Source organism: Eleutherodactylus coqui, chromosome 5, assembly GCF_035609145.1.
Source record: "Eleutherodactylus coqui strain aEleCoq1 chromosome 5, aEleCoq1.hap1, whole genome shotgun sequence".
NCBI lineage: Eukaryota > Metazoa > Chordata > Amphibia > Anura > Eleutherodactylidae > Eleutherodactylus > Eleutherodactylus coqui.
Genome location: NC_089841.1, coordinates 164,438,365 through 164,499,312, shown reverse-complemented (window position 1 = coordinate 164,499,312; position 60,948 = coordinate 164,438,365). Strand labels below are relative to the sequence as shown.

The window sequence follows — 60,948 nt, the reverse complement described above, 5'->3', positions numbered from 1 at the left end:
AGGATCGTGTGACGCCTCTTGTTCGGCGATGTGCCAGTTATCGACAGAACTGAGAGACCTTGGTTATCACTCCGGCATTGACAGGAAAACTCTTTTTGCGAGGGGTTCTGAGACCCCTGAACATTTCGTCTTGCACGGATTTGACCTGTGGTATCTCCATTACTTCTATGGTATTCCGTACCGCGGATATTAATTCTTCCAGGTCCAGATTAGAAAAGTAATACATTTTCTCTCCCTCTGGCGCAGGACCTGGCACTTCAAATGAATCGTCTGAATCTTCCATCTCAGAGTGTTCAGGTGAAGAGATCGCGTAATCTCTACTGCGGGCTCTATTCCTGGACGGCCCTGGCTGGGAGTCAAAGGATTGTTCCTTTAGAACCTGCACTTCCTCTCGGACCATCTCCCATTGAATGCCTTGAAATAAGTTTGCTAATCATCTTTCACAATTTTTGCCGTGCTATCTGAGCAAACGGCTCCTAGCGTTATCGTCCAATTTTTTTGGCGCATTACGCACACCTTTTTATCCTCTTTTTCCTGTTTAGTTTTTAATGCTTCCTCAGTTGGCATAATCCCCTTTTCTCCCTCAGCGCTGTCCATGGCATCCGATTTGTAGGAAAGAAGCCTGAGAAACATGGAGGAGGATCTGCAAATTTTTATTTTGGCGCCTTTAAGCGCCAACGCTGCGTCTGAAGTCATCACGCACAACGCAGCGCCGGTACACACCAGCTACCGCTAGACGTCGGGTAATAGGAGCGCAGAGCAGCTGCCGCTCCTTCCCCTCTGCTGGTGCCAGGCGTCCGGATAGAGCCGCGAGACTCCCTCCCCCGCGCCCTGCTGAGTAGCGCTCTGCAGCCTCGATCCACAGCACGGAGAACTCCCTCCTGTGTCTGTTTGGGAGAGGAAGACACTGGAGTCCAGTGGTGGCCTTTTAAAAGAACTCTTCTTCCTGTCCCAAGGAAGACAGGATGGAAACATGGGTGAATTAAAAAAAAAAAAAAAAATGCAGAAAGATAGGATATGCTGCGATTTACAAATCTTGCAACAACGCATGATTGAAAACACTGCAGATATGAATGAAACCACTGAAAAGCATGGGTTTCACAATTCTGCGGTTTCACTCACTAATCGCTCAAAAAGCGTGTGAAGGCACCCCAACAGTTCTGCATTATGCTGATTTGATCGTGGAACTAATGGTAAGGCCATTTCTCAAAAGTGTCACTCTATGAGCAGCTTGCGTGGCCTAAACATGCTAGGCTGCAGCGTCTCCACACTTGTCTTTTATTAGGCACTGTTTCATCATTTGCATATTATTAACATATCTATTGATCCTGTAGTTTCCATAATCCCACAACTTTTCCTTCCTGGTGTTGCATTTTCAATGTTAAGGAGTGTAGCTGGTGCGCTAGTGGTGATGCTACCTCTGAAATACAGCCGGAACACATTTATCAACAGCCGCACCAAGTTACCTGGACGCCAGCTCAACTGTACTTCCTCCCGGTATTACTACAGCATGTGTCTGTGGTAAAACAAGAGGTCTGCTGTGACTTCGCAAAACTGTTCTTGTTGCCCTTAGCAACGGAACCGATCTAGCAACCAATCTCAGCACCGTTTTCATTGTTGAAGTTACTGTGGTAAAAAGAGAGCTCGGCTGTGATTGGTTGCTACGGGCAACAATGACAGTTTTCAGATCAATTTGACTGTTACAATCATGGCTGTTGATCCTGGGATGTGTGAATTTTGTGCTATGATCGCAACGGCAGAATCAGCTGCGCAGTTCGTCGACCCGTTGACAGGTGCCACACCTAGTGTATTGAATCCCATTGGGGCCACGTAAAAACCGAAATACTCGGTGAAAACCGAAATAGTGTGAATACTGGTGAAAGAAAACATGCTGAATCTTCATTCTACCATATTTTGAACTAGAAATAGCAAGGCAAGTTCCGTGGTCTTGAAATGCCAATGCTTCTGTTTTCTTGTTGTTTGACATTGTTTCTTGACCGGTTCTTTATTAAAACCTTACATGAACACAAGCTGAATGGCAATGCTTTTCAGTGGACACATGCTGTAGTAATACCCTTCCTCACATATGGGTGCATTCAACACGGGCATATGTGTATTCACAGGCCAGAATACGCTGTCGCCTTGCAGTTTTCTGCCTATTGGCAGTCTTTTTACGCGCATGGATGCACAGCATATTCACACTCGTAAAATAAACATGAACATATGTTAGAAGATATGGCATTCAAAATACGCATCATGTTTATCAACACAATGAGCAACCATAAAACCTCTGACCGCTCACCTGTTTTTTCCCCCTTTAACACATAATGAACAAGTTTAAAGCAAACTGTTTAATAGAAAGAATATTTACATTTTGTCAGAAACTGCCTGATATTTCACATGATAGTCTGTAGTTCCGTGTAGTTTTTATAGTATCTGTATCTTAATAGCATCATAACTTAAAACCCGAGTGGACGGCCACTACGCCAGATGTCAAGTTGTGATAGGTAACCTTGAAAAAGCCGGCATCTTCAATCATTTCTTTAAACTCCTCCTATAATGAAAAAATATAAATATAGTTCCATGAATTATTCATATATTACCGCTTCTGATTTATCATCTTAATATCTCCTTGAAGGGGTAGTCCTACCATAGCAACCTGTGGATAGGTGATAAGTGTTTGATCACTGGAATCCCAGTGAATGAATGGGGAGGTGGTCACACATGCATACTGCAACTCCAATCATCTCTATGGGACTACCGGAGACAGCTGATGGCTGTAGTCAGTTAACACCGGTAGTCCCAGAGAGATGAGTGGAGAAGTACTTCACACTCGTGACCACAGCTTCATGCAAATGGGAGTGTGGGGGTTTAGGACCCCCTTTATTTTGATTGTGGGGGTCACGGATAGCACCCCGAGCGATCAGACAGTTTGTACCTATTCTGTAGATTGGTGATAAGTTGCTATGTTGAGAAAGGCCCTTTAGGAGTATTATTACAAGCAGCAGATTGGTTGCAGAAATTTTGGCAACTTTCTAATTCATCTGACCGGGATTAGAGACATCATCATACTACAGAAGTATCCATTTACACGCGTACAGAACAGACCATCAGTCACAGAAATTTCTGCAACAAAGCTGCCACGTGTGAACTGAGGTCTCATTCACACTAGTATTTGTTTAATACTTTTCACCCAGATTTAAGCCAGGATAATGAATGGCATCAAGAAAAAGTGTCAGGCGCGTTCACACGTAGCAGATTAGCTGCTGCTAAAAAAAAAAAAAAAAAAAATCTGTCACAATCCACAGCAGATTTTACCCCTCAATGAACTCAATTGAAAGGGTGAAGGCTGGTACGGATTTGCTGTGGAAAATTCACAGCAAATCAGTTATATATACGAAGACATTCTAAGGCCGTTTTTACGCAGCCGAGAAAATCAGGCAAGATTTGTGCGTTGCGAGACGTACAAATATGAACCCCACTTTCTGAAGTGGGGTCATACATATGACCCCATTTTATTTATTTTTTTTGAGAGGGTGTGTAGGTGAAAAGGCTCTCTTTAAGGGAAGCTTTCCATGGATGTATTTGTGCACACAAAGAACAGAACCAATGGATTTCAATGGGTTCATTCTCAATTTCATCTTGGCGCGCTCATAAAAAAAACAAAACGCATAATACTCTATTCTAAGGCCCCATAGAGGTCTATAGAAAGTGCGCAAATGCACACCCAAAACCTGCGTAATTGCACATTATGCTGCACAATTCCACAGGAAAAAGAACACATCTGGAACTAATTAGACTACATAGCGTTTTAAATCACAGCATGGGTGTGTCCCGCGCCCATGTGAAATGTCCCTGTCAGTGCAAAAAAGTACAGCAAAATGCGCAAAAGTGTGACATTCATGGCACAAATACATGCATTTTTGTGCATACGCCCGTGTGAAACCAGCCTATAACTGGTAATCTAGGGGATTGATATTGCCAAGAGTGTAGTCTGGGGAGTAAAGGGTTTGCATGGGCCAAATGGCCCGTATTAGAATTTTTTTTAATACAATTATATCTGCTACCAGGTAAAGACAGTAACATTGAATACATGAGTTGCATGGAATGTCATATTTTATACGATACCTGAGGAGGAAACCGTCGAATACTCTCCACTAGATATTGGTAAGACTTCCAGTCACCGGCAATGACTTCCCCAAGCACCGGAATAACCTGGAAACTATATAAGTCATAGAGGCTGCCAGGAAAAAGAGAATACATTGAATCAGATTATTTCCATGCATCGTTAGGTCCCACATGTATATTCTGCTACATAGGATCTCAACCAATTTAGCCATTTTCAGCTATCCAGTGCATGCTTAGTGGTCTAGTAGGTGGGCCTATAAGTGATTGAGAGCTGTGTATGACAACATAGGATAGGACCGCCTACTGGACCATGAGACTCGGAATCCGATTTAACTGATTTCTCAGGTTCCCTTTATCCAGAACTAGAAAAAAAAAGGTTAGAAGATTGTCCAGAAACAGCACGTCTGTCCATTTAGTTTAGCTCCATTTACCCTAACTAGATGCCTCCCCACACGTTACCTACAATCCTTCTCTTCTGCGCTCACCATTTGTTTATCCCCATAGTCTGCAACGCACTACATTAATCAGGTTACCCCCCCCCCCCCCCCCCATCTTTGAAACGTTCAGCAGGAACCTGAAAACCCACCTCGTCAGATAATCCTACAACCCCTACACTACCATATGAGCAGCTTCTACCCTCCCGCATGCTGCCAGCTGTCTATGACTATGGGCTGGTTATTGGGGAAATAGCTTCAATCATGTAAGTAGAACATTGACAAATACTTGAAATCCTCAGAGAAAGAAATCAAATGCTGTCACTGATGATTGGTCTGGAGAGGGACCGCAGGGCGTTTGTAAGCTTGTGGCAGTAGCCACATTCACTGTCAGTCTGTAGGTGGTGGCATGAAAATGCTGAGCATTTATAGTAGGTGGCATGTGCCCTGGATTGGAGTACGCTGTATCTGTGTGTGCCTCCAGGATAACTTTTGTGAGTGATGGCTTGTTTGCAGGAGAAAATCAAGAATGGCAACGGCGCTCAGCACCACCATGTGGCATGACGAAAGATTCTCCACCACAGAACAGAATCATATTTATCCCAAACAGCAAGTTCATCAAAGGTGCATGTATATGTAGCAGAGCTGAGTTTGTCACCATGGATGTCACGTTGTGATACTACAACGAATTGTTCAAAATAACAAACGTCACTTCTTAAAACGAAATTGCGTTTGAAAGTCTGTATGCCGATTCTGCCCATTCAGAAGGCTAAACCAGCGTTTGGATCTGTAGCGAACTGTGCAGCTCGGCTGTGGGTTTCTACTGCCAATTTAGAGGCGAAATCCACATGTAAATATCTGCATTGAATTTGACTGTGGCACATACCCTAATTTTTTGAAGATATGAAATATGTCTAGCATCAAAGATAGGTAATTTGTGTTTGTAGCAATAACAACCACCATATTAACCCTTTGCAATCCAATTTTGGATTCAGGGTTTCCTAACGGGTTTTCTCTTTCTGCTATTATACTATGGTGCCGTCTGCTGGCTACAGCCAGTACTGCAGTATGGGACATGCTGGAGAAGCCCCCGACAACAGAGCGGCCAGTAATCTACAGTAAGAATACCCTGACGGACGTCTTCTGACATTGAAGCTGTACAGCCTTCAATCAGAATGTCTTTAGATGTCAGACAGTGGATTGGAAAGGGTTAATAATAAGAACATATTAGTTACCGGGCTAGTACTGGATTGTTGACTTGGCTGAATTCCAGACACAAAAATCTTCCTCCTGGTTTCAAGACACGGTAGGCTTCTTCAAGAGCCTTCAGAAATAGACCAGTGTAAATTATATACATAGGGTTGGACATTGCATATTTTTAACATTGAAACTTCAAATTGTAAATGCTTTGCAGTATAGTGATACAATCACAACCCGCTGCTGCAGTCCATTCGTTTATAGGGATGATCGCCGAGCGATGCCATTGGCTGCAGGGAGGCTGACTGCAGCCTGTAAAGATGTCAGCAGGGAAACTGGGGCCGGTGGTGGGGGCGAAGCAGGGAACCAGGAAATGTATCACAGGAGACCTAATGAGATGGCCTTTCATGACTCGCACAACCCCTTTAATCAACCGGTGACTATTGAACTAGTGAACAAATTCTGGCTCGTCAGCGGTTGGTGGCCATGTTTACAAGGAAATAAAGTGTTGCTTACTTTCACGCTATCAAGCAACTAATCGTAGTTATCTTGTGCAAGGCCAGCTTAAAACAGAATCAGTTTTGCCCAGTGTTCTTGTAAAGCAGCTTCACAAGTATACTTATTATAACGTATGACATAATAGTCATTGATATATGCTATCATTATATGTTATGGTTTGTATATTGTTCATACTGCAGTTTTATCCAGAATTTATTTAACTTTTGAAAAATCCAATAAAAGGAAACAGGAAAAAATATAATGTAATTTAAAAGGGTTTTCTGGGGATTAAAAAAAAAAAAAAAGAAAATATGCAGACTTACCTACTTCAAGGGCTCCCCATCCAGCGCTGGAGCCCTGGTGCCGACCACCATTTAGAACCCAGAAGCAGCCAATAGGCGGTCACATGCTGTACATTGTGCAAAAGGCTGCTAAGCCAATCACAGGTTTTTAAAGGCCATGGAAGAATCAGTGCTGAAGCCAGTGATTGGCTGAGTGGTCACGTGTGCAGTGCAGGACCGGTGACAGCGAGCTTCTTCCAGGTACTGGGCTCCAGCGCTGGATGGGAGCCTCTGAAGCAGGTCAGTGTGTAGATTATCTTTTTATTTCGCACAATTTTAAGCCTGATGAATTTTTTTGAAGTACTGGAAACTCCTTTACCTCCTTTATAAACACTTAAATTCTGCAGCAGTAGATAGAATGGTTGTATAAAATGATCTACAATAAAAAGTCACGAAACCCCTTATGAGAGAAGTAGGATTGTATTTTTTTATAGGCAGCAGAATAATGAGAGAAAAGACAAGCAAACAGATTATAGAGTAGTCATTATTTCTTTTAGTACTCACTTTCTCTAAATGGGTTACATTTCGAATTCCAAAGGCAATGGTATAAATGTCAAATTTTTCATCAGCGAAGGGCAATTCCTCAGCATCTCCAGCCACCCAGGAAAGCCCTTAGCAATACAAAATATAGGGTTTTCAACAAAATACCTTTCAATTAATATTTTTTAAATGGCATATGCAATAGTTGTATGATCAGTGGTGTTAGATATGAAAAGCAGAGAACTTGGTACTTCTGTCTTTTGTGTCCACTCCCAAGTTTGGCTCAAAAAAAACAAAAAGCATCAAAGTCTACATATGTGATACCAGCCGCAGGCTTCCTTCAGGCAGATTTCCTGGCATTTTTTCTCTGGCTTGTAAAAAATGCCAAGAATTTGCTGTGATTCTGCGCTGGTGCTTTTTTTCGTAGTACACAAATATTTTTTAGATTTTTTTTTTTTTAAACAAAATTCTATTGGAAAACACAAGACAAAAAAAACCCACTAACTGAAGAGTATGCCAGATTTGGAAAAAAAACAAACAACAAAAATAGCATGGGCCCAAAAAAACAAAAAAAAAAATTCTGTCTGTTGTACTTTTCATATTACCCATTAACCTATAACCAACAACTGACCACAACGGTTTTTGCTCCAAAAACACTGCAAATAATGTAGCATTGTGATGCAAAAAAGACATCTGCAAAGCAACTCTTAAAGGTCTCTTCAGCTTTAATCCCCTTACTAACTTTTTACGGTGGGCTTTAATCCCCAGGACTGTAAAAATACGCTCACTCGGGGGATTAAAACAACGTGGGCTGTGGACGTGACAGCTCCATGCTGTTGGCTACCGGAGATAGCCGAAAACCTGGAGCTGTCGTAAAGGGGGGCGCGGTGAGCGACCCGCGGTCATGCGATCACCGTTATCCAATGGATAACGGCGATCGCATTAAAGTAAATAGAAAGTTTTTTAAAAAGTTAAAGTTTCAGATCCGTGAGGAGAGCTAAGAGTACTCACCCCTGTCCTCCGCGATGTCTTGCGGCATTCTGATCATCTTGATAAGCATACCCCAAGACATTGGTTGTGGCATTTAAAATGCCGCTGTCAGAATTGACAGCTGCAATTAAGCGGTTAACGGCTCCGATAAGTGGCATGGATTATCGTAGCTGTTGCAGGTGCGTCCCAGCTGTAAGAAACAGCGGGCGCAGACGTTGTATGGAGCGGGATCCACCCGCAATCCCCCTTCATACATACCCCGCAGCTGCAGGATGTTAAGGGGTTAAACAGCACAAAATGAAGGAGCATACTTCAGCAGGACAAATTAGCACAAATTGATCACTTGCTTTATAATTACCTTCCGAATAACCAAGCTGTAAAGACTTCTCCCTCCCGACCTTCAGCATCTCCTTGTTTATATCACAGATCACAGCCTTTGAACCCATCAATGAGCCCTTCTGTTCTTGGCTATAAGACATTGAGATGTCCGACCACGACAGATTTTGTTGATGATCCAGTTTATTACGACGTATCTTTTCCCTCTGTGCTTGGACATAGTTAATAAAGCGAAAAGCAACATCTCCTGTAAGTATAAAACCTTGTCAACAAAAGGCACATTTTTTTTTAGTGGAAGCATAAAGAAATACAAAAAACAAGTAACAGAGGCAGCTCCCCACCTAGAACTACTAAGGAACCGAGCGCATGCAAACATGGAGTACAGTAAATTACTATAGATGATAATGGCTCTGTAGTCTGAAAAGTTACTATTAGGAGGCCGAGAGAAACGTTTTTATCGACATTAAAGAAATAATGTCCTGGCCGTAGATAAAGTATCGGACTTTCAGAAAAAATTAGCAAAATAAACTGCCTTGTGTGTATATAAGGAATATCACCATTTCTGGCCATTATATGATTTGTATTCTGCATTAACTTTACAAGTTTCCCCCTGTAGGCTGTATATCTGATTTTCAATCGGGAGTAGCTTGAAGTCATAAACTGCACAGAGGACTGCAAATTCTGCTCTCTAACTGTCTGCAGCACACACAAACATGTCATCATCATGAAAGAACTGCAGTGAGATAGAATTTCAGTAGCTAAAACACAGTAAACAGTCACTATTAGCTGTAGGTACATCTGTGTGTGCCAACAGAACTGAAATCAGTAACAGTAGTGTGAACGAGCCCTTAGACATCGGTTTCTTACTTATTTGAAATGTAGCTTTACTCTACAATTACACATGTGCAGTTATATTAAACGGGATATAAGCAGAATAGTTCCCGCTTGTGTCCATCCTCCATAGAGTATAGTGTACAAGAAAAAACCCCGGTAACAAGGTCCATTCCGTCCAGTGAGGTAATTGCGCAAAATCGTTTGTCTGCAGAAGTCCTAACTAATTATCCACTAGAGAGTTTTTTGGTTTCTTGTTAACTATTTTTTTTAAGCCTGTGTGAAAGTTCAGGCTGTTACCTATGAACTTGTGCAGTGGTCAGAGCAACAACTGACAGCCATTTGTAACCCATTTTATTGTTTGTCTCCATATGCACTATTAACCCCTTTAGTGGCACACCCGAAAAATCTCCGGGGCTTGTTGCACTGACCATGCAGTTAAACCCCAGAAGATTTCCGTGGACAGCTCTAGTGCTGAAATGTGCAGAGCACTGAGCTGTCATCTGAAATCTTCCAGGCTTTTAACCCCTTGCCTGACTCTGTCATCAGGCATGCATCCGGGAGAAAAAATTTTAATTGGTCTCTGATGCATGCCGTGCCACACACGAGAGGCTCGGGCCCCATTGAAATCACTGGGCAATGATCGTTATCCGCTACCACTGCTGTGACAGCAGTGGATTCCTTCACCCCCGCGGGGAGTCCCCTCATCGCTGAACACTGTGACACTGAAATACAAGACCTCCCCCGAAAATCATCATTTAAAATCCCCGCCTGCTGAAAGCGCTGTGTCTGATTCATTGAATTCAATGAATGGCCGAGCGCTGCCTGTGACTGGCTGGGCGCTCAACCAATCAGACACATCATTTCAGCCGGCGGTTGAAAGATCTTCAGTACAGAGCCAGGATGCCAAGCGGCAAGACCCGCCGGACCCTGACAGTGGCAGAGAGGTGAGTATATGTATTTTTTCTACACAAGCTAGGGATGATTTTTTAGGGAAGGGCTTATATTTAAAGCCCTTCCCCAAAAATCACTGTTGGGGTTGCCTACATCCCATTGCTTTCAATGGGGCCGGCGGCTGTAGCATCATATCTCCAAAACTGTACTAAATATTTTTAAAAACATTACACTCCCAAGTTCAGAAAAAAATTATAGAATTTAAATTGCTAATAAAAAAGTGACATTTTTGACCCATAAATAACTAAAAAAAATGTGTCAATTGCATTGTTGATTCATTTAACAAACCTGCCCAGTGAGGCATGACATGGTAATAATAAACCTGCCACTGAAGGGGTTAAAGGGGTTGTCCCATTATAAAACACTGAAGTCCGATATACCTTATCCAGCACATCCAACAATTTGGCAATGCATCTTCTTACCCCATTTCTCACAGTGATGGAAATGTCACATGCGGTCACCCAGCACACCACCTCCCCAAGTACATTTTCACGCTTTCCGCCAGTGTTGAGAACATGCTGGGAATTATACTTCTGGCTAGGGCAATGCATGCCACGTCACTAGTGACCTAGCAGTCGTTGCCTGATGAAAGTGCAGAAGCTATGGCCATGTTGTCAGCTATAGGCATGCATGGTCTGGAGCAGCTGCGGCGTCTGTCCTGCTCCATTACCGTGTGTGTGCAGTTCCCCCCTGTATGTGCATGTGTATAAAAGCCTTGCTGAGTCCAGGGGAGGGGTGGGAGTAGCATTGGCATAGATGCCAGTGCTTCTACTGATCGGTAAGGAGCCCGTTGGCTGGAACAAGAAGGGACATGATGGGTTCTCAGAAGACCAAAACAAAGCTGCAGTGAAGGATATACACGTGTTAGGGGGGGAAACCCCTGCAAGAAAAGTGGACTACACAAGAATATGAATCCATTACCTGTTCCCCCTGCTACATCTAGTAACTGAGTGCCCGGCGTGGGGTTCATGTAACGTACCAGCCAGTCCTTCCACAGCCGATGAATTCCCAGGCTCATCGAGTCATTCATGAGATCATAGTTTTTAGCAACATTTTCAAACACTTGATACACTGAAAAGACAAAGTCAGATAATATCAGGTTATCAGCAGCAGCGCTGGGGGAATAAATGGACTAAACCACAATACTTTTATTATACAAAGCCTGAACAAAAGGAGAAAACTAAGACGGTTTATGAGGTTTCCAATGAGTTTCTGAAAAAGTTGGAATGTGATTGGTTTCTAGTGGTAACTGCTTCATTTTTCCCTTGCACTAGTTTTGCTCAAGGTCCTCAGAGAAGGGGGCCAAAGTTGGGACATCGCCCTTCATTGTACAGAGCAGAACAAAGAAAACCAAGTGCTCGGGGGACGTATGCCATCAATGAACCCTGTGCCTTAGAATTGTGTAGTGGCGGAACCTGGTACTGCAGCTCACTTTAAGGGCGGCTTCAGACGACCGTATGTCGGCCGGGTTTTCATGCCCGGCTGATATATGGCGTCCCTCTCTGCAGGGGGAGGAGGCTGGAAGAGCCGGGAGCAGTGCACTGAGCTCCCTTCCCTCGTCCCTATTTGCAATGGGAGGGGGCGGGGCAGGGGCGAAGCTCAATTCTGGAACTTAGCTGCGCCCCTGCCCCTCCAATTGCAAATAGTGGCAGGGGGTGGAGAGGGGGCGAGAGCTCAGTGCACTGCTCCCGGCTCTTCCAGCCTCCTCTCCCTGCAGAGAGGGACACTATATCGGGCAGGTGTGAAAACCCAGCCGATATACGGTCGTCAGAATAAGCCCTAATCCTGAGGAAGAACCCTGCATAGGTTCGAAAGCTTGCTATCACACCATGTATTTTTGTTAAGGCCAATTTGGACGGAACGAATGTCGGGCAAAGGATGCCCGACACTCTTCCCTGTGTGTTCTCTTGCACGGGGGCTAGTATCACTGGTTCACTCACAGAGCAGCCAGCAGGGGGCGGGCAGGTGCAGGAGATTTCTCTCCTCACGCTCCCCCACCCCTCTCCATTGACTTAAAGGGGTTGTCCCGCGCCGAAACGGGTTTTTTTTTTTTCAATAGGCCCCCTGTTCAGCGCGAAACAAACCTAATGCATGTGTAAAAAAAACCAAACGTTTAGTACTTACCCCGAATCCCCGCGCTGCGGCGACTTCTTCCTTACCTCAGCAAGATGGCCGCCGGGATCTTCACCCACGATGCACCGTGGGCTCTGTGCGGTCCATTGCCGATTCCAGCCTCCTGATTGGCTGGAATCGGCACGTGACGGGGCGGAGCTACGAGGACCAGCTCTCCGGCACGAGCGGCCCCATTCACCAGGGAGAAGACCGGACTGCGCAAGCGCGTCTAATCGGGCGATTAGACGCTGAAATTAGACGGCACCATAGAGACGAGGACGCTACCAACGGAGCAGGTAATGGAATAACTTCTGTATGGCTCATAATTAATGCACGATGTACATTACAAAGTGCATTAATATGGCCATACAGAAGTGTATACCCCCACTTGCTTTCGCGGGACAACCCCTTTAACATAGCGGCCGTTCAGTACTGAACAGCTTCTATTTACACTGAGCAATCAGCCCATCGCCCATCGTTTATGCTGCTTGTGTCCACCACACAGGACCTTGGCCAATCAACGGATCGTGCACCAAGTGTCAGCGCACAACATGCATGGGTATTGAATAGAAGCAGTTAGCTCCGACCCCTGTGCGGTGGCTGGCACTTGTAATTGCAGGCGCAGTTCTTATTAAAAATCAATGAAAGCTTTGCCTGCAATTACAAGCATCACCAACACAGGCTTCTACTTCCATCCATGTGTATTGCAGTGCTGACCGCGGGCACCCAATCATTTCATCGGCCGGGGTCCTGAGCGGCGAACACGAATTTTCCTGGCTGAACGTCTTATGACATAACTGAACAGCGCCTAACAGACCCCCGTTGACTATAATGGGGTCCATTCAGTTTCCGCTCAGCTGCCCGGCATATTACTAGAAAAAAAAAAGCGCTGCATGCTACATCTTCCAGTATTTTGTGCCGGATCGGCAACAGAGCCTCCGACCGGAGGTCGCCCCACGCTGATAGAGGTCACAATTTGGCACAAGCAGCATGAACTGATGACCCCTCCGGTCAGCTGCTCAGAACATCTCAGGATCTCCATTTAATGTGCAGTAACTACAAGAAGCTTCCTGTCCGCAGGGGCCGATATTCCTGCTGGATGATTCCAACATCTAGACCACCATGTACGGTGACTAGATGGGGGTCTCCGATGGCTATTCAGTGTATGTAATATGTATTACCTCTTTGCACTGCTTACATTTACTGTTTATTCACCTATGTACTATATGAATAGACCTATGCCGGTACATGCCGCCCGCCATGACGCCGCTGGTTACCTCTCTCCCCCTTCTCCTCCTCTGACACTGTCTGGAAGCCGAAGTGCGTCTCCTTCCCGGTGGGTTGTGTCTGGTGGAGGCGCTGACAGCCAGGCCGCACAGCCCTCCATGAAGCTCGGCACAGCCGGCTCACACTACACAGAGGAGCCCCCATAGTGACCTCTACGCGGTGCGCCGCCAGTCCGCTACCGACTAACAGGCCAGAAACTACACGTCCCAGCAGCCCCCGCGGCCGGCCACACCCCCCGCTATAAAAGCTCGTCATCCGGGGCCCTTACACCGTCGGGCGGGCAGTCGCCATTACAGAAGCGGCTACGGTTGTCTGCCCCTTCACGGGAGCAGGGGGGAATCCATCGCCGAGCGGGCACAAGAGTCCCTGCGGACTCCCAGCAGCCGGGTGCACCCCGCTCCCGGGCCCTCCTCTCCTCCCGGTGACAGCCGCCTGCGCTCGGCCTGCCGCTGGGCCCGCAGCACCCGACTCCCCGTCAGCCTCCGGTGGGCTCCGCGCTCCGGTCTGCCGCAGTCTTCCCCCGCCACCTCCCGGTTGATTTCTCTTCTCTGCTGGTTGGATCTCAGGATGTCGCCATGAATCCCTCTCTCCGTTACCTGGTGAACGCCATGCTCCTGGCCCCCCGCCGGCCCCTGCACGGTGCTACCCCCGCTCTGCCCGCGGTCTATGCCGCCGAGCTCCCCCGCAGACATGGAGCCGGGAGCCAACAACAGCAAGACCCAGAACCGTGCGGGCTCCGCGGGGCCTTCCGGGGACTCTAAGCCCAAGAACGGTAATGTATGGCCGGGAGGGGGCGCTGCACAGGGGGACACCCAGCTCTCCGGCACTGCTGATCGGCACATGCTAGGCTATGGGGGGTGCCGGTGAGAAGTCCGGGAGAGCTGGGTGACAGCACTCTGGGGGCTACTGACAGATCTGTTGACCAGCTCAGTGATGCCCCTTACAGGCCAGCTGGGTGTCATCACCGCCAACTTGTGCGTGCCAGCTGCTCAGCCAGATCAGTGTTGGGAACCGTTCACATTCCTGCGTTACCCGCTGAGCGAGACGCGGGCGAGACAGTGATGATACTCAGTCCTGCAGAAGCTGAACGATCAGAAAGTGCATCGTTCCCGTCTGTCGCTCAGTCGCCGTCCCATGTTTAACCCCGACAAGCATCGCTCACTTCTGCTTGTTTTAACTATATATATATATATATATATGGTCTAAATGCCCCTTTAGGGCTCTGGGATATCTGCTACGTGCCCCCTGGATGTGGGGTATCACCAGGTGCAAACACCAGACTCTGAGGGACGTTGGGAAGGCTTATTTGCTTCTCCCTCGTTGGCTTGAGCAGTAATGCCTGGTTTACATTGGTGGAGGAAACGGGCAAGAAAGTTGCTCTGCTATTAGACAGGACGGCGGAGGGGGGGACTGTTCTCCTGGAGTCCCCAGACAGGCGGAGGGGGGGACTGTTCTCCTGGAGTCCCCAGACAGGCGGAGGGGGGGACTGTTCTCCTGGAGTCCCCAGACAGGCGGAGGGGGGGACTGTTCTCCTGGAGTCCCCAGACAGGCGGAGGGGGGGACTGTTCTCCTGGAGTCCCCAGACAGGCGGAGGGGGGGACTGTTCTCCTGGAGTCCCCAGACAGGCGGAGGGGGGGACTGTTCTCCTGGAGTCCCCAGACAGGCGGAGGGGGGGACTGTTCTCCTGGAGTCCCCAGACAGGCGGAGGGGGGGACTGTTCTCCTGGAGTCCCCAGACAGGCGGAGGGGGGGACTGTTCTCCTGGAGTCCCCAGACAGGCGGAGGGGGGGACTGTTCTCCTGGAGTCCCCAGACAGGCGGAGGGGGGGACTGTTCTCCTGGAGTCCCCAGACATAAGTCCTACAGGCGGCTGGGGCTGCACTCTGGGCAGTCCTGTTACCTAACACTACAATCTGATTACTGGCAGCAGGCGGTGCGGTGGTGTGCTCCACCCCGATAGCAGCACCGCCTGTCGCCCGCACTTGTTTACTTCTAGTGGATCTGTGGATTAACAGAAATCTATAATCCTGCTGGTTTAATAGTTTGTTTTTGTTTTTTTTTTTCTCCCCACTAAACGTGACTATTACAAGATGTAGACTAGAGCTGGGCTCGCATGCGTGTTGGGAACAGGACTACTGAAGGGTGTAGACTAGAGCTCGCATGCGTGTTGGGAACAGGAGTGTTACAGGATGTAGACTAGAGCTCCGCTCGCATGCGTGTTGGGAACAGGACTGTTACAGGATGTAGACTAGAGCTCCGCTCGCATGCGTGTTGGGAACAGGACTGTTACAGGATGTAGACTAGAGCTCCGCTCGCATGCGTGTTGGGAACAGGACTGTTACAGGATGTAGACTAGAGCTCCGCTCGCATGCGTGTTGGGAACAGGACTACTGAAGGGTGTAGACTAGAGCTCCGCTCGCATGCGTGTTGGGAACAGGACTACTGAAGGGTGTAGACTAGAGCTCCACTCGTATGCGTGTTGGGAACAGGACTACTAGAGGGTGTAGACTAGAGCTCCACTCGTATGCGTGTTGGGAACAGGACTGTTACAGGATGTAGACTAGAGCTCCGCTCGCATGCGTGTTGGGAACAGGACTACTGAAGGGTGTAGACTAGAGCTCCACTCGTATGCGTGTTGGGAACAGGACTACTAGAGGGTGTAGACTAGAGCTCCGCTCGCGTGCGTGTTGGGAACAGGACTACTAGAGGGTGTAGACTAGAGCTCCGCTCGCATGCGTGTTGGGAACAGGACTACTGAAGGGTGTAGACTAGAGCTCCGCTCGCATGCGTGTTGGGAACAGGACTACTAGAGGGTGTAGACTAGAGCTCCGCTCGCGTGCGTGTTGGGAACAGGACTACTAGAGGGTGTAGACTAGAGCTCCGCTCGCGTGCATGTTGGGAACAGGACTACTGAAGGGTGTAGACTAGAGCTCCGCTCGCATGCGTGTTGGGAACAGGACTACTAGAGGGTGTAGACTAGAGCTCCGCTCGCGTGCGTGTTGGGAACAGGACTACTAGAGGGTGTAGACTAGAGCTCCACTCGTATGCGTGTTGGGAACAGGACTACTAGAGGGTGTAGACTAGAGCTCCGCTCGCGTGCGTGTTGGGAACAGGACTACTAGAGGGTGTAGACTAGAGCTCCGCTCGCATGCGTGTTGGGAACAGGACTACTAGAGGGTGTAGACTAGAGCTCCGCTCGCGTGCGTGTTGGGAACAGGACTACTGAAGGGTGTAGACTAGAGCTCCGCTCGCATGCGTGTTGGGAACAGGACTACTAGAGGATGTAGACTAGAGCTCCGCTCGCATGCGTGTTGGGAACAGGACTACTAGAGGATGTAGACTAGAGCGCCGCTCGCATGCGTGTTGGGAACAGGACTACTAGAGGATGTAGACTAGAGCTCCACTCGTATGCGTGTTGGGAACAGGACTACTAGAGGGTGTAGACTAGAGCTCCGCTCGCGTGCGTGTTGGGAACAGGACTACTAGAGGGTGTAGACTAGAGCTCCGCTCGCATGCGTGTTGGGAACAGGACTACTAGAGGGTGTAGACTAGAGCTCCGCTCGCGTGCGTGTTGGGAACAGGACTACTGAAGGGTGTAGACTAGAGCTCCGCTCGCATGCGTGTTGGGAACAGGACTACTAGAGGATGTAGACTAGAGCGCCGCTCGCATGCGTGTTGGGAACAGGACTACTAGAGGATGTAGACTAGAGCTCCACTCGTATGCGTGTTGGGAACAGGACTACTAGAGGATGTAGACTAGAGCTCCGCTCGCATGCGTGTTGGGAACAGGACTACTAGAGGATGTAGACTAAAGCTCCGCTCGCATGCGTGTTGGGAACAGGACTGTTACAGGATGTAGACTAGAGCTCCGCTCGCATGCGTGTTGGGAACAGGACTACTAGAGGATGTAGACTAGAGCTCCGCTCGCATGCGTGTTGGGAACAGGATTACTAGAGGATGTAGACTAGAGCTCCGCTCGCATGCGTGTTGGGATCAGGACTACTAGAGGGTGTAGACTAGAGCTCCGCTCGCATGCGTGTTGAACACAGTGCTTTTTTTTTTTTTTCTGTCAAAATGATGACCCTTTGTGAAACCCAACAGACCATTATAAGTCAGTGAGGTACCCTGTTTCCCTGAATATAAGCCCTAGTATGATTTATTTTTTCAGGATTCTTGAGGATGCAGAATGATTTTTCAGGTTTTTTGAGGATGCTTGAACTATAAGCCCTACTCCAAAATTGAGCCCCAGTTACAGTTAATAAAGTCAATTTAAATTGTGTCCAGCCAGCTATACATGTACAAAAGTAAAAGCTTTTGGAGCAAAAATTAATGTAAGACCTTGTCTTATTTTTGGGGAATCGTGGTACATTGTGTGCCGCTGGGGTCATTGAACAGATCCAGCAGACCCTTGTGGTTACAGTTTAAGAACTTTGGTGTCACCTGAGCCCGGTGCTTCACACACTGTAAATGGTTACATGTCAAACACAAACCGGATAATGGATGTTGGGCTGCTTTATAGGGGGGGGGGGGGGGGGGGTCGGTCGGGGATTCCGGGGGGGGAGGTCGGGGATTCCGTCTCTCTGCTCTGTTTTTGAAGAGAAACCGATAAACAGAAAAGATCTGTTTGTGGGTTTCTTTTTTTTGTTTGTTTATTTTCCCCCCCCATCCATTTCAATGGGACTTTTAAAAACCGAAAGGCTTCCATTCCGTCAGGCTTTGGTTTCTTTGGATGGATATAGTGCAGCCTGCAGTATTTTTTTTTTTTTTTTTTTTTTTTTTTTTTTTTCCCCCCAGCTATATAGATAGAATCCGGTGTTTGTATATATTATCATCAATGGGGAGGTGGGGGTGGAAATCAGTGTGGTAGTTTTTTTTGTTTTTTTTCTCCCTAGCTTCTTCCCTGAAGAAAAAATAAGAACAGACAAACGATGCGCTGAGCCCAGACACACGTGTGAAAGCAGCCTAACGTATTTTGTATGGATCTGGACATCAGCTTATTTTTTGGCCATTTTGAAAATGAAGGGGGATCCATTAATAACAGATAAATACCGCTGTTGCGAACCTGGTCTAAATTGGTGATCTGGAATAGCTTTCTGGTCTAATTCCCACCTGTCTCTGGCATCTGTTGGGGTAGGGTGGTCATGTTCCCTTGGTTAAAAAAGGAAAAAAAGTAACTATTTTTGCACATAAGGTTTGTGCCAAAACTGACAACCTCTGCTGCTTTTGCCTCAAACTCCCCTTTTTTACTTCAGGGTGCTTTCATGTTGCTTATTTGTGGATTTTGGTGCAGATTTCACCCTCTTAATCAAATTCAATTTGAAAGGGTGAAACGTGCTGCTAATCTACAGCAATGTGTGGACGCACCCTACAGGGGTTTTCTAAGGCTAACCTACTGATGACCTGACATGACCCAAGTGCAGCTCAGTCCTGCTCAAGTGAATGGCATTGGGCTGGTACGTCAGGCACAGTCACTATGGGATGTGTGGAGGCTCTCCTGAGCCCTGCTGGTGCTTCAAACAGCTGATTGATGGGGGGACCCGAGCCTCCACTCATCTGATACTGATGATGGGTCGTGAACATCCAAGTCCTGGAAAATGTTTCTAAGTGATTCAATTGAAAGGCAATGGTAACTAGTATCACTTCATGCATTACCACCCCACATAACGTCCGACCACAGTTCTGTAATGGAAAGGGAGCTGTGATTGGCTCTGTAGTACCATGCTATAATGTCAGGTCTGGCCCCCTGCCTTTCCTGTGTTACATAACGCAGTTGGGTAAGTCCCAGGACACATATGGCGGGTGTGCCTGCAGCCCCTTTTCCGCAGATTATCGTAAAAAAATGTGAATTTGAACCATAATTGTTTAGTGTAAGGCCGGCTGCACACGGCCGTGACGGGCTCCGCCACGTGAATTGACTGCAATGGAAGCCGTCCACGTGTACACCCGCAGCAAATAGAGCATGCCGCGGGTGAGGACGGGAGACTTCACGGTGCGGAATTCCGCAGTGTAATTCCGCACTGTGAGCATTGGGCTACTAGGTTCAATAGAACCTAATAGCTGCGGGCAACGCAGGGGATTTCCGCCTCGAATTGCGCGGCGGAAATCCGTTCGTGGGAAGGAGGCCTAAAGGCGTCCGATTGGACGAGAATTTGTTTGCTACTTGTTTTTGTAAGCATAAAACTCATCGTTGGCTCATTTACACGTTTCATATAAACAGCAATCATTTAGTATCTCCTATTCGCCAGTACAGGGGATGTGAAGGATCTGTATTAACGGGCTGCTCGTGCGAATGATAAATCGCTCCATGTAGAGGGAGCCTAACTTGTAGTTCGTACATACGGTCTACCACTGACTAGTACAGAGGCTTCTATCTAGAAATCTTAGTTCTATTTTAATGTTACTCTTGTTTACCTTTTCTGAATTTTAGATGGAAAAAATGGCAGTAGCTCAAAGCAGCGCTATAACCGCAAACGTGAGAACTCTTGCCCCAAAAATGAGAGCTTTGCCGGTCAGACACGCCGTCCCGGTCCACAGAAAAGCAAGACTTTTAACAAGGTTCCCCCTCAGAGAGGAGGATCGAAACAATACACATACGGAAGAAGAGAAGAGGTGAGAAGCCGGATCAGGGATTGTTATTACATAATTACTAAGTCGTTCATAACTAATGAGATGTTAGCACAGCCTGGGATACAGGGACAGCTCTTTGAGGGGACCACCCATTGAGAAGTGGTCTGATCAAAGAAGATGGCCACTTCTCATAATGTGCTGTAGAACTGACAGTTAGCCTGGACAAGGGGGTGCTTGTTGGAGGGTTCCAGGGATGTGGCATGTAATATGGTTGTATCTGGAAACTGACACCATTTATTTGTTTTGCAGGTAGCAGAAAATCAGCGGGCGGAATTTAGCCCAGCTCAGTATTCAGGACCTAAGAAAATAAGCTTAAACCACTTGTTAAACTTTACGTATGAACCACGTGGTCATCCTGGTGCTCATAGAGATGGGCATGCAAATTGGGGCAGGAGAAACAAGTGGGGCCACAAACCATTTAACAAGGAGCTGTTTTTGCAAGCCAAGTAAGTACTTGTTGAAGAAAAAAAATAAAATAAGTTGCTGGTCTTGAGACATCTGCAGGGTATTGTGTGTTTTTTATTAAAAAAAAAATAAAAATCCCTCCCAGGATTTGCTTGCCTATTTAGTGCAGCATAGGCTATTAAAGGGGTTGTCCCACGCCGAAATGGCTTTTTTTTTTTTTTTCAATAGGCCCCCCCGTTCGGCGCGAGACAAACACAAGGGATGGGTTAAAAAAAAAAAAGTTTAGTACTTACCCGAATCCCCGCTCTGCGGTGACTTCTTACTTACCTTACCAAGATGGCCACCGGGATCTTCACCCACGATGCACCGCGGGTCTTCTCCCATGGTGCACCGTGGGCTCTGTGCGGTCCATTGCCGATTCCAGCCTCCTGATTGGCTGGAATCGGCACACGTGACGGGGCGGAGCCAGAACGCCGCTCGTGCCGAGACCCAAGAGAAAGGAGAAGACCCTTCTGCGCAAGCGCGTCTAATCGGGAGATTAGACGCTGAAATTAGACGGATCCATGGCGACGGGGACGCTAGCAACGGAGCAGGTAAGTGAATAACTTCTGTATGGCTCATATTTAATGCACGATGTATATTACAAAGTTAATATGGCCATACAGAAGTGCTGAACCCCACTTGCTTTCTCGGGACAACCCCTTTAAAGTAGCTCTTATGTATACCTTTTAGATGATTTGCCATCTGTGCTACTTCTCCTCATGCAGCCTACGTTACCCAGTATACTCTCCATAGATGGGTTAGTCTCATCACACTGCACTTGCTCTGAGGTCTCTAGGGACCACAGGTGATAGGACTTTTGTCTTCTGACTCAGACTGCAGTCTTGGTGTCATGTGATGCAGGTTTAGCCCAATTGTGCCTCCTGTAAGCAGGAGCTGGGGGACAGCAGTGTGAAGCTGCAGCTCATAGAATGCAGGGATGGCATACAGGCAGGTTCAGTCACTTCTAGAACTATAGAGTCTGTATGATGGTTAATCACGGATAGGACTGCCTACTGGACTCCTAAGCCCAGAATGAGCAGGGACATCTAAAAAAAAATGCAAGTTCTACTGAATCTTTCCCCACAAAACTAGATCAGTGTGTTCAGCTCCTTCTATAACAAGCTGCCTGCAGAATGGACTGGATTTTTGTGGTGACAAATCCCATTAAACTGATGGCTTGTCACAGGGTATATTGCTTTCCGGTTGTTGTGGCCACCCCTGACTGCTAGTCTACACACCAGCCTGACCTTTATAGTGAGGCCGTTGGGAGACTGGAGTTTCCTAGTGCCACTTGACTCATCGATTGCTCTTCCATGAAGGGATGTTGACCCACTCATGTGTACTTCAGTCATTGATCGCTTGGCCTGCATGATCAGAAGTAGAAGTTCCACTATTGTCAGTAGTAACACTCATGCTCTAATGGCAGATCTGAGAGACTACTGAAGTCTATGAACTCCTTTCATGCTGTGATTGAAGCTCAATGCCAGTACAGCATACAGTGGTAGAGGTAGATGCAAAGGCATATTTGTTATGGGCAGACAGCCAGGAGTCGTGTAAGGCTGCCTGTCCACGGGCGTTGTGATATCCTACGGCTGGGAGATGGCGCCGGGGAGCTAGAGCCAGCTGACGGGGCGCCGGGGAGCTAGAGCCAGCTGACGGGGCGCCGGGGAGCTAGAGCCAGCTGACAGGGCGCCGTGATTCTCCATTTGTGGAAAAGGGGGCTGTGCTTTCCTTTAGTGGACAGGCACCCTAAAGGACCCCAGAGCTGTCTGCATAGCTTGCCTGCTAGAACATACTCTGGTGTCAAGGTTCTGCATTTAGATAATCACGGGTACATAATGGTGTCCGGTTTGATTTCCTTCTTTCTAAACAGACATGGTTGGAATGTGCTGAATATATACTAACGTTGCTTTGTGCTTTTTGTTGTAGCTGCCAGTTTGTGGTGTCGGAGGATCACGATTACAGCGTACACTTCACTGATCCAGACACGCTTGTCAGCTGGGATCTGGTGGAGCAAGTGGTAAGTAATCTATACATGGGTACGGGTACTGTTAATGGTCCAGCTTCCTAAGGTTTAAGTTTACATAGACCTTGCCGAGCTGTCATGCTCTAGTTAGTATGTTCTGGTCTGACTGCAGTGAGAAGGTCACTACACTGGATGCTGATCCCTGTGTACTCGCTCTGTATGCTCCAATTAACCTGAAAAGTTTGAGACTTTGGAAATGCTTCAGTGTTGTCCGGGGGAAACAAGGCAGAATATGACTTCATTACGCTTTAACATGTGGACCGAGGGGGGAAAAAGACTGGCGGTGTAAAATGCTTTAAAGGACCTGAAGGTGCTGACTTCTTGAGTTATGTTTGCACTAAGTGGAGTCACTTTAAAAAACCCAAGCCATTTTCACAACCCTTCAGGCTTTTAGGAATTTCTAGCCTAAAGACAGGATTTATGTAAGGTTTGTTTAATGTATAAACTGCAAAAAGGTAAAATGCAGATCACTAAAAAAAAAATCTTGATCCGCAGCGTTATGCTGAACAGCAGAGCTCCAATGAGGGAGCACACGGGGGACAGCGCAAAACCAGTCTATCAGGAATGCAACTTTGAGGAAAAGCTGAGTGTATATGGCGCCAACACTTCATTAGAATATATCTATAAAAAAACACGTGTGAACAGAACCTACGCATTTCAGCAAAAAACTAAGCTTTAATTATAGCCTATATCCTGTGCAGGAAGCAAGTAATTTCTAGGTAAGAGGATGGCACAACATGAACATGACCCCTCCTACCAACGAATAAACGAGGAACATAAACACATGGAAAAATGCAAAAACATTAGTATATAAACATAAGATCAGATCTAAAATGGCACGTCAGTCTTTAGAGCTACATAAATACCGCCCAATGCATATGAAGACTTCTAAATGATTGTATATATATATTTTTTTTTTCTGTAGCGCATCTCCAGTCATGAAGTGCCATCCTGTCCTATATGTCTGTATCCTCCTGTTGCTGCAAAGATCACGCGATGTGGGCATATATACTGCTGGGCTTGCATATTGCATTACTTGTCATTGAGTGAGAAGGACTGGAGTAGATGTCCAATTTGCTACAGCTCAATAATAAAAAAAGACCTAAAAAGGTAATGCTGCCTAAAGGTACAATAGACGTTTAAGGGTTAAAGCAAATGGGGCACATGGAAAATACCTGCAATGTGTACCGGGTGAAATGGGTATATGACATGCTTATTTTGCTTTGCCAAAGTGTGTGTGTGTGTGTGTGTGTACACGAACACACTTTTTTTTTTTTTTCCATTACTCCATCCCTCACCTGTCATTCTCGAATCTACTTTTATGTGACTTGTACTTCCTTCATGCAGTGCCGCCTCCTTTCTGTTACATGTATCCTGAGGTGTGTGCATAAAACAACTTGTATCCCTCTTGCTTACCCTTTTATGCTGTGCAATGTCTGATGAAGCATCACATGAGCAGATGGAGCCAGGACCAGCTTATCTGCTGGGAGCACAGTGTGATTATCATTACCCCTGACAGTTGACATCAAGATTTAACCTCCACTGCAAGTTAGCTTTATTTGCCAAATTTAGAAACTTTCAGATTTTTCCATTTTCATATAAAAACAAACAAAATGGTGGTTTCATCAAATTCAGCACAAAGTGCCACTTGAAATGACTACTGCAGTCTCCGAATTACTCAACCCCTTTATTACAAATGTCTTTAGAACTTGGTAGAGCCCCCTCTTAGTCCAGGCACACGCCAGAACTGTAAGTGTACAATCATGGAGGATGACGTGTCCTCTTCATTCTAAAACCATTTACAAGAACAAGTTGTGTCTGACTACAAGACATGGATATCGCTTATGGAAAGACCCATTATATCAAAGGGTTAATTTACATGTGTGAAACTGTTGGTTGCACCAGTAGTGCAAGGTATTAAACTGTAGAATGCCTTATTTTTAAATGATTCTGCTGCGAGAATTGCCCATTATTTCCTAAGGGAGCATGAGGAAAATGGCATCGCACTCATGTTTCGCATGCCATGTAACTTTTTTTGTTTGTTTGTTTTTTTTGTTTTTTTTTTTAACCCTTAAACACAGAAATGCGACTAGCACGTTCAACTTTAAGTCACGTCGCAATTGCAGGAAAATCCAGTGATGTAGGTAGGATTTTTACTGATCTACAGACTTGGGGCTTATTCATACATTCGTATACAGTGTCCCTCTCTGCAGGGGGAGGAGGCAGGCTGGGAGCAATGCACTGAGCTCCCGCCCTCTTTGCCCCTCACTGCTGTTTGCAATGGGAGGGAGGCTGGACTTGGCTTCACCCCCATCCCAGGCCTCCCACTGCAAACAATAGAGGGCGGGAGCTCAGAGCACTGCTCCCAGCCCGCCTCCTCCCCCTGCAGAAAGGGACGCCGTATATCGGTCGGGCGTGAAAACCTGGCCGATATACGGACGTCTGACTAAGCCCTTACTTTGCTATACTGCTCATCAGCAGTAACTAATAAGAACTTCTGCCACACACTCGCCCCCATACGCTGAAGAGCTTGTGTGGAACAGTCCTAACTTGCTGAGCTGCATGGAAGGGAGTTCATTATACAAAAGTTTAGGGTGATCAATCGGGTGGAGGATGTATTTTCACTGTGCTGTTATAACCTACTTGGGGCATATAATAGTGTGTACAATATGTAATGCAAGGGGAAGTGAAGTGTAGTCACTTTATATATTCCGAGGGTAAGCAGCTTGAGATGTTCTCCATAAGGCTTTAAGACAAACTGATGGGTTTCATGACTGTTTAGGATTCTCACTTCTCATTTCTTGTCTACAGCGTTGTTGCCACAGAGCGACCGCTTTATGCAGTTGGTGATACCATTACAATGCAGCTCATGAGGAGAGAGAAGGGTGTGCTGGTGGCAATGCCCAAATCCAAGTGGGTGAAGCTAGATGAACCTATTCACCTGGGAGGTAATCTCACATTTTAAATACAAGATTTAGAGATTCAATGCTTTACATATTTTGACAAACATGCTAGAAAGCAATCAAATTGGCTGCTCTCCAATATTGCTGTATCAAGGCAGATGCATACATCTAACTGTGTGCCGTAGGACCAGTGTACATATTGCTAAACTATATAGGTCATGCAAGTGCTCTTGGAATGGCTTAAAGGGGTTTTCCGATTTAAATGGCTACTTTTTCAACATGAGCAGCATTTAAAAAAAAAAAATCCATCCTGGGTTCCTGAAGCTCCAGCACTGCGCCTTGGTTTTCCTTCCTGCCACTCTTTACTTACTGCGGTCGGCCTTACAGGATACTAAGCTGCTGCCACCAATCGTGGATCTTAGTTGATCACTGAGATCTGTGACTGGCTTATTGCAGCCTGTAAAGGGCGCCAGCAGGGAGAATGGAGGTGCAGCACTGGAGTTCTGGGAACACAGGATGGGTGAGTACAGGATCGTGTGTTAGGATATTGTGCATGTATATATAAAGAGAAAAAAAAGTAAGGTATTTGAACTCTGAACCCCCTTAACGCTATAGGACATACATTTACTCTGCAGCGTCAGGGTATGTATGAAGGGAGATCGCCGTGCGATCTCCCTCCATACATTGCAGCTGGTGGCTGTTTCTTACAGCCAACACCTGTCGGTAACCACTCTAAGCTGCACGGCTGATCAGTGCTGTTAACTCTTTAAATGCCACTGTCAATTCTGACAGTGGCATTTAAATCCTCCGGCATGGCATTACATCATACTACAGGATCGATCAAAGCATCGCATGTTTCATGCCCCCTCTAGGGACTAAAATAAAAAGTAAAGATAAAATCAGTAAAGTTTTACTAATTTAAAGTTTAAAAAAAACACTTGTTTTTGTTTAGATTTTTGTATTATAAATATGACAAGTGCAGATTTAGTATCGCTCTGTCAGTAAAAGTCCAATCTATCAAAGGAACGCATTATTTACCCTGCACAGTGAACGTTGTAAGGGGGGGAAAAAAAAATAATAAGCATGCCAGAATTGCACTTCTTTTTTCCCTTCCACCCCCCCCCCCCCAATTCCTTTCACTTAGAATTAAAAAAAAGAAATTTCAGTACGTTATATGGTACATTAAATGGCACCATTGAAAAATACAACTTGTCCCGCAAAAAAAGCCTTCATACAGCAACAAAGTTTTTGTTTTGTTTTGTTTTTTTTTTTCTTTGGTTTTTCCTCTCCCCTTTAAAAAAAAAAGTGCATGTCCTTAAAGGGGTTGTCTCGCGGCAAACCTCAAAATTTTACCTTACCCCATTCCCCCTGTCACCCCCCTCGGCATAAAATGGCAAATTAAAGCGGTTTTTAAACCACTTGCTACTCACCGATCCGATGAAATAAGGACTTTAAAAAATCTTCTCCCTAAGATGGCCGCCGGTCCTTTCCTAGGGATGCACTGCGGTTTTCTTCCATGGTGCACCACGGGTCTTCTCCCATGGTGCACCATGGGCTCTGTGCGTTCCATTGCCGATTCCAGCCTCCTGATTGGCTGGAATCGGCACACGTGACGGGGTGGAGCTACGCGATGACGACGCGGTGACCAGCTCTCCGGCACGAGCGGCCCCATTCACCAGGCAGAAGACCGCACAGCGCAAGCGCGTCTAAAAAAGCAAGAAGCCAGCGAAATTAGACGGCACCATGGAGACGAGGACGCTAGCAACGGAGCAGGTAAGTGAATAACTTCTGTATGGCTCATATTTAATGCACGATGTATATTACAAAGTGCATTAATATGGCCATACAGAAGTGTGTAACCCCACTTGCTTTCGCGAGACAACCCCTTTAAGGGGTTAACAGTCACCGGAGACTTGTGATGTTTAATTGATGATTTTTCTTCTAGATGAGGAACATACCCTGTTCTCCAAACTGCTTCTGGCATCAAGAGACCAGATCCTCAACCAAGTGATTTCACAGGAGAAGGCTGCTCTGCTGGAGCAGTACAGTATTGAAGGGGAGACCCCAGAAGCCTGTTTTATAGAAGCTGCCATTCAGGAGTTGAAGGTGAGATCTAAATATGCAGAGTAGTTAGTGGTAGCTCCGACTGTCTAGGTGTGTAATTATTCTAGAGATCCAATTTCTCTTCCTCTGTAAATGATGCAGTCGTTTTGCATGCTGCTATAGTACACCGTTGTACTTCAGTGTATTACGCCAGTCACTTCTGAAGTACAGAAGTGTCAGACCTGGGGTCTTCACGAAGCCCCAGCTGACGATCGAGGGATACCCCTCCCTCTTACTAACAGCTTCATATGCCAGGAAACTAAGCTGCAAATTGCTGCCCAGCTTCCTTAGGGATCGCATGCGCACAGCTTCTAAATGAGTAAAGACATATGAAGTACATGTATGTGATTTTCATGGGTAGAACTTAGTGTTTTAAATCTTAGTTCATTAAGTGTTCAAACTCTTCCCAGGATCGTCAGGATAGATTTCAGGCTCCCAGTCGTCAAATTGAAGCCGTTGCAGAGTCTGTGGAGGCTTTGAAGTTGGAGACAAAGACTGAAGATAAAAATCCAAGCTTGGATACTAAGGTAGGTGTTAGACTACTGTGACTCACGTTTATGACACTTTGTGGTTTTTGCACTCTGGTATCCCATTGAACATGGCTAAATGTTCCATGGGAAGTCTTGTCTGACATGACCCTGCTGAGTTCTGGTCAGACCAATTCCAATGCAGAGTTTAGTATTAGGTTTGAGTTCAAGAAGAACCTGTAGCTGCACACAGATAAACGATCACTTTTAACATGCATTAGTTTTTTGTGACCTTTCTGCCCAGTGACTAGTGACTGTATGCTTTTCTATCTTCTACCGTCCGTAGGTGGTGCAGTACCTCTCTGCTTTTGATGATGAGACAATTAATTTACCAGAGGAGGACCTGTGCACAGCCCCAGTTCAGGCTGTATTGGAACCTATGACAGATGAGTGCTGTCTTTATGACCCTGGTGAGGATTCAACCCCAACTTCCGACAATCAAGAGGCTGTTCCTTCAGAATCTGGACAACTTGTGAACCCACATTACTATTACTTTTACCAAGGTGTGTGCCTGTGTCTTGTTAATACATATTTATACATAAACTTCTATATTTTCTTTATCTGTCCTTCTGATCTGACTAAATTAGTAATCTATAGATTTGGAATAAAAAAAAAATGTCTAGTCCCTGAAAGCTGAAGGGTTTGTCCAGTTTCTTTTTCAAATCTTTAAGGCCCAATGTACACGGGTGGATTTGTTTTGCAGAATCCACCTGGAAGATCCGCACTTCAAGCCGCCCATAGGGAAGCATAGGTGTCCGCATCGGAAAGCGTGTGTATTTGTTTTGCGGGTCTTTTTGGTCCAGAAAACAAATCGCAGCATGCTTCGTTTCAGTGTGGTTCCCGCACAGACTGCTTCCATTGAAGTCAGTAGAAGCTGTCCTACCCACGGCCCATCAGCAAATGACATTGTGGGCGGACTGTGGGTTCTGCAGGAGATTTGAAGAAAAAAAATCTGTACTGCGCATATCCGATGGTGAGCCGTGTGGACCATCCGCAGTAAAGATAACCCTGAAGAAGAGGGGCCCGCGCGGTTGCTGCCACCTGCATGCACAAGTATGCATGGTCTCCCTGCTCGGTCATGTGCAGGATTCCACACGGTGAATCTGACCCGCCCATGGACATGAGGCCTAAAGACTGGTGCTGATATAGTAAAATAACACATACAGCAGTACTTGGCTTCAGCATTGCAACACTGTAGTTCTCATGGTCTCTCGACAGTGGAAGTCAGGTGACTTGCAACCTTCCAATCTGAGGCTGCAGTGTCACCACCTGTTCTCCTGCCATTGGTGGTCACATCTTGGATGCTACAATGCCAGCAATTTCAAACAGTGACACTGCAGCCTCTGATTAGCAGGTGGCAGTCACTTGACTTCTACTGTCAACAGGGACGACGACAGGTAAATACTGTGTTTGTGTTAGTACACTGGCGCCTGTTGGTTATGACCCCCACCGAAATAATCTTTTTATTATATATTCAAATAACTCCTATAAAGTTAAAATGACAAGACTCTTGCAGCTGCAATAGAGTAAAGAATTTATGGATCACAGATTGATGGAGTACTCTGTTCAACTTTTAGCTAATACTCAAAGGGTATTGTAGCCTTATCTGATATGTCTACTGCTGAGCAGTGCACCGTAGAAGGACTCCGGATACAACATATGTGGTTGGATCACAACTCGAGTTCTGAAACAAAAATTTCCCTGTTCGGTTATTTTTCATTTGTCTATTTATAATCTGCGTCTGACAACACCCAATAACTATCCTATCACTGACAACATGTATAGCACTCCTGTCAGTGAATCATTTTAAAGAACAATATGATGCATGACTTTATTTGTGCAAGCCTTTGTCTAATAGTCGCATGATGAAGATCTATACTTCCTCATTGTAACCCAAAGACAGACTTTAAAATAAGTCTCCTCTTTCTGATTGTGTCATTGCAATTTACAGATGCTTGCAATATCAATGTATCTAAAACTAGATAGCTTGATCACTTTTACAAGATCATGCCATAAGGCTGGATTCGCACGGACGTATATCAGCTCGGTTTTTACGCCGAGCCGATATACATCGTCCTCATCTGCAGGGGGGGAGGATGGAAGAGCCAGGAGCAGGAACTGAGCTCCCGCCCCCTCTCTGCCTCCTCTCCACCCCTCTGCACTGTTTGCAATGGGGAGAGACGGGGCAGGGCTAATTCTTGAAACTTAGCCCTGTGCTGCCCCACCTCCTTTCATTGCAAATAGTGGAGAGGGACGGAGAGGGGGCGGGAGCTCAGTTCCTGGTCCTGGCTCTTCCATCATCCAAAAACGTAACACAGATGTGTGCAAGAATACGCATATGCTTGTGTGAATCTAGCTTGACGGTTAAAATTAGAAAGTCACGTTAAAGTCTCCATGTGTTTCCAGCTTAAACTTACAAAGAGAACTCTTGTCATTGCAGCCGTGGATGGACAGCATGTGTATCTCCATCCTGTCAATGTGCGATGCCTGGTTCATGAATATGGCAGTCTTGAACGATGTCCAGAAACTATTACAGCTACAGTGGTTGAAATTGATGGCTTCACTGTGACTGAGGTGAATTGTAGGACTGAGGAAAGTAAATGACTAATGGCTTACAGCTGTGTGTTAAATGGAAAACTTATTGTCTCGCAGGAGGTTCGCAGGCGTCACCGTTACCTGTGTCATCTTCCACTTACCTGTGAATTCAGTATTTGTGAGATGGCTCTCGGACCCCCGGCTGTTTCACAGGAAACGCTAGCATACTTTACTGGTGAGATAAAGACTTCATAAAACTGATGGTTTTTGATGACAGACAATGCTAGTAAAGCGAGTCTGGTTTGTAACCACTATGTAGTTTCTATTTGGCCAAACCCTCTGAGCCAGAATCAAGAGCCAGTCCTGTTCTGGCGGATATAAAGGCAAACCTCATCAGCTGTTTTAATAGCTGATGTGTAATTACATTTCCTGCTCTTTGCACAATGACCAACAATGGCAGATTGGGATTTAATCCCTTAGTGACACCAATATGCCTCTTTACCGTGCTGAGACATTCCATGTAAGGAGTGGATCCTTGATCTGACTGCCAGGTTCCTTTTCTGTTGTGATCATAAAAACCTCAAATTCTGCCCTTTTTCACCTGTTAAATGCTGCGGTGACCCCTCTTCGCTTCCCTAGCATCTGCCATCATCGGCATACCCTCTAGCTAGGCAGTGAATGTTTATGGGCCTAACCCTTGTTGAAAGGTAGAACCTTTTTTAAAATCCTGAGGCTGCAGGAGAACTTGGTGCCACTTCTAACACAATCCAAATTAACCTTTGTAATGTGTATTGATATTCTATAGATGAAATGGAGAAAAGGAAAAGACAACGTCAGCGGAGAGCACGAGATGAGCGACGCAGAGAGAAAAGGATTGAGATCGAGGAGAACAAAAAACAGGGAAAATGTAAGACCTTCTTCCTTGATTACCGTATTAACATCTAACTTGTTGTACCAGCACTTATTTGCATTGAGTATATGGATGTTGGACATTAAAAACCTAATTTCCTTCCAGAAAGTGCCTTAAATGGAGTTGTCCCAACTTATTCTCTATACACAGGCTAGGTGATAAGTGTGTGTGGGGAACTGACAGGATTTCCCTCGCCCTCCCAATCGTCACAAGAACAGGGTTCCAGAGGGTCCCCAAATAGTGGTAGTCACAAGTGCACACTACGGACTCATTCATCTCAGTGGACTACTGTAGATGGCTGAATACTAGCAGTCAGGCTTTGGGGGTAGTCTCAGCGAGCAGGTTTGAATTGTGGATGCCACGATCACTGTCCAATGCATTTTGATGCCTGCATATCATATGCGTGATTTTCACTGGTTCGTTAACACGTGTGGTTAGGAATTGTGGATTCTGCGAGCGGAAGATAAATGGCAGCATGCTCTACTTTACTGCAGATTCTGCGCATATGAGTTCAACTAATCTAAGGATGCATTCCATCCGCTGTGCAATTAACATTGTGTATGATGTGGATTTGTTCGCACATTGCTAGGAGACCAGATACAGATGTAATAAAGTGGGAATTTGTGGGCAGACCATGCAGGACAGTCTGGTGAGCAACACCCCAATTCAGACTGTCTTAAATCATTAAAATAAAATATTCCTGGAGAAAGGGCCCATAATGAGCAGAAGTTGCATACTACTTCCAAAATTTAGTATAAAACCAGCCAAGTCAAGAGGGCAGTATCCCATTCTGAAGGCTCTCAGAGCAGCTCTCACCACAATGGCACAAGTGAATGTCACCTGAGCGATAGAAGGGTGTTTCCAGGTGGTTGGGCAACTTTCTTTTTGGCATTTCTGGAATGTAATTTACACTTGCCCTATAGTGGATATGTCAATCCAAATCCGCTTTTCTCAGCAATAACTACTAATCACTGGGGTGGTACAGCCTTTTAGCGTGCCAGTATATGTGACTGCTTGAAAATGTGCGTTCTGGCCATGTTTTGTGAGTATATCAGACTTTACACTTCACTATTTTATTTCAGATCCTGAAGTGCATATTGCACTTGAAAACTTGCACCAGTTCCCTGCGGTCAGTTTTTCAACAGAACCCACAGTGCCTGGTTCGCCGCCTTTCCTGCATACTGCTGATACTTCAAGTTTTTCAACACCCTCCCCATTGAGCTGTAGCCCAGCCTCTCAAGCCGGTAAGAACTGCGAGTTTTGTATAGAATTTTATTGTACTTTAAATGTATTTTAATTTTCTCGTGTTCTTGTTTATGAAGGCTCTATCAACTTCAATGCGAGCTTTGAGGATGATGCCAGGTCTCCTTCCTTTGCTCAGGTATGTGACTGTCTTTGTGTTGATGCATGTAAATGTGTCTGACGAAGTTGTGGTGTGATTAGATGAACAGGCTTGCCAAATGAGGCCCTGCAAGTGGTTTCACCATAAAAAGGCTCTCGGAGGCTCCTTGTGTGTAGTGACCTCTTTCTGCTTGTATAGAGCTTGTTGACCACTATATGTCTGTACAACACAAAGACTTGCCCAGTTATGAGAGGGGCACATTATTGAAATGCGAGAAGCTGGATAGTGGTATCGATGAATTGCCAACCACGTGGGCTGTTTTAACCCAGCTGTAAAGAGGTGTTAGGTCCAGTGGATGTGTGAGGGTATGCACACAAGGCGCAGGATACCATACAGAACCTGTAGCCCTCCATGCCCACCCATATCATCATATCTTGCATCTAAGCTAGAGGCAGTACAACAGGGTACTGTAGCCTCCATGCCTGCTTGTATCTAAGCTAGATGTGGTCCAACAGGGTGCTAAAACCTCCATGCCCACCTGAAGTGCCTCTTGCATCCAAGCTTGAGGTGGTCCAACAGGGTGCTAGAGCCTCCATGCATGTCCGGATCATGTCTTGTATCCAAGCTGGAGGCGGTACAACAGGGTACTGTAGCCTCCACGCTTGCTTGTATCTAAGCTAGATGTGGTACAATGGGATACTACAGCCTACCTTAATGTGTTTGGTTTTTTTTTTTTCTCAATAAATTCTTTTTGCTCTGATCTTGTAATCACTTATCAGCATTATGAGCTGTTGGAATAGAATGAAACTGATTGTAAGTGCTCCCCCCTAATGAGGGTATGTATACATTATATAATAATCTACCTTTTACTAAACGGTGGCTGTCGTGGTAAGTGCTGTAATTCTTGACAGCAGTATAGAATTCCACTTGTCATTTAGTTAACTCAAGGACCCATTTCAGAATGTTACTTTTTTTCCTTGTAGATGCTAAGGGTTGGCAAGGCAAAGTCAGAGTTGTGGCCAAAAGTCGCCGTAAAGAAAGGTTGGTTAATGTTTGTGGGCATGTTATGGGCGCAGTAATTGCTTACTGCCCTTCTGTACAGGACTGTATTTGAGATGCCAAACTTGTAGACCAAATGCTTTAATCCATAGAAAACCCAGTTATGAGCACAGCGCCTGCAGACAGTGATGGGGAGAGTGACTGCTTTGAGCGAGTCCCAGTACCGAGCTTCCAGAACTCTTTCAGTGAAGCCATGGAGGCAGCCTTTCTAAAGCTTGACACTGCACTTCCAACTTCACCAGCATCCGGTAAGATCATCACTTCTATGGCTTCTATTTCAGATGGATTGCCTTAGATTCTCTAATTCATTTTTCCCTTTCTACAGTTGAAAAAGGAGGAAAACGAAAGAAGAAGCAACAGAAACTTCTCTTCAGTACCTCTATGGTTCACACAAAATGAGCAGACCACTTCTCAAGAATTCAGCCTAACTTCCCTTCATCTTTGCGCACATTGCTTGATATAACATTTTAACCTCTTCTGCAGTATTTATGGTTGAATATTTTTCCCCTTTTTTAATTTGACAATTCAGGTCTGAGCAAATTTCTACCTACATAATGCTAATTGTAGGCTGCTAGATTGTAGAGCAGAATGCTGTATGTGATGAATAGTCTGAGGTGCAGGCTTGTTAATGCTTGGTGAAAAGAGCTGATGGGCTTTTTTAGTTTTTTTTTTTTTCTTTTTAATTTGCCATTTTGAAAGCATCGGAGCTGCTGATCTGATATGAAGATGAAAAGGATGGACCAGCGAATTGATTATCACATTCTTTAAATTTTTTTTTTGTCCCACCATTTTAAAGATTGACATCACTTGGGTTGTGGCTTTTATGAGAAGGGTGTTCTCTTCCCCAATAGTTTAAATAATAAATGACTTGTAAGTTAATGTCTCATGTCATGCATTTATAGATGATTTTGTAATGTTCTCCGCAGTCACTATCAGCACAGTAGCACATACCTGTATAACGTGTTAAAATGAATGTGGTGAATAATGGATTTGAATGGCTTAAAAGGAGGCATAACACTTAAAATCCCGGAGAAGTTGATGGGAATGTAAATGTTGTGCTTCATGTCTGTACATAGAAACATGTATGGGTATATTTTATAGGTCGTAGACTTGGTGCAGAAATTTTTATACTTGTCCCTTTTTAAATTGCTCAGAAAATAAACACTAACTGTATGGAACTGATTTTGGAGTTCTGCAACAAATTTGTTACATGTGAATGTACCCTAACTTGCAGACAAGTATGGGTGGACTTTTTTTAAAGGGTCACTCTATTAACTTTTTTTAAATTATAAAGTATAACTAGTAAAATATGCCCTCTAGTAGTACCTTGTAAAGTTATTTTCTGTGTGAATTCCCTTCAGTTGGATCATGTACTCCTGGGAACTGCTTGTTTTTATGTTCTCTCCAGGAGTCATAATCTGTCACCACAACTTCCAATATATTAGATGGACTGTACCATGTGGGCACTTACAGTAAAACTAGCTCTTGACTGTTTGTCGTAAAGGGCGTACTATCAATCTTTAACTAATTTAGTGTTTGTTTTTTTTAAAGACTATATTTACACTATTCTCCCAGCAGCCAGACATGGTAGTGGCTCTAGTTAATCACTTGATGCTGTGCTGATGCACCATGTGACTTCTAGCAGAGCATATGGGGGGGGGGGGGGGTGAGGAGAAGAGAGAAGGAAGCAGGGAGAAATCTAAACATCAAGATGGTATCTGATATGTATCACAGGAGGGCTTTAATTGCAGAATCTGCATGGGTTACCCGCGTGGAAGATCTGCAACTCAAAGTGCCCGTAGGGAAGGATTGGCATCCGCAACTAAATTTCAGCATATGAATTTGATGTGCGGAAGACAAATTGCAGCATGCTACATGTCTGTGCAGATGGGCTCAATAGAAGTCAATGGGGGTGGACGATCTGCAGTGTATCTGTGAATACAATTGTAGATGCACTGCAGATTTGAAGGTTAAAATCAATTAAAGGGGTGGTCTCGCGAAACCAAGTGGGGTTATACACTTCCGTATGGCCATATTAATGCACTTTGTAATGTACATTGTGCATTAAATATGAGCCATACAGAAGTTATTCCACTTACCTGCTCCGTTGCTAGCGTCCTCGTCTCCATGGTTCCGTCTAAATTCGCTGGCAGCTTGCTTTTTTAGACGCGCTTGCGCAGTCCGGTCTTCTCCATTCAGCACGAGCCGCTTCAGTGTGCTCCCCGCTACAGCTCTTCTGCGCATGCGCAGACGAGCTGTCACTGCTCGGGAGCGCGCTGCAGCGGCCATTCTGTACCTTCCTCTGTTAGAGGAAGGTGCAGAAACTGGAGCTGCCCAACGGAGAAGCCCAGCCCAGCAGCCCCGAGAAGCCTCCCAGGTAAGTGATTTGTGGGGGGGGGGGGGGGGCTGCCGCTGCACCGGGGGGGGGCTGCCGCTGCACCGGGGGGGGGCTGCCGCCGCTGTGATGGGGGAACTAGCGCTAGGCCGGGGGGGGCTGTCGCTGCGATGGGGGGGGGGGGCTGTCGCTAGGCCGGGGGGGGGGGGGGCTGTCGCTAGGCCGGGGGGGGGGGCTGTCGCTGCGATGGGGGGGCTGTCGCTGCGATGGGGGGGCTGCCGCTGCGATGGGGGGGCTGTCGCTAGGCGGGGGGGGGGGGGGGCGCCGCTAGGCCGGGGGAACTAGCGCTGGGCTCCGGAACCTTCACCTGGGCTGAGGGTCTAGCGCTGGGGAGCCGGGGGCTAGCGCCTTACCTGCTGCCTGGCGGTGAGCGTCTGGTCGGCGTCTGGGATGCGTCCGGTTGCCATGGAGACACAGCTGGCGGCGTCTCGGGAGCACGCACGTCGGGCTGCAGCGAGCGACGGGGAAAGAGCCGGCGGCCATCTTGAGGAAACTTTTATAAGTTGCTGAAACGCTGGAACGGTAAGTACGAACCAGCTAGAAATGTCATTTACAGGGGGGCTTAGTAATGTGTACTTAATGGGGGGGACTGGGCAAAAAAAAAATTTAACTGCTTCCTCGAGACATCTCCTTTAAGGAGGTGGGGGCTGCAGATTTTTTTTTTTTCCACGTGCATCCGCGATCTTTTGCAAAGGATTTCCATGTGTCTCCCACTGCGGAAATCTGCATGTGGAATCCAATCCACCCATAGACATGAGTCCTAAGGCTGGTGACACGACTGTATTTCAGCCCTCTGTTTGCATCTGTAATATGGTATTCTCTGAGTTCGAGTCAGATCTGTGATCATGCTAGGATGCACGTCTTCTGTATTACAGGAGCTAAAACACTATTGCTGGACTTATACTACATGATGTGTTGGCATATACCCAGAGATTAATAGTTAATTTACACAAACAGATTTTTCCTCTACTAGAGAAACTGCACAAATGTGGTCAACTTGACAGTTCTATAGGGAGCAAAATGATCCCTGATCTGCACAGGTTGTTTTAACCCAATCACTACCTCCGCAGCTGTTAAGGAGCTCCAGTCTGTTGTGCAGCAGAAGTCTGCACGGGTCTCCCATGCCAGCTTGAGCAGGTGCTTGGCTGTTGGATACCAGCGTGACCCCCTGCTCAAACAGTGGGGGATCAGAGAAACCTTCAAGTGCTAGTTTAATGCTTTCCATGTTGCTGTCACTGCAACTGCAGCATGTCAAATACCAACAGTGTGAGGGTGCTCACTGACTCCCTCCCTCACCCATGGGACTCCAATGATGTGATCATGGGAACCCAATGGGCTGTTTGACACCTGGAGGCTTGGATATGGCCTGATCTTCATTGGCTCTGTAATACACTGCTATACCGAAGTAGTTATTAGAATGATAAAACTTTGTGATATTCATGTCCCCTAGTGGGACAAAGTATGTGTGAAGAAGAAATCTTGCTGTGTTCATAATAACTCAGTGGGAAAGTTAGTATATTAAACCGCACTGTGCACATCCTGGAAAAAAATGGGCAAAATTATCTCATTACAAAAACCTAAATAGTGGTCAAAATGTCACATGGATCAACAAATCTACCGTTTATAAAGTACAACTCATGCCACAAAGCACCATTCACAAAAAAAGTAGAGGTTTGAATGCAGTGATTAATTTTTTTTTAAAGTTACAAAATGGAAAAAAAATCAACTTGTTATTGGTATTCTTGTACTAGCCTGCAGAATTGATTTTATATGGCACAGTGATTGCAGTTAAAAGCATAAAAAAGCCAGAATTGTGGATTGACCTTGCCTCTAGACTAAAAAGCAATTGAAATGTTATGCTCCCAAAAAATGGATAAAGACATTCATCCTGAAAAAGACAACCCATCAGCCCTCAGTCCGTGGGTAAATGCAGCTGTGCCCCAAACACAAACTTAAAAAAAAAAAAAGGCAGATGATATGGAGGAAGTTGCCGAACATTCTCTTTTGGGGTTGTGTTATGGCCCAGGCTGCATGGAGTGTGGAAGGTGTGTCTTTTGGCCTCATGTTGATTTGACCAACACTTCTGTTAACCCTACTGATGGCAAGAGCTACCATATTAAGCAGCACATAAATTGCTGTAGCAAGGGCATTATCTACATTGTCTATCGTAGCTGCACGAAAATTTACATTGGGAAAACTATTCAGGCAATGAGGAAAAGAATGTTGGGACAGCTAAGCACCATTCGGCCTAAGATGATACATCAGTGGCTCGCCATATTAAGAGCTCTCGCCACTATTTCCAATGCACCCCCATTGCAAACAGTGGCGAGGGGCAGAGCTGGAGCTCAGTGCACTACTATCCACACAGCCCCCCTCCTCCCCTGCAGAGAGGGACAGTGTGTATCAGCCAGGTGTGAAAACCCGGCCGCTATACGCATGTTGGAATAAGCCCATATGTGGTGAAAAAACAGCTGTAGCATAAACTGGCTGCAGCTACCACCCTTTACAAGGTAGAGGGTGAGAGCCACAACAAATCCATATGCAATACCTAGATTTTACATTATAAGCCCTATGTAGCCTTACCTTAAGGGCTTATTCCAACGTGCGTATATTAGCCAGGTTTTCCTCTCTGCAGGTGGGGTGGGTGCAGTGCACTGAGCCCCCACCCCCTATTTGCAATGGGAGGGGATGGGATGGGGCAGAACTTAGTTCTGCCCCTGTACCGCCCTCCCATTGCAAACAGGGGTGGGAGCTCAGTGCACTGCACCAGCCCACCTCCTCCCCCTGCAGTGAGGGACAGCGTATATCGGCCAGGCGTGAAAACCCAGCCGATATACACACACACGTCAGAATAAGCCCTAAGGCTGCATGCACACAGAAGGGTTGGCTTCCACAGTGGACTCTGACCCTGGGCCCAGTCAGCATCTGCGCGCACCTGTATTTACTTCTTTTCTGTATTGTGGATGGTCCACATTTTTTTTAACTCCTGCTTTCTCCCCAGCTTGGAATGGAAGACATCCGTGCAGAATTGTCAGGAATATGCTGCGATTTTTCATCCGCGAGCAGAAAACACAATTGGTTTCCACTCGTGTGCATGAAGAACCTATTTTGATTTACAAGGGTTAAATGCTGCAGCTCTTCTGTATTTACCTTGCATGGATTTGGCTGCATGTTTAAGTACATATTGAATCCATGCAGGTATTCTGTTGTGGAATGCGCACTGCGATTCTGCCATGTATGAAGGTGGCCTTACGCTGCTCTCACTGCCTGCTTTTTTACCACGGCATTTAAAATGCTGCGCTAATCGCAATACGCTTCTATTGTTTGCAATAGGGCTTCGCCGACCTGCGCTCAAATGCATTTCTACTGCCACAATTTTCGAGCACTGTCTGCTGTACTTTTGCGCTTTTTATCGCACCTCATCACAATGATGGTGTATCAAGCGCTGTAACATACGTTCAAAAACACAGCTTGAATTTTCAGTAAAATACAGCGATTTTGAACGTGGCGTTTTGTGCACGTATCTGTGAGCAGCCTTAGTGTTCCAGAAAACATATCCCACTTGTAATTTCATAATACTAAGGCTAATTTCACATGGACGAGTGCGATAGCGAGCTGTGACACTCTGCCTGATAACGCACTCAAGAATGTGCCATTTACCCGTGGATGTGGGGCATTTTTGTGTAAAAACAACCCCGCATCACTTCAGGGAGGATCGACACGTACTTCCTATTGTTTTAAATGGGAAACCGCACGCCGTGCAATGCTGTCACTGGCACCATTGTAAACAATGGCCGAGGCGTTCTGAAAGAACACCCAAAGATAGAACATGCTGCGATTTTTTTTCCCCGCACTGCGATGCGGGAAGGGGGGGGGGGGGGGGTGTGGAATTGCTCATTTGTATGACCCCATTCAAAAGACACATATGTGTGTGTCAGCAAGGCCAGGGTTTAACCGTTGACAGGCTGCACTAACCCTAGTGGGTGTGCTGCCCCCCACTATACAAAAGTCTAATTGCCCTGCGCCATGAGCCTACAGTCACTTCTCCATTGAATCTGGGGGCAGTATAACTATCTATGCTGTGTACTCATGTTATGGAAGGGGGTCTGCTAGTGAAGATGGTGACACTGAGCAGCCACCCAATACAGGATACTATGGTGCTGCACCATCACTATGGGGGGAGTTAGAGGGATAGAGATTTATTTTTTAACTCAGTTTCACTGGAGGCCATATTGCTATTTGATGAGCCTCATGTGGCACAGAGTGTAAGCTCTCACCCACGACCTGAAAGTTGAAAGTTCAAACCCCGAATGGTTCAGGTAGCCAGCTCAAGGTCAACTCAGCCTTCCATTCTTCTGAGGTCGGTAAAATGAGTACCCAGCGTTAGGCAATGATACGGGAAAAGCAGTAATTTAAAAAACAAATCTATACTGCTCCGTACAGTGCAACTGTAGTACAGTAAAAAGACTTCCGCATGGACGCTGGCGGGAAACAGGGCCAGATTTCAGATGCGGAATCCAACCAGCCCCTGTACAGGCGGCCAAAGACTGAGGAAGTAAGAGAAGCTTTCATCAAAGATCAGTTACTGCTATCCTAGCAGTCTGACTGCTCATCTTGATCAGGCACTGTGTAAAACGTATATAATGTCACTATTCAAAGTCAGTTTCTAGAAGAACACTTCAAATCAGGGACATCTTTCCACTTCTAGTCCTTTGGATAGGAGCATTAAAAATAAAAACTAGTTAAATGTGCTGTAACATTACATAACTTAAAAATAAAAACACTGTAGAGACAAGCTTTTACAAATTTATACTGTATGGAAAACTTTCAAAAACTCCTAGCATCTAATTAATAACTTCTTCTGACAAGAATTCTTCTTGTTCCTCATCGATTAAGGAACTTGCTATAGACGCTTGGATGGCATCTCGCTCCTCTGTAATAAGAGCACAATTAATAGCATATAGTGACATTATATCAATTATTCATTTATGCAGTTTACATACCGGCATTTGTACAGTTCTTCAGCAACAGCGCTAGTTGTTTCTTGTTATACTGAATGAGGAATTTCTGACATGTACGGATTGTGCCTGCAAGAGAACATAAACCGTGTAATCTGGTTTCAGCAAAGTTCATTATAGGTTTGTATCCGCTGTACGTATGAATGACAGCGATCACATGACTTATTGTATTATCTTTATTTCCTGTACCCAGAATCACTCTTTATACAAGGTTCTGCATTTATGCTTAATCTGCTATGGATTACATTGCAAAAGAAACATATGATACAAGGCGGCTTACCATCCAAGCAACCTTTTTTGTCGTCACCATTATATAAGTAAGGAGGAACTGTGCTCAGAGACTGTAAATGTTACACTGTATTAACCCTTTCCAATCCAAATTTTGGATTCAGGGTTTCCTACGGGCCTTTCCTCTTTCTGCCGTTCTACAACGGCACCACCTGCTGGCTAAAGCCAGTTCTGCAGTATAAGACATGTTATAAATATAAACAGCAGCAGACTCCTTTGGTGCAAAAAGGATTATTCCAAGCTTTATTCCTCCACGCATGGTCATTTTTAACCTGTGATGGAGGAATAAAGCTTGGAAAAATCCTTTTTGCACCAAAGGAGTCTGCTGCTGTTTATATTTATAAGGACTGGTGATCTATTGGGAAATTTGGAGGTCCATTCCCTTAGGCCTCAGGTCCATGGCTAAAATAACATTTAAAATCCACAGCATTTCACCCACAGCGTGATCCGCGCCCCATAGGGATGCATTGGACACCCGCAGGAAATTAAATACCTGTGCATGTCATTTTCCCCTGAGGCGCGGATTGCATGTGCGGGAAAACACCCGCAGCATGCTCCATTTTAGTGCAAGTCCCCCGCAGGCTTCTACTGAAGCCTATGGAAGCCGTCTGGATCCGCGGTACACCCGCAGCTGAATTTCTGCTCTCCAGCGCAGGGACACGGGAGAGCAGGAGTTTAAAAAAAAAAGTGCACGGCGCATGCGCACGGCACGCTGCCGGCATGCCGAGCACTTCCACCAGGCCAAAGACAGAAGATCCGGCCGCGACGGAGGGATGATCCGCAGCGTCCGGACAGGTAAGTAATTCTTCTTTTTAGGCCTCATGTCCGCGGGAAAGGAGGGACCCGCTGCGGGCCTGATTTTCCCTGTGGACATGAGACCTTACACAGCTTTGCAGTTGGAGAAGCCTCCCCTGAAAAGGGTTTTTAAAGTAGTGGTGCTGGTGGTCAAACAACTTGAATAGAAGTATAAGACATGTTGGAGAGGCTCTGACAGCAGAGTGTCTGGCAACATACAGTAAAAATACTGTATCAGACGTATTCTGACATCTGAGCTGTACAGGCTTCAATCAGAATGTCAGAAGATGTCCGACAGTAGATTGGAAAGGGTTAAAAGAGTATCTGTCACCGGTTATGAGCCCCAGAAACTAAGTTGTGGTGCCCATAGCAAAGGTCGGGTTGTCAGGAGCCATAGGCCGCCTGCAGATGGTCGGGTCGGATCCAAATTCTCGTAGCGGGACCCAACCCGCGCCTCTGCAGGGACCAGTGAGGGTCTCGCCTACTCCCACGGCTCCGGCTCTCTGATGTGCAGGCTGCCGTCCAGCCGGCAGCCCGGGAGTGACATTTCTGTGCGGGCCTCTGCGAGACCCGCAAAGAAATAGAACATGCCGCGATTTGTTTTTTGCGTGTGTTTTCACGTGGACAAATCACGGCCGTCTGCCTAGGATTGCGTTTTCTAGTGCAAGCGTCCATGGGTGGAAATTCTGCAGGAAATTCCGCCACGGAATTACCGCCCATGTGCCTTACGAGGGGTTTTGTTTGTTTTGATTATTATATACTTACCCTTATCTATAGGCTCACAAGTGTTTTAAGTAGTTTTCCAAGACTCAGAACTTTTTCTTTTTTTTAAAACCTCCTATGGCTGTAAGTGCCATAAATCAGCATGCGGACTGTGCAATCAGAGCAGGGACAACCTGCAGCTTTGACCCAATCAATTGGCAGACTTATGCTGCCTGCAGACGGCCGGGTCGGATCCGGCTGCAAGAATTCTCGATCACCTGCAGAGAGCAGCACGAAACTCACCTGCTCCCGCAGCTCCGGCTCTTTCATGTGCCGGCTGCCGGGCAGTCGGCGCATGCGCAGAGTGGGGCCGGCGGCCGGTGAATTCGAACACGCCGCGTTTTTTTGCTGTGCGGGACAAACCGCGGCCATCTGCATAGAACTGTGTATTGTAATGCAATCCAATGCAGGCGCCCGGGGGCGGAAATTCTGCGGGGAATCCCTCCGCGGAATTTCTGCCCGTCTGCAAGCGGCCTTAAAAAGCTGACAGCGCAGATACAAGGAGATGCGCAAGTATAAAAAAAATAAAATTAAAAATACCTTCATGAGCAGCTGCCCCACGAGTATCATAACTTAGACAACAGTGCTCGTCGCCGGTGACGGGTTCCCTTCAACGCCCAATGTCCACGGGCGGATTTGAATTGCGGAATCCGCGTGGACAATCCGCAGTTTAACCCACCTATAACGAAACATGGGCGTCCGCAGCTGAATTAAAGCATGCGGATTTGTTGGAAAACAAAGCACAGCATGCTTTATTTCAGTGCGGTTCCTGCAATGCGGACAAGCCGCGCGGATTCCGCGAGAAAAGCAGGAGTTTACAAAAAAAACAAAAAACACTCCACTGCACATGTGCAGCAGCCAGCACATCCACAGTGAAGAACACGAAGACTCGGACAGGTAAGCAGAAGACCCGCACTGTCCTCGGACGCGGGCAGGGTCAGATTCCAATCCGCCGGTGGACATGAGGCCCAAGTCTCAACTGCATTGCAGCGGAGCTACAGTCCACCATCACAGATCACACAACCTCCTTCCTCCTGGTAGCTAGAACAGATAAGCCTCAGATTCACCAGCAGAGCTCTATAGGGTCACTGCTTTGCAGAAGCCCATTATGATTATCTAGCCTTCTAGATCCATACTAAGTTGGCTCACCTCCGACATGTAGTGTGTTGATGAAGCATGCGAATTGCTGACCTCTGTTCCCAAAGCTGGTGATAAATGGAAGGGATGTCCACAAAAGCTGGTGAAACTCCTTTCGACATCGAAGCAAAATGATGCCGGTGTAAGCGTTAATATATTTCACTGTGGAAGAAATGTAATCGGACGTTAGGAAGTACTCTACCGAAAAGCAAAACTAAGGGCTTGTTCACATAAGCGTATTTACATGCAATGATTTTTTTCTTCCGCTCGCAGAATTTGCAATTTCAACCTGCATGTCTGAGCGAAACGGTGAAAGTTCATGACTTTCAATGCCCGCATATTAATGAGATTTGTCCACGCGGACGCTGATGCAGAGTCTGCAATTCAAATCTGCCAGTGTGAGCCCGGCCTAAGTGGGGTTTTTTCTAAAGCGGTTTATACTACTTTCAAAAAAGTAGTACAAAGCAGTCGAGCCTGGAGAGCAGCATCTTTTTGTGAAGGCTCTCAGAGCAGCCCTCACCATGACAGCACAAGGGAATGAGCGATAGAGGGGGGTTTCCAGAAGGTTGTGCAACTTTCTGATGTCATTCCCTGCTTGCGATCTTTCTTTGCAGGGATGATACGCTGTCCCCAAATACATATCCGCGTGGAAAACACTCACATATACGACCATACACAATTCATTTCTGCCATCATTTGCAGGTCTTCCGCTGTGGATATCCGCAAGCAGAATCAGACTTGTTCCCATGAGACCAACCTTAGTAGCATTGCTGTAACTCCAAATTTATAGTTTTTTTTTGCTGTACTACTTCTAAAAAATATTTGAAAAACAACAATTATTTTCTTTATTTTTTTCATCAACATAGTTGTGTGGCCTTTTTTTGCAGAACGTCCTGCAGTTTCTATTGGTACCATTTTGGGGTACATATGACTTTTTGATAGCCTTTTATGATATTTTTTCTTGGAGACAGGGTGACCGAGAAAAGAAAAAAAAAAAAGCGACCACAAGTCTGACCTTGTGCATTATTTTTCTGACAATGTTCACCATGCAGGATGGATACGGTGTTACTTTGATAGATTGGACCTTTTTGGACGCACTAATGGCAAGAACTTGCCATGGTTTGATCGCTCTTGCAGTATGAAGTAATACCATAGTATTACATTATACCGTGATCTATCAAGCCACAAGCCACAGTAATAGCTTCATAGGTAATCTGCAATGGCTTCATAAGATCCCCGACTGCCCTGGCAACTGCATGGCACCCGGTGATCTCAGCGCAATAGGGAGGGCTGTACAGGACCCCATCCAATCCGGGCATTTAGAGGGTTAACAGCCACGATCAGCAGGAGAGCAGCTGTTGCAGGTGGGTGTCAGCTGTAACAAACAGCCAGCACTAGATTTCATCAAGGTTGTATGCAGGCGATCAGATCAGTTTTGGTAGGAGGGAGCAAAGTCTTGAAGCTCAGTGATCCACCATAAGAGGGCACATTTTGGGAAGCTGTGCCCCAAGCCTGATGTCAGCACATCTATCTCTGATATATAGACTGCCCTGTGATGTAGCAGAGCTGTGAAGCCTGCAGTGCACTGCTGCTCAGTGATGGGATGTGCAGCCCCGCCCCCTCCTTACCTGACAGGCCGAGAGAGCAGGCTGCAATCCCGAAGTCCCCGTGCAGCCTCGCCACCGCCTCCCGCACGTTGTAGGACACCGAGCCCGCCGTGATATTCCGCCTCCAGCGCGGGTCCTGAAGCACCAGCTCACACAGAAAGTACCTGCAGCGACCAGCACGTTAGTAGCCTCCTACTATGCAGCATCGCCTCGGTTCTCGCGCCGCTCACCTGTTTACTCACCTGCACTTGAACCGCATGCTGACGTACTATAAACACCAGAGACGGTACCAGGTACCACGTTTTTAAACGAACGCTTGCGTCACTTCCGGTAGAAGTGTACGTACTGCCGCGGCCATATTGGTTGTGGCATCCTCCCAGGAGTGTGCTGTGCTACAGTTGTTTGTTGCCCCAGTTCATACTTGTGCTTTAGGTTACATGAGAGGCTGATGCCATGATGTTGTCTTTAGTGTGTCTACTTAATAGTTATTGTATAACGACAATGTTACAGTCTGTGCCCCACTGAAAACATAATGTATGGAAATATTGCTCAGTTTCCCATTATAATTGCTCCACTGTACTGCATAGTCTGTGAGAAAGTCTTCAGCTGGCATCCTGGAAACCCATGCCTGGTGCCCACAGACCCCACAGCTTTTGAATGGGGTCATACTCATGAGAATTTTTTTTTTTACCAAATCAAAACTGTGACATGTCCTATTTTGGGGGTGTTCTCTTGGACTGCGTCGCATCACCCTTTGTTTTCAGTGGAGCCGCTGCAGCATCGCAATTTGATTTCCCTGCAGATGCGAGGCATTTTTATGTCAAAACCGCCTTGCATTACTGCAAAGAAGTATCGACGGCGGAGGATCAGCGAGTTTCTCCCATTGTTTTCAATGGGCAAAGCTGGCATTTCAATGGGCAAACCTAGCATGTGGTGCGATGCTGCCACCAGCCCCATTGAAAACAATGGGAGATGCTACGAGGGCACACACAAAGATAGGATGTGCCGCGATTGTTTCCCGCATCACAGCGCAATGGGGATCAAGTCTGTGCATCTCGCAATTCACAAATCTTGTGCGATTTTTCTCGCTCATGTGAAGCCAGTTTTAGGCTGCCTGGCCACGGACGTTGCGATATTGCCGCCGCTGGGGAGCAGGAGCCAGCTGACGGATCTCCGCGGTGAGCCTATCTGACAGGCTCACCGCGGAGAATCGCGGCAATTCGCAGCATGTTGCGATTTGCCGTTCGTGAACGGAGAATCGCTATGATTCTCTGCTTGTGGAAAGGGGAGCTGCGCTTTACATAGCAACGCCGTGGGGAACGCAATGCAAAAAGGTCCGTGGACTGGAGCCCTTAATGTTTTTTCCACAGAGGTGTATTCCTCTCAACTTTGAAGCAACAAAGACAGCAACAATTCCTGCAGCACATGTAGCGATTTTTTTTTATTAGGTTGTTTCCTTTTTGCATTCAGGCCGGCTGCACATGAGCGTAAGTCGCTGCATGCCGACTGCATTTGACAACCATGCGGTACACAGCAAGTACGCCATGCACTTGGCGTGTAGATAGAACATGCTGCAATCTGTATTGTGTGCATATTTTGCGCAATATGTGTGATCAGCCACATAGGAGCCTGTGGCAGATTGGCACAGTGTATTCCACTTGCAAAACCCGCACACGGAACACTCTGTGACAATACATTCATGTGAGGGAACCCTCAGGCTGTAAAAAGGCTTAATGTATGTCCATCCAGTTCAGTCTATTATCCTGCAAAAAACAAAACATGAGTTAGAAGCTCATTTTCTTACTTTTAGGCCTCATGTCCGCGGCCGGGTCGGATTCCGACTGCGAGATCTTGCAGTGGAATCAGACCCTCTGCCCCAGCATTAATCCTGGCATACCTGTCTTGTAGTCTTCTCTCTGCTCTGCATGTGCTGCACAAGTGCAATGCAGAGAGTTGCGCCGGCGATGACACGGATCCACGGCGACTCACTGCGGGACGGACGACTTCCATTGACTGCAATGGAAGCCATCCGTGCGAGCCTGTGTGCAGTTGATTTCCGCTCGTGGGCATGGAAAAGCGTTTTGCTTAGCATGTCCTATGGGTAATATTTGCTGCGGGATCCGGAGGTGAACACTCGCTCCAGATCCTACAGTGCAAATACGGCCGTGTGCATTGGGTCTTAAGGCGAAAAAAATATTTCCTGACTTCAAATTGGGCAATCAGAATAATCCCTGGATCAACGATCCTTCTAAAGTAAGCTAAGGACCGTAACATTTAATATTATTACACTTAAGGCCTCCTTCCCACGAGCGTGACGGGCTCCGCCGCGTAATATTATGCAGTGAAGCCCGTCACGGCGCCCCCCAGAGCCCCTATACTTACCTGCGGGAGATAGCGTGAAATCGCTTCCCCGCCCACCGCCGCCGCGTCACCGCCCGTCACCGCCCACCGCCGCCGCGTCACCGGCCGTGTCACGTACACGGCCGGCCGTGTCACGTGACGCGGCCGGCCGCGTCATATGGCGTCATATGACGCGCGGCGGTGGGCGGGAAAGCGTTTTTTCACGCTATCTCCCGCTGGTTACAGCGGGAGATAGCGTGAACGGACGGCTTCCATTGACTGCAATGGAAGCCGTCAGCGCGTACAGCCCGTCCTCACCCGCAGAAAATAGAGCATGCTGCGGGTGAGGACGGGAGAAATCGCGGTGCGTAATTCCGCGGTGGAATTACGCATCGTGAGCATTGTGCTATTAGGTTCAATAGAACCTAATAGCAGGGTGCAACGCAGCGGATTTTTGCCGCGGATTTACGCGGCGTAAATCCGTTCGTGGGAAGGAGGCCTAAGAAAGGCTTCCAGTCCCCTCTCGCTGTCCACTCTGTCCTCAGGCAGGGAGTTCCATAGTCTCACTGCTCTTACAGTGAAGAACCCCCTTCTATGCTGGTGTAGAAACCTTCTTTCCACTAGACACAGAGGATTCCCACTTGTTATAGTCACAGCCCTGCATATAAATAGATGATTGATGAGATCTCTGTATTGTCCCCTGATATATTTATACATAGTTTTTCTACATCACTACATTCTCTGGCAGAGAGTTTTTAGTCTCGTTCCTACTGCAGGCCTCCTCCTCCCTTCTCCTGTACTCTGCGGAACCAAGGAGGAGAGGTAAAAGGAGGAGAATCTGGGTGCACATACTACTGTCAGCAGTGCCGTGCTGATCACATAAGTGGCGCTTAGAACGTGAGCAGCCGTGAGCCCCCTCACCTGCTAGTTCTTCTAGGAAGGCCTGTGAGGTGGGGGTTAAACCAAAAGAAATAGAAATTTTCGCAAAGGCTGAGCGATTCCCAGCCTGGGAGCCACAGCACCCCTGACGGGTTCTTGCAGCACACCAGGGTGCCGCAACACCCCAGTTGGGAATCACTGTTGTAAGGATGCCCTCTTGGTACAGTCCTGGGTATAAATAGATGATGGAAGACATCTCTGTATTGTCCTCTAATATAGTTATACATAGTTATTAGGTCGCTCCTCACCTGTCTTTTTTCTAAGCTAAACCACAATTTTTGATAAATTCCCCAGGGTCTGTAATCCACCCATTTATTTTATGACTTCAGCTGCCCACCTTTCAACACACTGAAGCTGTTTGTTATGTTCTTCAGGAGTATCAGTGCCCAAAACTGTGCACAATATGTGTTGCCTGACCAGTGACTTGTAAAGAGATAGGACAATGTACTCGTCATGTGCTCCTAGACCTCTTTTGATGCACCCCATGATCCTATCTGCCTTGGCAGCGGCTGCCTGACACTAATTGCTCCAGTGAGGGCGCCTTCACACTGGCGATAAAATCGTGCGATTTTCGTGCAATGCGAGAGTGAGTGAAAACGCAGAATTATGAAACCAATGATTTTCAATGGTTTCCTTCACATATTTTCACTCATGCAATGTTGCAAGAAAAAAATCACAGCATGTTCCCTCTTTCTTCATTTTGTGTTTTTTTTTATCTCCCATGTTTCCCTATGCAGCCTCCTTTTTATCGCATCGCAAAACACGAACTTGCGGTTTTTGTGCGATGTGATGTGTTTTTAACATTAGAAAGTTAGAAAGTCCTATTGACTTTTGCGTTATGAAAAAAATCGGCAAAATTATCTGGAAAAGACGTGTAAGAAAATTGCAAGTGTCTCTTATATTTTTGCAAGAAACAGCAGTGCTGACGCTCAAAAATTGCGGTACAAATTTGAGACTTTGCCACAATTTTCTCGTGGCAATATCGTGATCGCCAGTATAAAGGAGCCCTTAAGCTTACAGTTAACTAAAATCCCCAAGTCCTTTTCCATGTCACTTTTGCCCATTGGTTTCCATGAGGCCTTAGTCAGACGGGCGTTTTTTTTGCGCGATTTGCGCATGCGCATGCGTCCGGCGATTTTTTTAAAACCATTGCTTTGCAATGGTATCGGACACATGAGCGCTTTTTATGCGCTCGTCCGATAAATTATAGAACAGAAATCGCAGATCGCACCTATCTGCGATCTGCGATTCCTGTTCTCTTCTCTATATGCGCTCAATGGGGCCGGCGGCAGCAGCGCCGACCCCATTGAGAACATATAGAAGACAAATCATTCTTCTCTGCCACAGCTGTAACAGCTGTGGCAGAGAAGAACGATGTTTGCCCATTGAATTCAATGGAGCCGGCAATACAGCCGACTCCATTGAAAGCAATGGGCTGCCGGCGTGCGCGGGATGAATTGTCGGGAAGGGCTTAAATATATAAGTAATTTTACTTTCTTTGCTTTCAGCTGGACTTGTCCAATTGGGTTTCCATTTTACGAGACATTCAGGATCTACTATACATCTACATTATTCACCACATCGAATCACAAACCATCTTATTTTACCTATATGCAATAAGCCTACTTGAAACTGTGTAAAAAACTGTGTTTGCACATAGCAACCAATCAAGCAGTCCTAGTAAAATGAAAGCCATGCTGTGATTGGTTGCTATGAGTAACAAACAATTGAACTCCCTCCACTCTTCCCCCACTGTTTTCAGTTGAATCATGAAGAGTATGTGTACCAAGCTTGGTTGAGATCCCTCAAGGCATGTAGGAGCCTATGTAGATGTAGAGCAAAAATGGTATGGTACTATAAAAAAAAAGCCAAAAAAATCTCTGTAGAGTTAAATACACTTGTATTAAAAAGACAAAAGTATTATAGAGGTGATACCTTTATTGGCTAACCAAGGCTAGTAGTATTTACCACTACAAGAACAAATAAACATACAAACAAATTTTCACTTTTAACAGGGGCATAACTATAGAGGATGCAGGGGATGCGGTTGCACCCGGGCCCAGGAGCCTTAGGCCTCATGTCCACGGGGAAAATCAGGCCCGCTACGGATTCTACATGGAGAATCTGCAGCGGGTCCCTCCTGCCCCGCGGACATGAGCGCTGAAAATAGGAATTTAAAAGAATTTACTCATCCGGAGCGGGCGGGGAAAGTCTTCTCTTCCTCACGGCCGGATCTTCTTTTTCGGACGGCGGATGAACTCATCACGCCGCCGGCACGTCGCCGGCACGTCGCCGACGTGCCGCGCGCATGCGCCGGGCACATCCGCCGAGCCGAAGCAAGAAAGATCCAGCCGTGAGGAAGAGAAGACCTTCCCGGTCCGCTCCGGATAGGTAAATTCTTTTAAATTCCTATTTTAGGTCTCCCGCAGATCCGGACGGCTTCCATAGGCTTCAATAGAAGCCCGCGGGAGCCATCCCCGCGGGAGACCCGCACGAAAATGGAGCATGGTCCAGATTTTTTCATGCTCCATTTTTTTTAAAATCACTTTTATTGACCATCCGCGGGTATTTATCTACCCCGCGGGTGGTCAATGCATCCCTATGGGGTGCGGATCCGCGGGCAGGAGAAGAGTTAAAATCTGCTGCGGATTTTAATTCTTCTTTTGCCCGTGGACATGAGCCCTTAGGGGGCCCGTAAGGCCTCTCTTCTCCATATAGGGAGCCCAGTACTATGAATAAAGCATTCCGCCTTCTGGACAGGTAAATTGTAGGTGTGAGCTGTGTGCACATCCAATACCAGTGTGGTATTTTTTATTCTGCATTGTGTATTACTCAGCCACTAGATGTCACTGCTATATGTGTTTCATAGTGATGTGTGTGTGTGTGTGTGTGTGTGTGTGTGTGTGTGCGTGTGTGTTTTTGCATTTATGCTTTAAAGAAATCTGGCAGGGAGACTGGTAGAAAGTTCCATGTCAGAGTTAACCCCCAATACACACCAGTGATCCTTCTGCAAAGCTGAGTGTCATGGTCATACAGTAGTATGCAGCATTTCCTTTTTAGGCCTAGTCTACAGTACATGGAGACTTTATGTGAGTGACAACACCAGATCTCCACAAGAGCATAAGGCTGGAAATCTTGTGGAATGTCCGCAGCGGGACTGCACGAAAATTCTGCGAGAATTCCGCAACTGAAATTCTGAGGACTTTGGCGCGGGTTTTAAAAACGACTTATTCTGCTGCAGCCATCTCTTCCCGTAGAGAGGAGAGAACCCACAGTGGAAACGGCGGTACAATTGACATGCCACGGATTTGAATTCCGCGTGGCATGTCAGTTTCAGCGCAGCTTGGCCACAAAGGAGAATTGATGACAGGGTTCCCATGATGTTTTTGTCCAATGTCCTTTTTCAACTTTACTGGGAGGATGAGCATACTGCTCTATATTGATTGCAGTGATGTCTCCCTAACGCTATTTTTGCTTAACATGAGGGTTTAATGCACACTTAAATATCTTTTAGAAATGTCTTAGGCTGGGTTCACACAGGGAGTATTCCTGGCGGAAATCTTGCGGTTTGGCCGTAGCGAAAAAACGTGAGATTTCCCCTTAGCCACGGGTTTTGGAGCAGCTCGGCCGCAAGCTTTTCTGTTGTGACTGGCGCTCCCATAGAGGACAGCGTGGCTGCAACAGAGAAAAAGAAATGGACATGCTGCGGCTAGCGAATCTGCACCGCAGCACTGGCTTTGCCGTGATGGATTCGCCGTCCCGTGTGGACGAGATTTCTGAGAAATCTCGTCCACATGGCCGGCTAATTCCGGGATTAGTGGCCGCAGGCGGATTTGCCGCGACAAAATTCCGGACGGAATTTCCGCGGCAAATCCGCCCTGTGTGAACTCAGCCTTACTATAACTTCCTCTACCTGCACAATACCATTCTATGATTAGTTGGAGGGTAAAATGCTCTGTGGAAAGTGTGTTGGGGTATGGAGTGACCCCTAAAAATGTTACATTTCATGAAGTTTGATTGTGGGTGTGTCGCAGCATATTCCTCCGTGTTATGTAGCCTATCTCACAGTATTTTTGTAAGGACTGTGGATGTTGAACCACTGTGTCAACCTACCGGGTAGGTGATGATCTGATCCAGCACGGCTGACAGCCAACCCCAACATGGGAGGTAAGATACCAGATGAACAGCCCTGTATATACTGTAGATGGAAACTAGAGAAGGTATCTTGCCCTGAACTGATAACCAGGAGAGGGAGACCCCTGCCTTCAAGCGGAGCACTCATCCCGATAAGGACGACCCCACGGTCTTCCTCTAGGCGCTGACTTACCCTGGCGGGCCAGAACACCTATAAGACAAAGATAGGACAACACTGGGGAGTAAAGAAACAAAGGAGGAAGAAGTGGACAAGGATAAACAGAGAAGCGGACAACGGGAACAACAGACTACAGAGTACACGAATGAAGAACACAGAGTACAAGCAGAATGCAAGGTAACTGCCGAAGCAGCGGTTGGACGTGAAGGGAACAAACTCTCATCAACACTGCAGCAAGGTCTGAAAGGCCCAGGGCAGCTATATAGGGCGGTGATTGGAAAAGGTGCATTAGCTGAACAGGAGGCCTGAGGCTATTAACCCTAAGAGTGCTGGAAGAGAGTTAATATAATATCGAAACAGATAGAATGGGCTGATGTCCATATTTGCCAGACACAGAAGCAGAAGATTGTGTCTGAACAGTGCACCTAACAATTTTATAGCTGTTATGTTTATAGATCTAGGTTACACACAATTATAATGAGCTCGCTGTCACTGTCGAACTTTCATGTTGTCCTGCAGTCTTGTGGAGATTTGAATGACAATGTTGTTAGATCATCGCCACATTATGATTTCCTATAGATATTTGGTTATGTCTATTCTTCTTCAGTTTATTCACATGTTATTCACACGTATGCTTAATAATCCCCTGATATCTACCTGCTCTCCAGTTCTTCTAATAGGCTCAACTACTCTTCTGTTCTCTTTCTGGTCAATTCCTCCCAATAGTTTCCTCTTAGCTGTTCTCGTCCCATTACCATGTGCCATATTTTGAGTCATAATGTAAGGGGATATAATTTCCCACTAAAATGGAGAATAACCTTTCAGGATTATAAAAGACATTAACCTGCTAGAATTTATATTCAAGAATGACATTTCACACCTAACTCCCACCCTAAATTTTTTAACTCACGCTTTCATTCCACCTACCACTTTATGTTTTTTTTCAAAAAGCAGAGGAGTCTCCATGTTTCTTCACAATTCTTTTCCCCTACATGTTACACAAACTATCACAGATGATCAAGGCTGCTATTTAATACTATTAGGTGAACTTTATGATGAAAAGATTTGTTAAGTCAACACGTGTGCCCCACACGAGTCCCCTATTAATTTTTTTCTTTCAATATGTGATGTTCTCATTACTTTAGATTAGTGTGGTGCTCTCAACTTTACCTATAATCCCTTAGCCCTTTCCAATCCAATTTTGGATTCAGGGTTTCCTAAAAGGCTTACTCTTTTTGCTGTTATACAACGGTGCCATCTGCTGGCTAAAGCCAGTGTGTGTGCAACAGAGAGGCTCTGATAGTGGACGGTAAGAATACCCTGTCGGGTGTCTTGACATTGGAGCTGTACAAGCTTCAATCAGAATGTAGGAAGACGCAGACAGTGGATTGGAAAGGGTTAATTGATTCTACGTCCACTACTTCCCAATATATGGTCCATTTACAGAGGACAAGCTGTCGGGCAAACGATGCCCGTCAGTCTATCCCAGTGAGGATCACTCCTGTGCTGTTACATAGTAGTGAGCATCACTGGAATTGCTCGTAGCAATGGAGGCAGAGCAGGCCAGGGAGCGTTCTCTTCCCCATCTGCCTCCATTCACAATAAATAGACAGTCGCGCAGAAGTAAATGACTGCTGCTTACATTGAATGGCTCGTCGTTCAGTTTTCTGTATGCAGAAACAGAAAAACTGAACAATTCTCGTTCAGTTGCTTCATCTATTTACACGGAACGATTATCGTTCAAATTCTTGGGGGAGCACAGAAATCTGAAGCATTTTGAATAATAATTGTCCTTTGTAAAAGGGCCATGAAGGACGAAAACCCAACTGATAAAATCACTACAGTATTTCATATCCTCTCTTTAGCTGACACTTGGAGGGTATTCAATCCTATACTAAAAGGTTACTCCAGGTTGGGCTGAATTCTCACTAACACTGTCCCTTTTTCCATTATTTACTTTTTCCCATCATGTGGTTTGTGCCTGCTCAGATCATTGTGCTGTATTCTTCAAAATTATGTTCCATCTCCATGCCAGAATTCCATATATTTGGAGACTTAATAAAGGGTTACTTACTAATCCTAATATTGCGACCATCAAAGAAAAGCTAAGAGAGTATTTTCATATGAACAATTCTCATTCAACATCAGTAGATGTTGGCTGACTAGCACACAAATCAGTGATCTGCGGTGTTCTCATTTCCCTTGCCTCCATCACTATACCTGGAGAAAAGAATTAGAGATACCAGATTATCGCTCAATGGTATATTAATGTGTAACGCTGAAAAGGTGATTCTTGGGTCTAAGTGTCTTATAAACCAGATAGATTCTTGGCATGCAAACTCAGAGAATGATAAACTCTCAATGCTATCCATAAAATCCAGATAAAACCAGGCCATTTAATCTCTAATCCTGATAAAAGCTACACATATTTTCAAAAATATTTCCAAAGATTGTATGTAGCCTCTAAGACTTCTTTATCACATATCAGTTCTTGATTATCACAACTTCATCTACCAAAAATTTCTTGAGCAGCTCAAGCCCACTTAAACTCCACAATTTCTAGTTAGCATGTGTAATTGGGAATTAAACTGCTTGAATTAGGTAAAGCCCTGGGCCCTGATGGCTTCATGGCAAATTATTATAAAAATGTTTGCTCCTATCCGCACCCCTTTTCTCCCACCTGGTTGATTTATTCAATCATATTCTTCAAAGACAACAAATTAACTAAAACTTCCATAGAGTACTTATTAGAACTATATCCAAACCTGGTAAAGATCAGACACTTCCCTCTAACTATAGAGCCATATCCCTCCTTTACATCTGATTTAACAATTTTTATGTTAAACTTTGCAAGTAGGCTCAATAGACTTCTCGCCCCTCTGATCCATCTCGACCAACTGGGCTTTATTCTGGGGTAGCAAACTCCTGATAATGTCAGAAAAATACTCAACATTTAGCCAACATTTCTAACAAACCATTGTCAGCTCTAGCAGTCGATATCGAAAAGGCATTTCACAGCCGTCCCTTTTCTAAATGCCTTGTCAGTGCTATATTCTTACCCTACTGCATACCTCAAAATCCCCTCTACTCATCCTACTCCAATACATATATCTAGGGGCACCTGGTAAGCATGTTCTCTATCTTCAACTCTTTTTGCATTGGCAATGGAACCCCTGGCCATTGCTATTCATGAGAATCTAAACATTCAGGGAGTAAATGTTGGCACATCCTATGCTAAACTTGGCCTTTTGCTGATGATCTTCTACTTACACTGACTAATCCACTCACCTAACTATATATAAATGGAACTATGAATCTCTTCTCTGACAGCTTAAACAGGACCTGTTGAAATGGAATGGCCATTATCTCTCTTGGATAGGAAGGATTCATAGTGTCAAAATGGTGCTACTCCCCAGATTATTATATTTGCTCAGAACTAGAGATGAGCGAGCATACTCATTAAGGGACAATACTCGAGTGAGTATCGTCCTTTTCGAGTACCTGCCTGCTCGTCAGAAAAGATTCGGGGGAGAGCGGGGGGGAACAAGGGGGAGATCTCTCTCTCTACCTCCCCCACCCCACCCCGCTCCCCCCTGCTCATTCCCGCAACCCACCACTCACCCCCGCCGGCACCTGAATCTTTTCTGATGAGCAGGCAGGTACTCGAAAAGAATGATACTCGCTCGAGTATTGTCCCTTAACGAGTATGCTCGCTCATCTCTAATCAGAACCCTTCTTGTTTCGGTTTCTGACCAGCTATTCGATTAGTACAAAACAAACTTTTTTTTTTTTATGGTCCCATAAACTACCAAGCACTTTCAGAAATATTATATAAGAGATATAATGGCCTATTTATCCCAAATTTTAGAAAATATTACATAGCTTCCCACCTAATAATAATAATCTTTATTTGTATAGTGCCAACTTATTCCGCAGCACTTTCAAGCATGGATAAATGCAAACAATACAACAATTACAATGTACGGTACAACCAGTTTGAAACGAATGGGGTGGGGGTGGTACAGGAGGTACGAGGGGGGGGGAGCGAGGCATGGGGAACACAGGCAGTAGTGGATTTCATGTGGAAATCAGTTATTAGAAAGCAAACAGGGTGGGGCGGTAAGGAGGTGCAGGGGTAGAGCTTGTATGTGATAGGCAGGGTGGAAAATGGGGAGAGCCATAGGGAGGGGCAGGGGAATAGGTCAGAGGATTTGGTATGCCTCCCTGAAGAGGTGCGTTTTTAAGGTGCGTCTGAAATTTTGTGCATCGGGAATTGTCCGGATGCCTTGGGGTAAAGCGTTCCAGAGGATGGGTGCTGCTGTAGTGAAGTCCTGGGGGCGAGCATGTGAGGTTCGTATTAGAGGAGTGTTTAGTCTGAGTGTGCTAGCGGATCAGAGTAAGCGGGCTGGGTGGTGTACGGACAGGAGGGAGGTGATGTATGGTGGCACGGAGCCATGCAGAGCTTTGTGGGTGAGGGTGAGGAGTTTAAATTTAGTTCTGCAGTGGATGGGCAGCCAATGCAGCACCTGTCATAGTGCAGAGGCGTCTAAGTAATGTCAGGATAGAAAAATGAGCCTAGCTGCCGCATTTAGTATGGATTAGAGTGAAGCGAGTCTGGTCCGGGGATTAAGTAGATGACGGCACCATGAGCCAGGATTCAAATGAAGATGAAAGCTGCTAGATGCGCAAGACCAGTCCCATGACAGTTAGCATGCGCACACTATAGAGACAGTAGCAATGACTGATGAGTGTGGACTTGGGGATTTTCTCCCTGAAGGGACTGCTGTAACGCCATGTTGGAGATAACCAGTTAGCTACAATAGGTATCGAGTTAGAAGGATATCGTATTTAGTATAGTTAGTTAGCAAAGCAATGTGTAACTATACAGGATGTAAAGTGTACTATGACGGGGGAGGAAGACACTTCTGGGTTAACACCGTTACACACTAGTACGAGACAATGTGAAATTCACGTGAGACAAAAATGTACGTAACATGATATTCGCACCTATGGTGTCTGTGAGTCCGCAGTTACGCAAAGCTCCAAAATGTAGTGGCCTACTCTGGCATTAGGCCAGAAGAGTGACATGCTGCAGACCTTCAGTAATACGGAGCACAATGATGGCTATGGAGCAATACAAGTATACGGGTAGGGATGATGGTGTGCGAAGTTCCTTGTCGCCCCGAAGGCAAATAAAAGAGATGTACCCAGCATTTATATTGCACAGACGCCGCGTGCCATGAAATGTATACTGGAGAGACATGTTATTAGTGTGGGACATCAGGTTAGATTACGAATCGTTAAAAGTAGTCGTGCCCTCCTATGGAGTGTAAGCACCTAATTACCAGTTCTTTTAGTGAAACACATTTTTATTTATTTTTTTAAATTGGTGTCTCTGCCTCCGTCTGTCATCGGCATGCCATCCTTAACCTATGTCTCACCACTACCAGTAACCGGTTACATAAGTACTATTTATATTTTGGTATTAGAGGAAAATAGGTGATGAATCATCAAAGTTTCTAATTTTTCCTGTTTTATCACAACATATCTAACTGTTTAGCTCTTAGCCTTTTTTACATGCAGTGTCCAATTTGAATGTCTCTAAGTTACTTTCAACCATATAAACGGATTGTGGGTGATTCCCTCTGGGGCCTATGCAGCATGGGATGAATGAGACATGTGATGGAAAGTGTTGCCTATTTCAGTTAAATTTCTCTTATTGACAAAGGCAACATCACTGACGGCTGGTCCAGTAATAAGCACTAAGTTATGGTATTTCTTATAATAAGCACCACGCCATTGGTGTAGATTCTTATGCAGATCCCCAGCAGATTTTTACCCTTTCAATGGAAGGGGTGAAGTCTGTTGCGGATCTGCGCCAAAATCCACACCAATGGTTTTTGACACAGAATTAGACATGGATCTTGATGTGGATTTTCCAATGCGGAAAATCCACACCAATTCTGCTACATGTGAACATACCTATAGAGTGAAAACCTATTTCACTGGGAAATTACTTGTGGAGGATATTATTGATTACATGTTACAATGGATCTGTCCTGTTGTTAGAAGTTATTTCTCAGTTTCCACTTATTTATTAGTTACAATGAAAATGTTCATAAATTTCACACTACGGCACAGAACATTGGCGCTGCTACTTGGGAAAAATAATGAGAAACTAAAAAACAATGGCAGCTACTAAAATATCCTGAGCAGCTGCAAGTAGTAGAGCATGCTGTCTGCCATAGCATGATGATAGTGGACAGTATTCCATAATACAAACTGATACTACCTGCACTATTACAGTTCCTCCAAATAAAAATAACTTGGTCCCCAAAGAGTCTTAATAAACCTAAGTTCATTTAATAGCCTGAGTTTCCTGACCTTCTAGTGTCCTCTTATTACATTATTATATTAACTATTTATAGTCTGGATCACCTTGCAGAACGATTAGGTTTTTGTGCCAGCTCTCTGCACCACCCAGCATACGATCCCCTCTTTCCACTTTCATTTTTAATGAGAACAGAAGAAGCTTTCTCTGGCGTTAAAAGCAATAATGCAAGGCGTTGAGAAAGTTACCAATATAGAAAGCACTCGAGGAATCCTGTTCCAGGGCATTTCTGATGGCTCATTCATGGCCTGGTTCTAAGGACTATTGCACATTTGAAGTTTATAATGGCAGCTTTTAGAGAATACATCAAGTAAGGATGTATTCACATTCGAAAATCTGCATGCAGCACGCACTATACTGAGTTTTTCTGTTTCATCACGCACCTAGAGAAACGTCAAGTCACAAACTCAGGGACAGGTATATGCCACCATTATGCACAGACCAATTTAACCAGAAAAACTGCTATATTATGACCATGTAGTAATCAGTTACTAGGTGTACACATGTGGTTTGCAGAGTATTATTAGCTGTTGGGTATTCAGAAGAACACACCACTGAACAAACACACAGTCACAAGCAGATTACACAATAATTACATCCCTTGACTCACAGGTGATGTCTTCCTCATTGGAGTCTTTCATTTTCTTTTTCTTCTCCATCAGGCCCAGACTGTCATGACAACTTTTCCTGATATTGTGTGTGCTGCTGTACACTACATGCTGATACTGAACAGTGGTGTCAGGACCCAGTACAGCAGCACACAGAGTGGAAGAGCAGACAGGAGGATAAGTATACCATCAACCCTCAACCTGTCTCTGCACTATAGCTAACTGCTCCTTGCCTCCACTTAAGGACACATAGCTGAAAAGTAGTGACAAGTTATCAGAGTTTTGTTGTGC

At 45.9% G+C, this 60,948-nt stretch overlaps 3 protein-coding genes across 3 annotated transcripts; 1 reads left to right on the top strand and 2 right to left on the bottom strand.

The window, feature by feature from the left end:
- Positions 1-2,336: 2,336 nt before the first annotated feature.
- Positions 2,337-13,774, bottom strand: COQ5 (coenzyme Q5, methyltransferase). Its single transcript, XM_066603639.1, has 7 exons — positions 13,579-13,774; positions 11,111-11,260; positions 8,427-8,651; positions 7,103-7,209; positions 5,798-5,886; positions 4,129-4,240; positions 2,337-2,554 (listed from the first exon to the last, which is right to left on the bottom strand). The coding sequence occupies exons 1-7, from the start codon at positions 13,730-13,732 to the stop codon at positions 2,453-2,455; spliced, it is 939 nt and encodes a 312-aa protein (XP_066459736.1). The 5' UTR covers positions 13,733-13,774; the 3' UTR covers positions 2,337-2,452.
- Positions 13,775-13,864: 90 nt separating this feature from the next.
- Positions 13,865-34,944, top strand: RNF10 (ring finger protein 10). Its single transcript, XM_066603637.1, has 17 exons — positions 13,865-14,360; positions 20,014-20,195; positions 20,463-20,659; positions 22,590-22,680; positions 23,612-23,796; positions 25,498-25,634; positions 27,535-27,695; positions 28,103-28,219; positions 28,506-28,722; positions 30,660-30,793; positions 30,872-30,989; positions 31,560-31,661; positions 32,747-32,908; positions 32,987-33,045; positions 33,990-34,047; positions 34,158-34,313; positions 34,391-34,944. Exons 1-17 carry the CDS (start codon positions 14,255-14,257, stop codon positions 34,462-34,464), a joined length of 2,256 nt encoding a protein of 751 aa, XP_066459734.1. The 5' UTR covers positions 13,865-14,254; the 3' UTR covers positions 34,465-34,944.
- Positions 34,945-41,254: 6,310 nt separating this feature from the next.
- Positions 41,255-46,388, bottom strand: POP5 (POP5 homolog, ribonuclease P/MRP subunit). The gene is made up of 5 exons (XM_066601939.1): positions 46,310-46,388; positions 46,089-46,231; positions 44,473-44,622; positions 41,464-41,547; positions 41,255-41,393 (listed from the first exon to the last, which is right to left on the bottom strand). Exons 1-5 carry the CDS (start codon positions 46,324-46,326, stop codon positions 41,305-41,307), a joined length of 483 nt encoding a protein of 160 aa, XP_066458036.1. The 5' UTR covers positions 46,327-46,388; the 3' UTR covers positions 41,255-41,304.
- Between the last annotated feature and the right edge of the window lie 14,560 nt (positions 46,389-60,948).

Bases quoted from the DNA above. Each gene is read 5' to 3' on its own strand.
- COQ5 (XM_066603639.1), bottom strand. From the start codon at position 13,732: ATGGGGGCTCCTCTGTGTAGTGTGAGCCGGCTGTGCCGAGCTTCATGG. The intron at 5,887-7,102 runs GTGAGTACTAAA...CTATTTCTGAAG, and splicing joins ATGTAACCCATTTAGAGAAA to GCTCTTGAAGAAGCCTACCG. The intron at 4,241-5,797 runs GTAACTAATATG...TTTTCCTGGCAG, and splicing joins AACAATCCAGTACTAGCCCG to CCTCTATGACTTATATAGTT.
- RNF10 (XM_066603637.1), top strand. From the start codon at position 14,255: ATGCCGCCGAGCTCCCCCGCAGACATGGAGCCGGGAGCCAACAACAGC. The intron at 20,660-22,589 runs GTAAGTACTTGT...TTTTTGTTGTAG, and splicing joins GAGCTGTTTTTGCAAGCCAA to CTGCCAGTTTGTGGTGTCGG. The intron at 30,794-30,871 runs GTGAATTGTAGG...ATTGTCTCGCAG, and splicing joins ATGGCTTCACTGTGACTGAG to GAGGTTCGCAGGCGTCACCG.
- POP5 (XM_066601939.1), bottom strand. The intron at 44,623-46,088 runs GTAAGGAGGGGG...TTTCTTCCACAG, and splicing joins CTGCTCTCTCGGCCTGTCAG to TGAAATATATTAACGCTTAC. The intron at 41,394-41,463 runs GTATGTAAACTG...CTCTTATTACAG, and splicing joins GAAGAACTGTACAAATGCCG to AGGAGCGAGATGCCATCCAA.